The sequence below is a fragment of the Eulemur rufifrons genome, chromosome 12, assembly GCF_041146395.1.
Source record: "Eulemur rufifrons isolate Redbay chromosome 12, OSU_ERuf_1, whole genome shotgun sequence".
NCBI classification, from domain to species: domain Eukaryota; kingdom Metazoa; phylum Chordata; class Mammalia; order Primates; family Lemuridae; genus Eulemur; species Eulemur rufifrons.
Window position 1 is genome coordinate 4,838,720 of NC_090994.1, and position 70,128 is coordinate 4,908,847.

Sequence of the window (70,128 nt, forward strand, 5' to 3'; positions counted from 1 at the left end):
GTCGGCTCGGGCACTTATTGAGCGCCGACTGTGTACGGGCGGCCGGGGGTGTGTATCCCGGCGAGGCGAGGGTGTGTGGCGCGGGCGCGCAGGCCGCGTGCGCGCGCGGCGGCCGGGGCCGGGGAGCAGGGCCCGGGGCGCGGGCGGCGGGGGTGTGTCCCGAGTCCCGCCCGCCCGCTGGCTGGCTGGCGCGCTCCTCCGCTCCCTTCCCGGGCGGGAATCCGGGCCGGGTTGTGGCCGCGGCCGCGTACGTGAGCGCAGTGTCCCGGAGAGGGAGGGCAGGCCGGCCAGGTGGGCGCGAACCGAGCCTGGGCGGGCGGCCCGAGAGAAGCCGGGCCGCGGGCCGCGCCGGGTGGGCGGGCAGGGCCGCGGCAGCTGCAGCGCGAAGCCGATTCGAGCCGTCCGAGCCGGGGCCGTCCGGCCCGCGCCGCCGTTCGTGGCGGGCTGAGGTGAGCTGCGCGGGGACCTCGCGGCGCTGCAGCCGGGGACGGGGGCGGCCGCGAACTTCCCACGCTCCGCACGCCCGCGGGGGCCCGGCCGGCGGCCTGGGGGTCCGGGAGGCCGGCGCGGTGGGGCGGCGGCGGGCGGGGCGCGGGGGCGCTGCGGCAGTGCCGGCGCTGGCGGGGCGGCGGGTGGGGGTGGCCGCCGCTCTCGCGCGCGCCGCCTTGTTTATCGCGCCCGCTGCCGGCGCTCCATCGGAGCCCCCTCCCCAACTTTGAACGGCGGTCCCGAGTCGCCTCTCGCAGGAGGCTGACCGGCCAACCCGCCCCCTCCCGACCCTTTCCGGCTGGGCCGCCAGCCCGGCCTCCCGGCGCCCCGCGCGTTCCTGCCCACTCCGGCGAGCGCGAGCGCCGGGCTGCGGGACGGGCGGCGCGACACACCCTCCGCCCCGCGGGCCGCCCCAGCACCCTCTCTCTCCGGTTCTGGCCACCAGCCCCGGGGGCCTTGCGCGCTCTCACCCGGTCTCGCCTCACCCCATGCCCCCCGGCTCTCCCTGCGGGTGCCACTGTGGACATATGGGGTGGCCTGTGGGGGCCTGGATAGGGAGTTTGTCATGTGCAAACAATTCCAAAGGCAGCGTTTTCTTCCCTGCCTTGGAGTTCAGGACTCAGAGCCTTCACTTTAGGGCTCACTCAGAAGTCTCATGAAGCCCACCTGCCAGACCGAGAGGGGTGCTGTCGCCTCCTTGTTTTTTGGGCAATTCCTGGTGGCTTTGGAGGACTTCCACCAGCCAGGCGTTCCCATGATGCCAGGCTTCCTGGCGCGGGGGGTGAGGTGGGGTGGGGTGGGGGAGTCCCTAGCGGTCGTCATTGCTTTCTTTACACCCCTCTTTCTAGGAAGGTGCAACTGGGGCAGTTTGCTTCAAAGAGAGTGATCAACAGGTATGGAAGGCCTCCTTGACACCCTCCTAAGGGGCTGTGTAAACAGACGTGCCTGGTCTCAGGAACTTGAAACGCAAGGAAACATAGCCATTAAGTTCAACTCCACAGGTCCCTTTGAGGAGCCGCTGTGTTCTCAGCACGGTGTCACTCCCTCCGGGAGGTGGGGGAGGCACACGAGCAATCTCAGGCTTCAGGAACCTAGACTAGGTGGAAGTGATTTGAGAGCTCAGGTTCAAGTACCGTGGCTGCCTAAGTTAGTGCAAATGCTGGGGACAGGGGGCATATCAGATAAAGGGAAGAGACTTGGAGTACTACAGTTTTAAAATAAGTTACGCAAGGCCCAGAGACAAGAAGTAACAGGTGGGAGAGGTTCCAGAAGGATACAGGAGGAGCAGGGGTTCTCACTGTTATCTCTGGGAGGGAGGAGACAAAAGATACAGGAGATGATTTCCCCCGAGGGCTTGTAGTCTCAGGGAGGGGACAGAGAGATTTGAGCATGTAAAGTCAGACTCCAAGATAGTTCACCGTCAACTGTCAAAGTGCACGGTATAGACATAGCGATGTGGGAAGGCCCAGAAGGGAGCTAGGGGCAGGACCGGGGCTGTGTTCCTGGAGGTGGAGGATGAGACCCTTGAGATAGGCCACAGGTGGGAATGAACATGGTTTTTCTGTGAGGCAAGGAGATGGCCTTGGCCAGACCAGGGAATGTTCCTGAACAGTAGATGATAAAGCTGAAGAGGAACAATGGTTGAGATTGTGAGAGTCCTAGAAGGCCACATGGGGGAATTGTACTTTACCCTGTGTGTACTGCAGACACAGTCAAGGTTTTTGAGTCAGAGACTGATACAACGAAAGAGTATTTGGAAAGGTTTTTGAGAGTCGTGTTGGGAGACACGTCAGTTAGTATTAATAGGCTGTTGTGGAGTATCCGGGGTTTGGACTGGGATAATTGGAAATGGAAAAGAGGAGATAGGTTTTAGCACCATTACTGTTGGAATAATCTATTTACAGGGGCAGGGTGAAGGGAAGAGATGAATAGAAATTAATTCTTTGTGGAAAGTGATTACACACCAGGGCCTTGGAGCTGCTGTAGTTGGTAACTTGAGAAATCCGAAGTGTGTTTTGGGGAGAAGTAATGGACTGCTCAGGCTGCAGCAGAGTTTCTCGTGTCTGCTAAGATACCCAAACGTAGGTGTCCTGCAAGCAGCTGCGGCTCTGGGATTGGTGGGAAGCCAGGGAGTATGGTGTGGAGAGGCTGCCAAGGCCAGGAGAGGGAGGATAAACGCGGAGTCTTCTTGGTAACGGGGGTGGCGGAGGATGCTACTGAGTGGGACTCAAGATTACATTGTGCCTGGTGCTGAACCTGCAGCTGGAGAAGCCAGTCTGGGCAATTGGGCTCTCAGGAGGAGGGGCTGTTTGTTGACTCTGCTAATCATGAGGGTGGGATTGGAGGTTGGAGGGAAGTAGAATGGGATTTGCTAAAGGTGTAAATTTGCTGGGCTTTGAAACATGTTGAACTTTGCTCATGGGTGGGGAGGCGGGGAGGAAATTTGGGGCCTGGAGATATTGTCCCTCCCAAGGCCTGGTCCGTTCTAGCCGGAGCCAGTTGTTCATTCCCAGGATCCTGGCCAACTGCAGGTAGAGGGGAGCTGGTGCTGTTTTTCCTGAGCTTTGAATTCTGCTTTCTTGTTGCGAGGGTTGACTTAGGGTGATTGGCTGAGCAAATTCCCCAAGCCTCAACTTGCAACATCCGAATTTGAGCGATGATTGCAAAAAGTTGCAGAATGAGCTGAGAATGTAATGACAGTTACTTAGACTCCTTGTTTCTCTGAGATGCAGGATCAGTGAACTAGCAAGGGAAGAAGTCTTGGGGTGGGGGGAGTGTTGAGGAGGTTGGAGCAGATTTTTTTTTTTTTAATAGGAAATATCTGACTGTCTGAAAAATAATTGCATGGAGCAGTGGTTGTGCTAACTTACTCATTGTAGAGCAGTGTTGTCTGCACTGTTTTGACCATGACCTACATTAAGAAATTACATTGTGACCTAGGACATAACGATCATGTATGTAAAAATCTAATTTAAGTGCATACAGTACTCCCTCCTTTTGCTTGGTGCAATTTCCTCCATCATTTCTATTTTCTAGTCTATTATTTTTCGTTTAAAAATGCTATTGTCTCCCGCTAAATTAACCCAACCATTCTAATGGATCATGACCCACAGTTTGACAAACATAGAGGATTTTCACGTTCAGTATTTGGCAACTGTTCATGTGCAGAGCTGCCCTCACTACTGCTGAAGGTGAAAGGAAGTGTAAGGCAGGCGTGGACAGTTTGCAGTCTAGTTGGAGAGAGAAGACATACCTTGATTAAGGCAAGACAATTAAATGCCAAAATGAAAAATAAGTACCTGTAGGGTTCAGAGAAGAGTGGAGAGTGATCTGTGCTGGCATGACTTGGGAAAACTTTTTGGAGTAAGGAAGGAAGTCTAGGATGAACTGTTTGGGTTGTCCCTTGGTGCCGCAGAGGTGGGGAGGTGTAGAGTGAGCCCAGGCTTGGCGTTAGGAACCTGTACAGTGTGCTTGGGAAGAGGGAGGAGCAGAGGATTCTTACTGAAGAGGAGGGAGAAATCAGGTTGGGAAAGTGGGCTGGGATCATTGTAGGGGCTGTGAACGGGTGGCCCCTGGAATGTTGTAAGACATTCAGTGTGTGCAGATGTGTCATAGTTTGGACGGCTCAAAGGTTTTAAAAAATTGAGGACCGTCCCGAAGACTTGTGGATTTGCAGCTGTTTTCGAGAGTCACATCTGGCTGCCCTCATGAGTGTCCCCTGTGGATGGGAGACGGTTGTCAGGGTCCCCTTGCTCCCTGTTGCCTCAGTCTGGTCGATTTGCATTCTCTGCTTAGTCCTGTAGGCGTTTGGCCCCGTGGCCTGAGTTTTCAAGAGACCTGAATGCCAAGCCAGGGAATTTGGGATCGCCCTCATGGGCTCTGGGTGGGCACTGGAGGATTCCTGGTAGCACTGTGACATTATGGAATCTGAGCTATTTGTGTGCACCGGATTTGTTTTAGGCAAGTCAATAGCACTTTTTTGAGAAGCTGCTGGCTGGGACTTTGAAATATTTTTATGATGATTGCAATGGATTTAGAGAAGGCTTTGACCTGTATTCTGCATTGTGAGGCAAATTTCTAGTGACCCCAAGATCTCTCCAGCCTTCCTGTTTTCCACTTCTGGCTGGGATGAGTAAGTGGCAGTGGCTCCTGGCACGTATCTCTGAGAATGATGTCGAGGTAGCAACTTGGTGAGATGTGAGTCATGGCCATCAAATGCTGGCTGACATTAGAGTCTCAGGAGCTTGGTGTTAACGCAGATGACTTCCAGAAAACTAGGCGGATTTTGGGGCCAGGTGAAGTGAGTAAGTTCAGGAATCTGTGGACTACAGCAGTCTGGTTTACCACCTGTGATTGAGGGCGCTTCCCAGGTGAGCTACAGGTGAGAGGAGCTGACTTATAGTCACCTTGCTTTTTACAAGTAGGACAAAATTCAATTATTTAAAAATACTGCTTTTGCAACGTTAAAGAAAAGTTGACACTGAAGCTCATTTTGCTTAAACATGTGTGGCTGTAGGATGCAAGGATAACCAGAAGTCAGCTGAATCGGATGTAATTAAATCCATTTCCTGTTTTATGTGATGATTTGGTTACTAGACCAGAAGAATGGTGCAGCAGCTATGGTACATTTTGGCTTTAGTAACATATTAATTAAGTTTCTTAAGATATGATGGTCCATATTAAATCATAAGTGGTAAGATGTGGGCTGGATAGTGCTATTAATTTGACAATCATATGCAAAAACTGTTAATTACTGGCACTGAATCGGCCTGGAAGGAAGTCTGAAAATGAGTGTCATGGGTTCTATTCTTAGCCTTGATCCGTTCGACATTTTTCCAGTGTTGTGGGTGAAGATAGAGAAGGTATGTTTATCAGATTTGTTAGTGGTGCAAAGGTGGGAGAGATTGCTTATTTCACACATAACATACATCAAGGTTCAGCATCATCTAGAATGAGGGCCAAATTAAAAAACAAAAGAAAACTAGGCTGGGATACAGTTGCTCATGCCTTTAATCCTAGCACTCTAGGAGGTTAAGGCAGGAGGATTGACTGAGGTCAGGAGTTCGAGACCAGCCTGAGCAAGAGCAAGACCTGTCTATACAAAAGATAAAAGAATTAGCTGGGCATGGTGGTACAGGCCTGTAGTCCCAGCTACTTGGGAGGCTGAGGCAGGAGGATCACTTGAGCCCAGGAGTTTGCGGCTACACTGAGCTATGATGATACCACTACACTCTACCCAGGCAACAGAGTGGCACCCTGTCTCTTAAAAGGAAAAAAAAAAAAAAAAAAAAGGAAAATAAATAAATTCAGTATGGGATAAATGTGTAAAGTCTGATTTAGTTTAAAACATTTGAATTGTAATGTTTCGAGATGTTCATACCTTCTAATAATTCCACTTCTGGGGATATAGCTGAGACCACATCTGAAATGTAGATGATGTTTTATGCAGAGAGTTTTTTTTTAACTATAACGAAAAATTGTAAGTAACCTAAATATCCAATGGTGTGGGCTAGAGGTGATGGATAAGTGAATTCTGACGGATCTGTCTTTATAATGCAATGTTAGGAAGTCATGAAAAGTAACTTTTAGGAATAGTTTTAAAATAATAGGAAAAATATTTCTGCTAAAAGTTAAGGTGCATTTACAATATGATTTCAAATGTTAAAAGAAGGGCTTAGAAAATGACTGAAAGGAAATATAATTCAAATACGAAAATATGAATACTGGCTGCTTCTGGATGGGTTGAGGTGAGTGACTTTCTTTTTTTGACATTTTTATTTTGTTTGTATTTTGTATTGTGTGTATATATTTTACAGTGGGAAAAATAGTACTATTTCTAAAACATTTTATCGTTCAAGGACAGGATGGGATAAAGTGGATGATTCACTCAGTGATTTATCTTGAGCACCTACCTGCTGTGTGTCAAGCATGGGGTTAGGCACTGGAATCACAAAATGAGACTCAGTTCTTGACCTGAGGTTGCTGCAGGCCCATGAAGAGGAGCAGGTTACCCGGAAAAAAGTCTTGGGCATTTTCTGTTGTTCATGAGTTCGGTGTGAGCCTTGAGTGGGGTGAGGCTTTTAAACAACCGAATGCATTTCATACGTGGATCAGAAATTCAGCGATGCAATTGTAAGATCGAGTCTTTTTTTTTTTTTTTTTATTTTTTTGAGACAGGATCTCACTCTGTCGCCTGGGCTAGTTTGCAGTGTAATCATAGCTCAGTGCAGCCTCAAACTCCTAGGCTCAAGCAATCATCCTGCCTCAGCCTCCCAAGTACCTGGGACTACAGGTGCATGCCACCATGCCTGGCTAATTTTTCTGTTTTTAGTAGAGATGAGGTCTCGCTACGTTGCCCAGGCTGGTCCCGAACTCCTGGCCTCAAGCAGTCCTCCTGCCTCAGCCTCCCAAAGTGCTGGGATTATAGGCATGAGCCACCGCGCCCGGCCAAGATCTAGTCTTAATGACCTCAGCTGTTCATGTGACATTTGAATAACCTGGGAGCCACAATTTAAAAGGAACATGAGCTAGCAAGACTTGATCCAGGAAGGGAGAGTAGGATGATTGATGTAGGATTGGAAATGACCGGACTACACTCACGGGATTTCCACAGTAGCACCTTCAGACGTTTCCATGGTTATCAGGTACAGGACAGAGTAGACTTGTTCATGTTCACTCCTGGCATTGGAATACGAACAGCGGTTGTAACAGTTGCTTTATCCTCTATAGCTTTAGATTCCTCATCTGTAGAATGATTACATCATACGATTCCTTGTCTGTAGAATGATCATGCTGAAGTTGATGGGCTTTAAGTTCCCCTTTAACCCTCAAGACTAGGAGAGCAGATTTCAGTTCAATATGAAAAAGGATTTTCTAGCTGGCAGATCTGGCCAATGGTGTAAATGTAGTGAGCTTCCCGCCGTTGGAGGTATTCAAGTAGGGTGGAATGCTGTCGATTAGGGGTGCTGTAAAGGAGAAGGGCAGGAATCGGGCTGACCTCCAAAGTCCCTTCCAATTCCTAGGGTCAGTTATTATGTGACATGTCAAAGCTGAAGTGTGGAGTAGAAGCTATACCTCCAGTGGCAGGATATTTGAGTCAACATCATCATGTAAGTTCTTTAAAGAAGGTTTATATAGAGATCCCAGTATTTTTGAGAGACCCTTCTGGGGTTATTTTAGAAGGGATGAGGAGACCTAATTTAAATTGGGTCGGGACTCAGGTTGTGGCCCCAGGGCTGCTGACAGTTAAATTTGGCCTTTAGGAAAAGAAGGTGGTGGTGGGGGTGGGGAATAGCAAGTAGTAATGAACAAAATAGATTGACACGTAGAGTAACATGATCATTGGCCAGTTCTACCCCTAAATCAAGATGGGCCTTTAGTTGGCTGTTAGATTCTCCACTGGGCTTGGAGGACCTGAAGGTCCCCTTGAGCTTCTCCTTCCCAGTTTGCATCCCACAGTGTGGATGTGTGTCACCGGGAACCGCGTGTTCAGCGCCATCCTGATGGAGACTGAGCCTTCTGATTGCTCTATAGAGAGCAATTTAAAGAAACTTTTGAGTGGGATTTTCCAGGAAAGCATATATTTAGTTTATAGCAGACAACACGTTTGTGGTTTGAGTTAAATTTTTTTTTTATTTTTGCATTTTTATTATTTATAACTTACATGGGGACATTTTTGTTTAGTGTAATTTTGCTTAGATTTCACCTAATACATGGTTTATTTGGAATCCACCCTGATTAATTTAAAATTTTTAGATTCTTATTCTTGATATTTTTGGATTACTTTTGCCGTCGTCGTCGTCGGTTTTACTGTTAGGGGCACTGCGAGGGCGAAATCACACAGCAGAAGTTTCTTAGCTCTGCAAAGAGAATAGAGGTTTATCTCATCTTTGGAGACCATCATGAGACGATTTATGTCTCCACGTGATTCATGCTCACATTTTGGCATTTGGCAAGACAGGGCTCCCTTTCCACATGCAGTAAAGCAATTTTGGGGTGCACCGACTTAAGGAATGGCGGTTTTAGATGTATGTAAAAAGTATAGGCAGAACTTGGTTATTCAGGACTAAAATTGAAGATTTTTGTACACTTGTTGATGATGGGCTCAGGTCTCCTTTATCTCTGTCATTTGTGCCTTGAGTGGTGTCTGTTGCATGGATGGTTCTTGCTGAATTGCTGCAAATTTGTTCCCTGGGCCACGTACAGTGGGTATGGGAAACAGTTAGACTAACTTATACGTTTTTTTTTTTTTTTTTTAAAGCAAAATATGATACGAAATCACAGTTCTCAGCCTTTCTTATCCTTTGAGGATCAGGAAACCATAAAACTCTTTTAGTAAAAACAACCACATTCAGTGGCTGGTTTTCAGAGTACAGGAGGAACGAAAACCTCCCTCTCCTCTATTTTTCTTCTTCTGCTGAAAATGAATTGCTCTTGGTGTGCTGTTCTTAAATTCATGTGTCCCCTCTCCATTTTAATCTTGTTATCTATTTTTATGGTGACTGTCGCCATGGTACTCACGCTCCTTACATAGCACAACAGAGATTTCCAACGTCTGATAGGACAGCTCAAAGTTCTGCTGCAGCTGGGAGAGCGACTGTGTTTGAGTGGTGTTTTTTTTTTTTTCTTTTTTAATTGAGGTGTAATTTACATTCAGTGAAATGCTGAGATCTTAAGTGTGCTGTTGAATCAGTTTCGACAAGTGTGTATCAAGACAACATTTCCATCACCCCAGACGGGTTCCTTGTGACCCTTTCCAGATAAGCCCCACCCCCCACCAGAAGGACCACAAATCTGATTTCTCTCACCAGAGGTTAGTTTTGCCTGGTACGTTCTTAATATCATAATTTCGTGTTTCTAAGGACATTATATGTAGTGCTTTGATGAGGTGGGGGGGGTGATGTATGTTTAAAAATCAGTATCCTATATGGTTAGGTGGCCCCAGGGAGTAAATAATGTTTTAGAGTTTGTCTATTGGGAGGCTCAGATTCGGCCTCCCCATGAGCCCAGGGGATCTGGATTTATGTCGGGAATCCTGATTCCCAGATGGAAGAGTCCGAGGCACAGAGAGCGAGGGCTGGTGTAGGATGTTTGATCAGACACGGGCTGCCTTATTGGGGGGTGGGGAAGGGTGAGTGTGTGTGTCTGTCTGTTTCAGTGTGTCGTCTTGGAGAGCTGCAAAGCTGTGTTAGGAGGACTGGAATTACTCTAGGACATCTCTTTGGATTACCAGAAGCTCCCTGGGCATGCTTCCTCTTTTTTTCCAGCCTCTTCCTTGAACTAGCATATAAATTTAACAATGCGCAGAGCTACAGAGCTGGGCTTGTAATACTGAAACAAGATCTGTGTTGCAAAGCCCACGGCTGCCTGGAAGCGCAGCTATGCACTGCCGCCTGCTCAGCCTCCTGGGAAGCGCAGGCCTGATCCAGGTTGAAATTGGCCCCAGCCATTACTGAAATGTATTGAACAGGGTCTGTTTCTTATTTTTTTTTTTAAATTAAATGATTAAATGAAATTTTCATTATACAAGTAATGTATGAACACATTCTCTGCAGGGGGAAAAAAATTGCAAACCTTCCAGAGCAAGCAAAAAGTCTTTTTGGGGGACCATTCCTCATTCTAGTCTCTTCCCCAGAGGTTAACCACTGTCATGGATTTCTTGGTATCCTTCAGATGCTTGGCATACTTAACATTTATACCCATAGGACTTGCAAACAGTTAAGTGTGTTGTGCTGATGTTTCCCCTCCCCGCTCTCACTAGTGTCCTTGGTGATTGTTCTCGGTCTGTACAGCTCTTCTTGATTTTGCTGAACTGCCCTGCCTGGCCTCCCTTAGAATTAGAAGGCCAAACAGTTACTTCATCTTTCCGTAATTGATGGGCACTTAAGTTATTTCCAAATCCTTTGCTGTTGCAGGCATTGTTATAAAAAACATTGCCACCCATGCCTCTACAGCACCTGTGAGTTTTATCTAGGGTATGAACCAAGAAAGTGGAATTGCTGGGTAACAGAGTAAGACATATTACAGGGTCAGTTCTTCACTTAGAGTTAACACAGAGCAGGGGATGCTTGCCCTGTGCTCAGACATTAAGCAGTTATTTTAAGACCAGGGCAGGATTTGGAGTGTGCTAGGTGTTTGTTCACCTGCCCTCGCAGGTCATGGATGTCAGTGCTGGTTGGTGAGAGGCGCTGGTCTCCTCCCTCAGGAAGGGCTCTTCTGGGCCCCAGAGTCAATCTGTGTGTGCCCTGCCACCCCGCCACCTCCCACCCAACCCCGCCAGCCCCTGAGGACTTTGGCCTGGATGTTGATAGTGGTTGTGTGGGGAAGGATCACAGGCTGGAGTGCAGCCCATTCTGGACTCTGGATGGGAAATTCTAAACCCAGTTCGCTCTACCTGGAGACCCTCATCACCACACCTGTGATTCTTCTCCATGTGGCTTGAGTACTGAAGCCGAGGTGAGGATTTGGAAGCATAGATGTTTTTTAAGGGCGTCTAGAATGCTGCCACGTTGTCGTTATTAGTGATTTATGTTAATTCTAGAAGAATGGTATGTGCCTCTCTGTTATTTACACTTCTGGCCTTCATCTGTAGCTCTCTGCAGAATTCCTGGAAAATACGTCTTAGTCCTATCAGGTCAAACCCATGCACTTAGGAGCCAGTGTAGCAAGGGAGAGCATGGCTGTGCCCTTCTTGAAGACAGCTGCAAGGCTGGCTGCGTGCTGGTGTCCCTGGTCACCCAGCTGGGGAGAGGCAGAGCCCCTTTGCGGCCTTCCTGGTCTCACGAGCATTTGCCTTCAGACCCTCTTGCGGATGGTAATGAAACGGCTCTGGTTCTCGCCCTAGGGGGACCCCACCCTTGCATTCCTACCGCTGTCCCAACCCAGTAGGCAGTCTGCTGCCTTCCTTGGGGTGCTCGGGCATCTCTTCTCTGGTTCTCCGCAGGTGTTAGCAGGGCTTCTCTTTTCTGTCATTTTAGGATTTGGTGACCAAGTAAGTCCGCACTCCTCCTTCTCCTCCTTGGGTGACAAGTCGTCTGGCTTTACAAGTCATCTTTCGTGACGGGCAGCAACCAGTGTTCCCAGTGCAGACGATTTTCTAGTTGGGCGGTTGGGCTGGGATGGGCAGAGAGTTTCTTTTTGTTTTTAGCGCTTTTGCAGCGGTGCTGGACGCAGTGTCTTTTTTCTTTTTGGCCTTTGTGACCATAGCAGGATGACAGTCTGATCCACAGTGACGTAGCCTGCATTGGGTATGACTTACCACAGAGCTCTTGCATGGTTTTGGTTTTTTTCTTAACTCTCTTACACTGCCCTTTGTTGACGTTAAAATTTACGCGCCCTCCCCCCCTTGGTACAAAGTCTTCCTTAAAATCTTCCCATACCTTTGGCTCTTCAGTATACAGAATTTGTTGTCTATTTTTTTTTTTAGGCTAACATTTATTCTGCATTATGTGCCAGGCATGGTGCTCAGTATTCAGTGTGCATTTCCTCACAATTTCCTCTCTCAGATCCAGAGAATCAGAATCTCTAGGAAGAGGAGCTTAGTGACTCTTAAACAAACAAACAAACAAACAAAACCAAGGCACTTTTGGAAAAAAAATTCATTGCCTCATTAAAGCCCCAAATTATCCTCTGGTATAGGAACCAATGTTTTTCTCACTTTACAGGTGAGAAAACTGAGGCACAGAGAGGTGAGGTCATCGGCCCCAGGTCACATAACTGGAAAGTCTGCACTTGGGTGCAACCTTGATTGTGTCGCTGTGCATTTATAAAAGGGTGAAATGAGAATTATTGTAGCCGGATCCTGGGGGAGCCCCGTGCTCAATACTTTGCTGTCATAGTGTCCATTTCCCCTTCCATGCCACAACCACGAACACCACATTAACCTCCCAGTGACTCAAGTTTTTGATTATAAGGAACCCTAAGAGGATGTCTAGTCCAGCCTCCTTTCACTCCACGCATCGTTTTCTACAATGTGGTAGAAAGAGTTTTTGGAACCAGGCATGTGTGGACTCACGTTTGAGTTCTGTCACTTTCTGGCCGTGTGGCCTTGGAAACATTTCTCAACCTCCCGAGACTCGATTTGCTCATCTGTAAAATGGGGATGATGATGGTACTTATCCATTATTTGTGGGGGATTCAGTGAGATGCAGAATGTGAGACGCTTAGCAAGTGACTGGCACATAAGTCTCTGATAGCTACTAGAACATTCCTGAAGGAACATCCATCTTTGGAAGGCTGCCGATTACCTATAAGATTTCCTCACATTCTCTTGCCTGTTTATTCCATAACAGTTCTGATGACGTAGTTAGATAGGGTTTTATTCTTGGGAACATCCCATTGTCTTTTCTTCAAAAGAGTCTCTTTTTCTGCCAGCCCTGAACTTGGCTGCGTGCCAGCCGGATACGGGGTGACACCTGATGCCACGGTGTCAGCCTCCTGGGGGGGAGGAGTCACCAGCATGGTGTGCCACAGCCCAGGCGTCTTGGCCCCTTGAGTGCAGATTTTATCCCTCACTTCTCTGGAAGCTTGCGAGGGGGCATCTGCTCTCTCTGATTGATCCACATGTATTTTGTCACTTGGGCTCGGAACATCCTCACCTGTGAGCGCTACCTGCTCAGTGCCGCCACCCTGTCCGTTTCGGGAAAAGCATCCGAGAGTGGATGCCGACAGCCCGAGCGGAGGCTGGAGTGATGCTCATTCAGCCTGTTTCTTCATCTCTGTGTCGTCTCTGAGCTCATTCTCAGCCCCACAGTTATTGGGGCATAAAGATTCCTTAAATGGCTTCCTCCAGAGAAAGATACATTTTAGGCACTTCCTTAGTGGTTTGCGCCCTGGGCCAGCCCCTCCCCGACGCAGGTCATTTTCCACCCGGTGTTTAAATGGGTGTTTAAATGATCTTCCCGGATGGTGTCTGTGTTCTCTTCGCCGAGGCTGACTTTCTGTTTTTTGGGGGAAACGTGTGTCTCCTTCAACCTCCAGTCATTCAGATTTTTTTTTTTTCCATTCATAAGACATTTTATTTTGACGTATTTAACTTATGTCAAAAACATAACATTTTAACACGGATATTCATTTAACCTGATGGGCTTAATTCTAAAAACCATCTTTTTTATCAGGCTTCAGTGTCAGATTGCAGCATGTTTTTTGCATTTTTCTGAAAGAAGCAAATGCTCATTCATTCCGCTCATTATACGACGCAAGTATATTCCGGAGCATAGGAAGTGCTTTTATCCGCAAGTGCTGGCTGTGTGAACCAGGTGGAAGCTCAGTTAGGCCCCACATTCTGTAGGGGCGGGGTCTATCTTAATATTCCGCTCAGTGAATCGTCAAGAGCCGGGCCCATGTGTTGCATATCAGCAGATGCTTAAAGGTGCTGGGCTTTTATTTTTTTTTAATTTTTAATTATTATGGATACATAATAGTTGTATATCTTTATAAGGTACATGTGACGTTTTGATACCGGCATACAGTATGAATTAATCATATCAGGGTAATTGGGGTATCCATCACCTTAGGCGTTGGTCATTTCTTTGTGTTGGGAACTTTCCAATTCCACTCTTCTAGTTATTTTAAAGTATACCCTAACTTACTGTTGATTATAGTCTCTTTGTTGTGTTATCAAATGTTGTTCATACTATCTAAGTATATTTCTGCACCCATTAACCATCCCCACTTTATCCCCCCTTTCCCGCTACCCTTCCCAGCTTCTGCTAACTGTCATTCTACTGTCTGTCTCCGTGAGAGCAATTGTTTTCATATCTGGCTCCCACATAAGAATGAGAACATGTGAGATTTGTCTTTCTGTGCCTGCTTTGGGTTTTTTGTTCTGGGCTGCCCCTTTCCCTGGGGTTCTGGTGAGCTTCTCCCCGTGTGGGTCTGCACCGGTGTGGGCCGGATCTGCCTGGGGAGGCTTGGCACTGGGGCACCAAGACTGAGATTTAGGCTTGGCGGAGCCGAGCAGGATTGGGACCCGTCGCCAAAAGTGAGGTGAGCGGGCACCTGGTCACATGGATGACAGCAGGTGTCTGTTCCGGCCTTCGGCTCCAGGGGCAAGGCCGTCTGACTTAGTGCTGAGTTCTAAGCACTCAACACTGGCCTTGGTTCATTTTGGCTGGCAGGCCACTAAGTGGACTGGGTTGGATTTCTTGGTCCTGCTATCTTGCTGAAACCATTTTGTTGTGATTTCAGTTAATTAGTGGCTCACCCCTCATCAACTTCATGATTTCCTTCAGAGTCAGTAGTTGCATTACGGTTTTGGAGGAATATCCTTTCCAACCTCAGTTCCTAGATGCCGGCTGGGCACTCAGGGGTTGCTCATGATGCTGTCACTGGTCTGAAACAGGAGTGGGGGATGGAAACACATCTGTTGAGTGCCTTCTAGATTCTGGGTGCTGTGCAGGTTTACCCTCATAACAGCTCTGTTCGTGTCGCTACAGGTGAGGTGGGGAAACTGAGGCTCTGAGGTGGTGGCCAGTTGTCCATGCCTCTGGCTGCAGTCTGCTGTTTCCCCGGCAGAGCTCCCTGGGCAGTCTTGTGCCTTTGCTTAGCCTCTCGTGGCCGTGCTGAGCATCCGTTTCGATGTGCAAGTTTTTTTTTTTTTTTTTTTTTGGAGACAGAGTCTCACTCTGTTGCCCAGGCTAGAGTGAGTGCCGTGGCGTCAGCCTAGCTCACAGCAACCTCAAACTCCTGGGCTCAAGCAATCCTCCTGTCTCAGCCTCCCGAGTAGCTGGGACTACAGGCATGCACCACCATGCCCGGCTAATTTTTTCTATATATATTTTTAGCTATCCATATAATTTCTTTCTATTTTTAGTAGAGATGGGGTCTCGCTCTTGCTCAGGCTGGTCTCAGACTCCTGAGCTCAAACGATCCGCCCACCTCGGCCTCCCAGAGTGCTAGGATTACAGGTGTGAGCCACCGCGCCCGGCCATCGATGTGCAAGTTTTAGTGCCTCGGTGGCATCCAGCCTTCTTCCCCCAACTGCAGCACTCCTGGGGGATTGGAAGCATTGCTGTTGGTGTTAGAGGTTGGGGGGTGGGGGGCACACCTTTTCCCAGAGCAGACTGGAGACCCTCAGGAGAGGGTGATGGGCTGGGTTCTGCCCCGTCTGGAAACAGAAACATGTGTAGTTAATTGTGGAATTAAAATAAAAGGGAATGCTGGATTAAAAGTTGACCTGCTATAGTCTGGTACCTCCCTTTCTGGCCAGATGGAGCTATTCCCACTGGCCCGTCAGCCATTCTGGTTTTGGAACGGACAGATTTTGGTACCCGGCTCTTATTTCAGGTTTCTTAATGTAGTCAGCCTCGAGACTGTTCTGCTATCCCGAGAGCACATGTGTTTTATCTCATGACTTACGATTTTCAAGATCATAGCTGACCTCCCATAGCTGACCCTCCCAGTCATACATGTTGGACTGGTGGCTCCCAGAGGAGAATTGGATTCCTGAGGGGTATTTGGCTGGCACCCTGATTCCTCCTGTTTGTTATCTTCTGGTTGGGTGTCTCTGGTTGGCTGATCTTGTCTGCATGGGCATGATTTCTCTAACTTAATTTTGGATCTTGCACACCTGGCCGGCCCCCAGGCCGGGACACTTTCTTGGGCACCTGCACCCCTGTATGCCCTGACTGTCCACCTGGAGGAGACGATGGCCGCCTTTTTATGACCTGTTGATTCCAGCCAGGTGAGTCACCAGGTAGCTCTTATCTTCCTCCCATTGCCTGTTTATTTGGCATCATTCGGGAATGTGATAATTCGAGGCAGTGAGGTTTGAGCTCCAAACCAGTTTTCTGCTTCAACCATTTCACCGTCTGGAGTGATTCTTGTTTATTTGGCATCATCAGGGAATGTGATTATTCATGCAAATGACTGTTGAGTTCCAAATGGTGTTTCTACTTTAACCTCTTACATGGAAAAAATATATAAAGTAGAGCTTGTATTCCTGTGCTTTCTTCAGGGAGTGAGAACACAGGAACCCTTTTTGTCGTGTCTCAGGACTGGCACCTGGTGGGCGCATCGTCACCTCGCCAGCCTCCCTTTCTGGCGAGTGCCCACTCAGGGCCTTAAATGTGGCTTTAAAAGTCTCATGCCTGTGTTTTATATTTTGGGGGTGGCAATCTTTTGTCGTCAGCTTTTGCTTGTCATTACTGTAGGTGCTTCCAGTAGATCCCTTCTCCGTAATGAAACTCACTCTCTTCCTCCAGACCCTCCCACCCCCCAGTCCTGAGCCCCGTCCTGCTGCTGGGTCTCTACTTGTGGAGAACAGAGAACTGGACCAGGGAGGAGCCAGGAAAGCTGCAAATGCCACAGCTTTGGGGCAAATATGTGACCTTCTTGAGGAACCTCAGTGTTTTTAGCTGTAAAGTGGGTATAATGTTGTCCTTTCATATTTAATTGAGTTGCTGGGAGGTCGGGAAAGAAAAGAAACACCCAATTGTGCATATTAAAGTGAGAGTGAACCTAAGTCACTCAGACATTCATTGGTGGTTTGAGTTTGTGTGTGGGTCTCTTAAAAGATTAACCCGAAAACTGCTGGAGAGAACTGCTAGTTCTCTGAGACTTGCTCTCCCCGGGGGATTCTCAGCTCCTGGTTCCCTCCCTGCAGTCCTGGCTCTGGGTAAAATGCCAAGTCAGCAATCTTCCTCCTCCCCGCCTCTTTCTGGAACTCTCACGTGGTCTTAGCAGAGTTTCAATCAGGTTTAACCACTTTGCTCGCCACCCTTCCCCCACCGCGTGCATGTGTGCCTCTGTCCCCGCGCACGTACAGAAACAGTGCTGGACATCCCCCCCCTCGGCACACTCCTTGTGTCATATCCTCCACCTGCTTTTAAGAAAACACTGTCTTAGGATCGAGTTTGAACGCTGTTTCAAATCCTACCCTTGCTCTTGGTAGCTCTGTCGTCACTTTGGGACAAGCAGCAGATATTCTTTCTTCTAACGTGTTATTCTTCAGTCTGGGACTCTTCTCACCCTGGGGAGGATCAGCTGTTTAAAATCCTAAGTCTGGATGGGTTATACGGTCTCTTCCCTCAAAGGGCTTACAGTCTAAGGGAGGTGCAGTCCTACTGGCACTAGTGTTCATGGGAACAGTTATGGATTCCTGAGCCTGACTGTGTGCTGAGAACTGTCTCGTGTAGTACAGAGGAGTTATGAGCAAGGTGCACCCCGTTTTTGAGAGCAAAGCGGGAGGTAGGTGTGAAGGAAGGGGAAGTGCGTTTGTTCCTGGGTAGAACTGTGAAAGCGCTTTCCTTTCCTGCCGGCAGTGGCAGTGGCAGCCAGCGCGGATAGAAACCGTCTCTTGTACTTGATTGGATGACTGTGGTGCCGTCAGACGGACAGAAGTATTTGTTGGTTGGGATCATTTATTACTTGCTGGAAAGAATTCACTATAATCAGATCAGATGACCTATTTCTGTGGCCCATCTGCTGGAATATGAAAATAGCACTGTTATTTGGGGCCCTTATTGTTCCCTTCCGTTATTCTGTTACTTAGAGTACTAGGAAGGCTGGGTGCTCAGTTAGAGGGGATGCTGTCAGGGGGTTCCAGCCCTGAAGGGGAGTGGGACAGTCTTTAAAGTCCTTGTCAATTCTGATAGTCTGCCATTTAAATTTTACTGGTAGTCTAAACTATTATACACTGGTGCAGTGTAATCCAGATTTTAGAAACCTTCAGAAAAAGACAATAATTAGAATGGCCTGAGAATCCGAATTGTGACTCTCTGGCCAGCTGACTTAGAACTATTGGATTCATCACTAATGTGCTCGATGCCGTGTATCTCAAGCTTGTACTGTGAAAATCTTAAGTACACACCACACCCATTTTTAAAAATGGTGTAGCAGGACCTGATAAATGATTTCAGAGGTCTGGAAGTTTTAGCTTTGGTTTGCACTTGGTAGGGGGTTTTCTGTCGGTGAAGAAAGGATCCGTGTGTGCTTAGCAAAATTGAGGCTTGAGAACCACCAGGTAGCAGTTGTGTAGTGATGATGGGACGTGACAACTTGGTCCTGCCAAGGTTCCAATGGTGACCTGCAAACCAGGAGGACCATGAACATATTTGCACTTACTTATAAGTATGCTTGCAAGTGTACACGGCAGCTGTCAACAGAGATGTTGCCTAAGAATTGCTGAGAATGAACTGTTTGGGAATCCTATTCTCCATGGAGTTCTGTTATAAAATCAGAGCTGTGCTTGGCTGCAAACATTTTGGCCAAAATGTTAGTTTGGTTAGTTTAGAGCATCACAGTAAAAAAAATTCAAGTTAAAATGTTATAGATTTAAAAGAAAATAAGATTTTTATTTGTTTTATTTATAGTACTCCCAAATCTTAAGTTTTAATAAAAGATTAATAATGGGCCGGATGCGGTGGCTCACGCCTGTAATCCTAGCACTTTGGGAGGCCAAGGTGGGAGGATTGCTTGAGCTCAGGAGTTGGAGACCAGTTTGTGCAAGAGCAAGACCTTCTCTCTACTAAAAGTAGAAAAAATTAGCTGGGCGTGGCAGTGTAGTCCCAGCTACTCTGGAGGCTGAGGCAGGAGGGTTGGTTGAGCCCAGGAGTTGGAGGTTGCAGCGAACTATGATGATGCCACTGTACTCTAGCCTGGGTGATAGAGCGAAACTCTGTCTCCAAAAAAAAAAAAAAAAAAAAAAAAGACATGCAAAATATTAACCAAAGAAGTAAAAACTTAAACTGTTGTTCTTGCAGCAGTACCCAGTGGAGATCATAAAATACACAGAAAGCTGTGGTTTAGCAGAGAATCTGAAACTCTTGACAGAGAGTTGATATCCCTCCCCTTGACCCATAATTTATTCATTAGAGAGGTAGCAAGCACCCAGACTTTTGCAAGGAGGAGGCTTACTCCAAATTTCACTCTCCTTAACTTAAAAAAACCCCTATTAGTTGTGTAATGAATCACTTTGACGTATGACCTGTGTCCTAGAAGTGCTGCTAGGTGATGTCATGGCCTGCGGTGTCTCTGGGTGGTGGGAGAGAGCAACCCTTGCGCGTGAGTGTGTGCACGCACGTACGTGTGCAGAGACGTGTGGTTGTCCAGCAACAGTCACATGACAAACAGCAATTTGCAACCCTGAACCACAGAGAGAGTTTGTTTTACTATTCTGCCTGTTCCAGTTATTTAACTGATGGCAGATGTCCTCATTAAGGGCTATTAGCACATCAGGGTATGTTTGCCGAGCCTGGAAAGGGCTAACCCCTTTTGGACATTGACCAAAATACATAATCTGGGGTGGCTAACCCCTCCTATTGGTGACAGCAGTAGGGGTGGGGAGAATAAGGGGGCTCGGGGTCCCCTTAGAACTGTACCGAGAAGTCTTCAGCACTAGTTTATGTTTCAATCAAGGAATTCCGTAAGCCGAGAATGTAAAATCGTAGAGAGGGATTTGGCTGCATGTTGAAATACTGTTGTTGTTACTCAGAATTAGATGTTTCTTGATTTTTCTTGGCTGCTCTGGAACCATATGGCAGACGAGGGGATGGCTGGTTTGTGTGGACCATTGACAGCTCCCAAGAAAGAGCGTGCGGGGGAGTGAGTGGAAGAAGAGAACAGGGATGGGTGGTTTGAAGGAGGCCACTGCTGGACTGGTAGAAGCATCCCAGAGGGAGAGGAGGACCCTCGGTGAGAGGTGTAAGATAGCAGGCCATCCTGAAAAGTCGCTTGGGCCCAGAGTTTACTTTGGCAGACCTTTACCGTTGCTCTGATTCACTTCTGAGTCCCTGAAGGACTCTTGGTTTATTAATACTTGTGTTATCTATAGAGCCAGGTCCATAGCATCAGAGCATAACAAGCGGACTGATTAACCCAGGAGAGACGTCGATTGACATCTGGGGATGCCTCCCTGCCTAGTCTACGTTCATATTTTTTACTTCCATGCTGTTAACTCCTGGTATAGACTTGGCTAAAGTTTTCCCTGAGAGGGCAATATGTGTGTAAAGGTCTTCCCAAACCTGGCTGCTAAATGATTAACAGTGACTTGGACTGCTGAGGTCAGACTTAAACCTTTATTTTATAGGTAAGAGGCCAAGATGCAAGTGGAGAAGAGAGTTTTCAAGGAGTGAAAATGCACGAGGAAATGGAAATGTAGACCTTCCGATCAGGAACTGTTGTTTTCTATCAAACTTCACTAACATGGGGGCGAAAAATACCAGTTGGATGAAAAGCAACTTGCGTGTTTTATCTTGAGAGATCCCACTCCTACTGAAATAATGGTTGGATCGTGACTTTTGACACCAGACAGACGCGAGTTCAAACCCAAGGCTGCCAGTTCCTAGTTGTGTAGCCTCAGCAACCTAGTCTGTTCCAGGCATGGTCACCGCATAAGAAATAAAAGACCATATGTTTATCTCCAGTCGTGTTGAGGATTAAATTAGATACAGTTTATGAAAGCTGGTGCCTGTCAGGCACTTAATAAAGGCAGTTTCCCTTCCTTCTTTCTCTTCTGCTTTTAAAAATTAAGATTTGGGAGGACTATAAATAAAACAAATAAAAAGATGTGTTTCAGTTGTGGAATTCTGGTCGGCAGAGCGAAGGCAGACACGTGGGAACCCGCCGGAAGGGGGCAGGTTCACCAACTTCATGCGAAGCCAGCAACGTGCAGGCTCGCAAACAAAATAGAAAGTAAAAAGTTATTCTTTAAAACGAAAAAAGAGAAAAAGGCTTACATAGTTAGGATGTAAACATAGTTAGGATGTGTTCACCAAACATTTCAGGTGCCGTCTAAAGACCGGGAACCTAGGAATTTTGGAAATACTACCCTTTTTGCATTTTCAGTGGTAGAAACCCCAAACTTCCTGCTCTGGAAGGTGGGGGTGGCCACCGGGTTTTTTTTTTTTTTTTTTCTTTCTTTTTGCCAAGAAAAGCAGCCTCTTCCTCTGGGTTGATGCTGCCCTCTGATGTCTCTATGTGGCATTGCGGCTTCACCTCTAGACCCTGTCGGATCCATTAAACTGGGAGTGAGAGGTTCTTGATCCTAGCCTGAGGCTGCAAGGACAAAGGTAGGTAGGTGCCTGAGCTTTTAAAAATAATTTATTTTAATAGCTTGGGTACATATTTTTTTTTTTTGCAGTGGTAAAGAATCTACTTCTTAACGTTTCTCTTTTTATTGTTGTAATGATGCCTTCTGAGTCATTGTTGGATGTAACGTCACCAGACACCTTAGATAGGAACTCTGTCTGCAGGCTCAGGCTCCTCCCTCTTCCTCATCTTTGCTTTGCTTTCTAGGGAACTCACGGTGGATCTCCGTGCTGTTAGATTCTAGCCTTTGAGGCTAAAACGCTCATGAAAACCCTTTGCTCAGTATTTGCAACTTTGTTATAATCGGTTACAATTCTTTTTGCCATTCCTGTTCTGTGACTGTGGAGATGTTCGCTCGCATGCCTTGCTGGGATGGTTCGGAAGGAGGCCAGGATTCGTGAGACCCAAACAAAGCCCCGAGGCCTTTCTGGATGAGGGTAAAAGGTACAGAAGGTTTATAGAACTGTCCAAAGACAGTTTGAGCCAAGAGCCGTGTTGACAGGTGTCCTCTTGATGTGAATGTGACAGGAGTGTGGTGGGCGGGGCAGGGAGAATGTTGGCACACAGTCTCTGGAGATGCCGGGCTCGCAGACCAGGCAGCGGGGAAGCCGGCATTGGTGCAGAAAGCCCGGTGTTGCGTGCCTGCCCTGGTGCCACAGCCCCTGGGGTGCTCTGTGCGCACGTCCGATCCTCAGCGCAGTATTAACTGAGTGAGAGAACGGGAGCAAACAGCACCCGGAACGGCAGAGGTTGGGGCCAAGGAGCCGCGCTCTGCAGGAGGGCAGCAGGAGTTTGCAAAGTGCTGGGTCTGTTCTTCCCTTCCCACCCGCAGACCCGGGCCTGGGAGCAGGGGCAGCCTGGTCCCCCGGCAGGATCCACGTCGAGAGCCCTGTTCAGGCTCTGGCACCAACTCCCTTAGTCACTGTGAACAGGACACTTAGGCTCTCAGCATTAGTTTCTTCATGTGTAAGATGAGCGTGTGTCGTGGTTCGTTTCCATGGCGTTGAAGCCAGCTGACCTTGAGAATCTGTGTGTGTCCAACAAATGTGCTCCGGCTCTGACCCGGCAAGGTCACGTCCAGGAAGTTCACCCAGGGAAGCCGTCAGCGATGTGTGTGCGCGGAGGGTTAGCTCGGGCTGCTCGCTGTGGGCAGGGCTGTTTAAACAGCAAAACGCTGGATACAGCCTTTAGCTGCAATAATAAGGGATTTGTTAAATTAGCAATGTTGCATCCACCTAAGAAAATACCATGTGGCTTCTGAATGTTTGCTTATAGAATAACATTTAATGAAATAGTAAAACTTAGTGATTAAGTGAAAATTCATTTTACCAAACGAGGATCCCATTTTTATGGAAATAAAAGTATGCAATTACACGTATAGAGGGAAACAGGGACCACTGTAGAAGAAGAGTGGGCATCTCTGGGAGGCAGGTTCACGAGTGATTTGTTTTCCTATGTGCTTATGGCATTTTCTAAACATCCTACTAGGTTTCTAAACATCCTGCTAGGAATGGGTATTACTTTTGTAAAAAGGAGAAATGATAAAAGTTACTTTAAAATGTTCATCTCTTTTAATGGACACCTGCCGGCTCCTGCTGCGTGTGGGGCTCTGTTCTAAACGCTCCCTGGTTCCTCCAGGTGACGGACGGAGGACTCAGTGTCCCCTTTCCCTCTGCAGGAGAGCAGCAGCATGGCCAGCGTGCTGTCCCGGCGCCTTGGGAAGCGGTCCCTCCTGGGAGCCCGGGTGTTGGGACCCAGTGTCCCAGACGGACCATCAGGGCCTGCCCCACCCTTGGAGCCGCTGCTGGAGGGGGCCGCTCCCCAGCCCTTCCTGGCCTCTGAGGACGCCTCCTGCCAGGAGCAGCCCAAGGAGGTCCTCAAGGCTCCCGGCACCTCAGGCCTCCAGCAGGTGGCCTTTCAGCCTGGGCAGAAGGTAGGTCGATCCCAGCATGGGTAGGTGTCTGATCTCGCAAGGCTCGGGGATGGCAGGCCAGGGGTGTTGGAAGTTCTCTGGGCTCCAGTGTGAGCGCAGACCTTTTCCCTCCAGCCACGTGGGCTCCCCGCCCCAGAGAAGATCATGGCTGGCAGGCCCAGGCTCCTCCAAGACTGTGTTGTCTGTAGGAGAAGGTGGCAGGACTTGGCACCCGACTTTCTGGGCTTTGGCCTGCTTGAAACCTCAGTTCAAAGCATGGCCATAGCTCAGTTTCTCTTAGTCTCCCTCGGTTTGCAGCTTTACAAAACAAGGGAGAGGACCTCAGGCTCGTGAGAGTCAGAGAAGATTGCATCTTTGAATTACCTTTGGATGTTTTTGAGAGACAAGGGTGTTTGTTTAGTTGGGAATCCATGTGGATTTCCTTTTCCACCGTCCCCTCCCCTGTGGCAGGGCCCAGGGTTGTCTGATGTTGTTACCAGATCAGGTGCATGGAATTCGCTTCCATTGCCTTCTCAAGGGCCCGAAAATAGGGACTCTGCCTCCCTGGTGTCCCTTGTGCCCTCCAGGCCTCTCTTCCTCTGAGCTGAAGGTGACCTCCAGCTTCCAGCCAGGTACCCCCTAGAGAGGGCTCAGCCTCCCTCCACCCCTCCCAGCTTGTCCCCAGTAGACTCAGAGTCCTCTGAAGGGAAAAGTGCAGGTCAGAGCAATTCAGGGCGACAGGTGGGCACCGGCATCAGGTAGCTGCGAACATCTGCTTGAATGGAGGGTGAGAGAGTCAGCGGACACAGTTTGTCACAGGCAGACACCCCGACTGCTGGGACTGGGGGCAGATGAGAACTTCGGATGACACATGCTTCCCGCTGGCTGTGCTTCCCCTCCCCCAGGTTTACGTGTGGTACGCGGGTCAGGAGTGCGCAGGGCTGGTGGAGCAGCACAGCTGGGCGGAGGACCAGGTGACCGTCTGGCTGCTGGACCAGAAGTTACAGATCTGCTGCAAAGCGGAGGAAGTATGGCTGGCGGAGCTGCAGGGCCCCGTCCCCCAGGTGACAGCCCTGGAGCACGGAGCCCAGGCCCTGGCCTACAGGCCTGTCTCCAGGAACATCGACGTCCCAAAGAGGTTTGTGTGGGGCAGCGGCCTGGGCTTCGAAAGCCGCGTGGGTGGTGAGGCGTGAGGGTGTGGGCTGCCTCATGATGGGGAAGGAGTGGGGGGTCCTGGGTGTCGAGGTGCCAAGATACTGACCAGCGAGCATCCGTTTCCTCCCTGTAACTCTCTTATGGGCCACACATCTTTGGTTCAGTGAAAGGCTATTTTTTTTTCCCACCTTCACGCTTAAATTAAAATCAGTTCAGGGACAAGGAAGAAATGGCTTAGATCGGGAGTCACCAGACTTTTCTGAATGGGCCAGATAGTAAATAATTTAAGCCTTGTGGGCCAAACAGTCTCCGTTGCAGCTACTCAGATGTGCTGTGGTAGGGTCAGGGCAGCATATCAGAGATGATACAGAAACACACGGGCATGGGTGCACTCTAGTAAAACCTTACTGACAGGCCAGGCGTGGTGGTCATGACTGTAATCCCAGCACTCTGTTTTTTTGTTTTTGTTTTTGTTTTTCTGAGACAGAGTCTCGCTCTGTTGCCCGGGCTAGAGGGAGTGCCGTGGCGTCAGCCTAGCTCACAGCAACCTCACACTCCTGGGCTCAAGCAATCCTACTGCCTCAGCCTCCCGAGTAGCTGGGACTACAGGCATGCGCCACCATGCCCGGCTCATTTTTTCTATATATATTTTTAGTTGTCCATATAATTTCTTTCTATTTTTAATAGAGACGGGGTCTCGCTCTTGGTCAGGCTGGTCTCGAACTCCTGACCTCGAGCGATCCACCCGCCTCGGCCTCCCAGAGTGCTAGGATTACAGGCGTGAGCCACCGCGCCCGGCCCCAGCACTCTGGGAGACCAAGGGAGGATCTCTTGAGGCTAGGAGTTCAAGAACAGCCTGGGCAGCATAGACCCCAAGACCCTGCCTCTACAAAGAAATTAAAATAGCTGGGAATGGTGGCATGTACCTGTAATCCTAGCAACTTGGGAGGCCAAGGTAGGAGGATTGCTTGAGTCTGGGAGTTTGAGGCTGCAGTGAGCTGTGCTCATGCTATTGCACTCGAGCCTGGGCGACAGAGTAAGACCCTGTCTCTGAAAAAAAAAAGAAAAAAACAAAAAAACCTCATCATGGGCCTTCAAATTTCAGTTTTACGTAATTTTCATGTGTTATGTGTCAAGAAATAATATTCGTTTGATTTTTAAAGACCATTCAAAAATGTAAAACCATCATTGGCTCTCAAGCAGCAGGCTGCACCTAGACCCCTATGCTCCTTCCCCATCTCAGGGCAGCCCACACCCTCACAGCGTGTCATTGTTCGTGTGGGAGGGTGGGAAGAGATTGGTTAGTGTCATTGTGCCCTCTTACATTCAATCGTGAGACAGGGAAAGGAGGTGATTTTTGTGCTTTTGCATTCCAGTGGGTGCCTCTTGTCCCCATCACATGAAAATAACCAATGTGGTCTCTCGTTCTATGGGGACCGTGCACCTGCGGTCCCAGCACGTAACCTTTTCCTCTCCCCTGTTTGAACCCAGGAAGTCAGATGCAGTGGAAATGGACGAGATGATGGCGGCCATGGTGCTGACGTCCCTGTCCTGCAGCCCCGTCGTGCAGAGTCCTCCTGGAGCCGAGGTCACCTTCTCTGGTGAGCAAGACGGGCCTAACTGGGTTCTGGGCGTGGCAGAGGCCTGTCACTGACATCTTCAGCGTTGAGCAGCTAATTGCCAAAGTCACCAGCCTGGCAAGAGGATTTCCGAGGCTCTTCTCACTGGCACCGCAGACTGGCCGAGTGCCATTGAGTTAGATGCTTCCCTTCTTTCTCCTCAGTTGCATCATCTGGGAGAAGCTTCCAGGTGCATTGTGAAGATGATTGAGCACGGGACTGAGCCACAGTGGCCACTTGAGTAAGTTCTTCTACGGGAGTAAGTGAGTGTGGCACGTCGGTGGGGGCCTGAATGAGGCCAACAGAGGAATATTTAGTTCACAAAGGGGGACGTGGACTAAATCGTCTTCTAGCGGTCTCAGAAAATTCATGCACCCAGTTCCAAGTGCCTAATTCAGCCTTGTAAATCAGCGTGGGCCTACAGGGCAAGGACCTGAAAGAAATGAGCGAAAGTCTAAAATAAATCTAATTGCTTACTAAAAACCAGGAGAATGACTTCAAGGCAAATTTATACAGTAAAACACATTCTTATATTTGTGACCCCCTTATCAGTAATATGAGGGGAGGAACAGTTGCCGTGCATTAGTAGTTTGACAAGGCTGGTGGTGAACTTGAAGTGTTTTTTGGAAATTCGTTATAGGGCTGGCCTACCTTACTCCCAGGGAAGAACTTTTTCATTGGTGAGACCTAACTGAATTGTAAGCCACTTAAGATAGTGTAGGAAACTATGGAGTTAGCTCTAAGCATGTACCAGGAGGCCTTTATAAGTATCCTTCACAATTAATCTCCCTATGTATAAAGTGGGTACAGAGGAGAGAGAAAGCAGACTGACTTATTTGACATTTCAGAAGCCTGTTGTCAGTGACACTCGGCTGCTAGAGAAAGTCATTGTGCTATGAGGACACCTAGCTGCGAAGCCTGGTATTGCATCCCTGCTCTATTAGCACAGGCAAAATGGGGTCGAGGAAAGGAGAGCATTTTAAGTTCTCAGGAAATTTTATGGGTTTAGGAGATCCAAGAGGTTGGGTCAACAGGGGGAAGAGCCATGAACGTGTCCTAAAGGGAAAGGAAGTTATTGACTACAGTCCCCCGCAGGAATGTATGCACATGAGTGTATGTATGATAACATGTATACATATGTGCACACCAACATATATACATCTCACTGATAATATGCCACAATCCTGACATCTTGATTCCCTTTTCAAAAAAAAAATTTTCATCGTCTAAGATTTTTTTCGTGACAACATATTTCTAATTTTATAGTTGAAGTCAGTGGAAAAATAAGGCTTCCTTGGCAGTTAATTACCTTGAAGTGTTCTGCAAAGTGAGGATATGCAAGAACCAAAACCTTTCTAATCATGGATACTATCTGCACAAGAGCCACCGACTCTCTTTGGTCTCTGTATTGTTAGGACGGCTGTGTGTGTGTGTGTGTGTGTGTGTGTAGAACAGAGGGGTTATAAATATTTCTTAAAAGCTCACTTGTAAGCTCTCTGTGCTATGCGTTTGCAGAGGAGTGCTTTGTTTTCATGGTATAAAATATGTATTTATTGCCTTTGTTCTAGAAACACTTATGATCAAAGCTGGAGTAAGTTAATAACTTACAACTTTTTGTTTTATGTTTTGCTTCTTTTGTGTGCCAAACTCTGCCATACAGATTTTATGCATTCAGGCCATTTGTGGTCATCCCCTTGGAGAGGGCTGCTGCGTTTGTAGGGTTTGCTGGTTGGTTGACCTAACCTTTGTCCCCAGAGCCCTGATTGTCCTGGATGTAGTGATGTAGGATTCTGCTCCCTGCCCTTCTCTCCCTGATGGGGTTCCAGAGTGGGGGTGCCTGGGCCTTGGCCCTGTTGGCCTGTTGCATGATTCTTGAGTTCTGCCCTGAATGTCCACCCTTTTTTGAGCTCATGTGGAGATGTAGTAACACCTTGGTCCCCAGAAAGGGAAAGGGATAGCTTTGAGACTTGACAGTGATATTTGGGGGGGAAGAGTTCTTCTTCCATCCCATTCTGTTTGGGTGGGCTTTCCTGAGAGTGAAATTTAAGGGGCACCTAGAATGGAAACCTGGGAAGCCGGGAGCCTGTCCAGGGTAGCATAGAAGCAGAAGAGATTTATGAGCAGGAGGAGAGAAGGGCAGTAAGATTGTATCCTGGCCGCAAGGCATGTGGAAGTGGATCCTGGCACCCAGGGTTAGGAGGTTGTGTGGAATACCCATGTTAGAGCTGGGGCTTGGGGCCTTTGAGGACATGTAATTTTTTTTCTTCTGTCGCTGTATTTCGATGTATCAGAATTTCAGATTCACCTTTACTGTAAGTTAACCTGGATTTATGGCCTGGGAATGAATGAGTCTGGGTTGGGCCTGAGCAGCCTGCAGATGTGCAATTTAAAAATGGAAGGGTCCACTACTCAGCCATTAAACAGAATGAAATAGTGTCTTTTGCAGCAACTTGGACGGAACTGGAGGCCATTTTCCTAAGCAAAGTAACCCAGGAACAAAAACCCAAATATTGCATGTTCTCCCTTAGAAGTGGGAGCTAAGCAATGGGTATGCACTGTCACACAGAGTGACACGAGGGACACTGGAGCAGGTTGAAAAATTACCCGTTCGGTACAATGTACACTATTCAGGTGATGGGTATGTTAAAAACCTAGACTCCCCCACCATGCATTTCATCCACGTAACAACAAAACCCATTTGTACCCCCTGAATCTATTAAAATAAACAAAACAAATCCCCTGAAGATTCTACATGCCTGTCTGCTCCCTTCTTCCTGGTCAGACACACTCGTGGAGCAGGGCAGGTGGGTCAGGGCTGTGCCAGGTGTACGAGCCTCCTGTCACCTTGCGCTTGTTGGAATTGCTCTCAGAGCTGTCCTTCCTCCTCCGAACGTGTTACTTCTGGATGAAGCAGGACGCACCGAGAGCTGTAAGGGCTGAGTGGTTTCTTTCCCCTCCGGGTTTCCACAGACTGGCCTGGGTTTGCGTGACCGAAAGGCATTTTTCGAGAAAGCTGGTCAGGAAGCACTTTAGGTTGGCTTTTCCATCCCACTCAGCCACAGGGAAACTCTCAGGGTACCCGACACCCTGCAGGCGCCTGTTCTCACCCCGGCTCCGCCCCGCCCCCCTTTTATTTAACATATAAAGTGAGACCTGCATTTTAATTAGGTCACCTGTCTGCGAATCCTAACAAAACGTCTGTTGTTCAGCGATGACCAGCCTGGCGGGAACATCCACCAGGGCAGAGCAGTAGGAATCGAGGCGGTGACCGGCCCTGCTCCCCGGCTTCTCCTTGTGGTTACGGCTTCTCCTTGTGGTTACCGACTCTCGCAAGGAAGAGGTTTTTGGTTCTTTCCTGTTTGGGCCCAGGGACACGCCCGTGAGTACCTTTCCCATCTTCTCTCTGCCCGGCCAGCTTCCCGCGCGGCCTGCGACCCGTGGAAGGAGAGCGGCGACGTGTCAGACAGCGGCAGCAGCACCACCAGCGGGCACTGGAGCGGGAGCAGCGGCATCTCCACCCCCTCGCCCCCCCACCCCCAGGCCAGCCCCAAGTATCTGGGGGACGCCTTTGGTTCTCCTCAGACTGATCATGGCTTTGAGACCGATCCTGACCCTTTCCTGTTGGATGAACCAGCTCCGAGAAAAAGAAAGGTACACGACTGCGGTGTGGGCGTGAGCCGGGCTGGGTGGGGCCGGCCGCCATGCAGGGAAGGGGGCCCACGGGCCCCATTTCGGTTTTCGTTTGCTGCTTGTTACCTGCTGATGTGCCTAGGAGCCACCTCCTCCTCTTTCATGGCAGCTTCCTTTTTAACCTGCCCCCTGACCCCTGCCCTCTCTCGCACTCCTGCAGAGGCCTGTGCGCAAGAGACTCCTGGTGGGGTCTTGGCTACGGCCCCCAGCTCTTGGCCACTAGGACCATCTCTTCGGTCAGGGCTTTCTGGCTCCTGGTTGTCAGTTTCTCTGGTCCCAGAGAACCCCTTCCCCGGAGGCTGTTGTAGGGTTGGGCAGAGGGCAGGAGCCAGCTCAAGTCCCCACGGGGTAAGGCTGAGCGACAATGAGGAGGAGAACGTGTCCCCCTTACCCAGTCTTGCTTCCCCCTAGAACTCCGTGAAGGTGATGTACAAGTGCCTGTGGCCAAACTGTGGCAAAGTTCTGCGTTCAATCGTGGGCATCAAACGACACGTCAAAGCCCTCCACCTCGGGTAGGTGTGGAGCCCGGGGCCTCTGGCCTTGGGTACCTTCAGGTGTTCCTCCACCTGCTAACTCCCCACGACCCCCGGCCCAGAACGCTGCCGAGGAAATGGTGCGCTGAGGACACCACCTCGTGCCTGTCCTGGTCCCGGCCGGAAAGACGTCCTGGCGATTGTTGCTGCTGTTGGCGGGAAGGGAACTCGTCCATCTTGTGGACGTGTCATCTTGCCTCACTGTAGAAAGCAAGATGTTTTGGTTCTGGGTAGAAACAGGGTAATTTGGTTCAGTCCCTGCTGAGATCCTGTTGCCGAGGTGTGCAGTGGCCAGCACCGCGCCCGCCTCCCCGCCGCTGCCGTTCTCCGTCGGGCCTGGCGCCAGCGCCGGGTTCTGGGCAGCGCGTGCTCAGCACAGGGCTGACTCACAGCCCTGGGGAGGGAGCGTGACTGCCGGCAGGTGGGGCCCAGAGAGGGCTTGTGGTGGCACTCAGAGCTGAATACCTCCTGCCAGAGGAGAGGTTGGCACATGTCCTGGGAGAGCACAAACCTTAGGCGCCAGGAAAAACAATTCCTGTTGACGTGCAGCCCGTAATCCCTGCGATATGTGTCAGGAGGGGGGCTCCTGGGTGTCCCCCGGGCTCCTTCTCTGACTTTCTGGGTGGCCCCGAGCAGTTACTTCCCTGTCACACTGCAGTCTACCCGGGTTTGACCTGGGGCAGCGTGTCCCTGACGATGCCCGCGTCTCCCTCCCGCGCAGGGACACCGTGGACTCTGACCAGTTCAAGCGGGAGGAGGACTTCTACTACACAGAGGTGCAGATGAAGGAGGAGTCTGCTGCTGCTGCTGCGGGCACCCCCGCCCCGCGGACTCCCACCGCTGAGCTGGCTCCCGCCCCCAGCGTGACCGGCCTGCCCCTTGCCGCTCTTCCACCTCCGCCCAAAGCCCAGCCCTCCGGCCCGGAACACCCCGGCCTGGAGTCTTCTCTGCCCTCAGGCACCCTCAGCAAGTCAGCTCCGGGGTCCTTCTGGCACATTCAGGCTGACCACGCCTACCAGGTACGGGACAGGGAGGCTCTCTGGGGCTGAGCCTCCTCTCTGACTTGTCACCGGCCAGCCTGTCCACAGGTCATTGGCCACCCTGATTGAGGGCTGAGCCTTTTGGCCAAATTGCTAATCTCTTACTTCTACAAAGAAGGAAAAGGAAACTGATTTCACACTCAATAAAGGTGGGACTTCCCAGAGCTCTACATCGGTAGCTGTCATGAGCAGTTACCAGAAATCCAGCTGGCTCCCTAAGTACCCGGGTTGGTGGGTTTGGCCTGGGGAACTGTTACACCGCTGGTTACAAGAGGGGATGGAGTGGTGTAGTTGGGCTTCCAGGAGCAGCTCTCTAGGTCCTAGAATGGTGTTGCGTTAACAAGCGATCCCACGCCCATGTTTGAGTACCTACTATGTGTCAAGCATTGGGCTAAGTGAGCTTTTCAGATAGAATCAGACATAGTCCCCGCCCTTGGGGAGTGCATGGTTTAGCTGGAGAGAGAAGTGAGTATGTGAATGTGGTTAATTATAGTAAATAGTCAAAGTACCGTTTACTGGAGGCATGAGAAGGTGTTGTGGGTACAGGAGGGACGGAGCTGTTATCCCTGTGTGGTTGGGACAGTTGTCACAGAGTGGGTGACATTTAGGATGGTTTTCACTGCACATGGTAGGTACTCAGTGGACGTGCAGCTTGCCGTGTGCCGGTTTTTCTTAAAATCCTTTTGTGCCTGCAGCTTGGTTTTATCGGACTCTGGGCCAGTTTGCAGGCTAGTAATTAAAAGTGCTTTTAGTCAGAAGCCTTTGCAAAACGAGCCAGCTCTCCCTACCAGAATGAGTGGCGGCCTAGCTATGTCACGTCTGGCTGGCTTCCAGCTCTAGGGGACCCTGTCAGGCTAGACAGGGCGCCTGGTGTTTTCTCAAGTAGACCTGAACCCCATGTCCAAGAGCGTGTTGCTGCTTCCCTAGTTGCCTGGCACACCACGTCTTACTCCAGCAATACCACCCGGGCGCAGGGGGCTGTTGGACCTCTTTTGGCAGCTATGCAGCACGTTCTTGGTAGGTGCTGGGCTGGGAAGTTAATCCTCCGATGATTAAGGCATGAGGCTGGCACGTAGTCCACTCTGAGAACAGGGTTCCAAAGCGAGATGGGAGCCTTGCAGCAAGGAGACAACTTCAAAGAGTTGGATACTCTGATGTTGCTCCTGGGAAGACCCATCGGGTGTGTCCCCGCATTTCCCGGTCATCTCACTTACGCAGAGATGTTCCTCTTGCTGCACGCCGCGAGGTGGCAGGGCCCGTGGCAGGCTCTGAGCACCCCCTGAGCTGCAATGAAGGCTGACGCGCTCTCGTCTCCGCAGGCTCTGCCCTCCTTCCAGATCCCCGTCTCGCCGCACATCTACACCAGTGTCAGCTGGGCTGCCGCCCCCTCCACCGCCTGCTCCCTCTCTCCGGTGAGTGTGCCCGTCCCTGTGCCCCGCAGCTCTCGGACTCTGGGGGCCTGGCGGGAGCCCAGGGCTCTCCCACACACCAGGGCTGTAGGTCGTCTCTGCACGTGGCACAGGTTGGTGTTGCCACCGTGCCTCCAGCCCCCAAATTCCTTGAAGGTCCCTCCCTGTCGCTCCCCACTGGCCATGGCCCCTCCCAGAAGGTGGAAGCGCTGGCAGGGGAGTGCCGGATCAGGCACGTGTCCTGCCAGGAGCATCGCGGGTGAGGCCGGGCTCAGTGTCCTAGTCAGCCCTGAGTGTCAGTGGGTGCCTGTTAGGGTTTTACCACCGAGAGCAGAGGAAGGGAGAGAGGGTGGAGGGCTGCGTGGGCTGGGTCAGAAATCTCAAGCCCGTTGGGGACTAGGGCCCCTAGGTCACTTGACCCTGAAATAAAATCACCCGGAGGTCATCGTGAACCACACCCAGGGGGCTCTAGTCTTGCACATCTCCTGCAGGGAAGTGTCACACGTCAGAAAACCAAATTGCCAGGAGATGCTGTTGAGGCAGTGCGATGCCTCCCTTTGTCTAAGTCCCTGCAGGGAACAGCCCTAAAGGTGGCCAGGCCAGGTGGCTCCCATGCACTCGGCCCCTGCTGGGTTCCGAGTGTGGCATAAAGGCCTGCTCCTCACTCTCCAGCCCCGCCTCGCCTGGCCTTGTTGAGACCACCCCTCTGCTGGAACGTCCCCCGAGACCCAGCAGGGCCTCCTGCCCCTCTGCTTGCCGGGGTGCCCGGCAGCACAAGGAGCCGTGCGGCGAGTGTGGCCGGTTGTCCTGTAGGACGGCGCTCTCACCCTTCCCGACCGCCCTCCTGCTCACGGCCCCTCTCCCTGTGCCCAGGTCCGGAGCCGGTCACTGAGCTTCAGTGAGCCCCAGCAGCTGCCACCTGCAGTGAAATCTCACCTGATCGTCACCTCTCCACCCCGGGCCCCGAGCAGCGCCAGGTGAGACGGCCACTGGCACCCCCTGCCTTCTGGTTCCTGTCCCCGCTTATCTCCACTGGGACGTGGACTCTGAGTCCACCCAACAGAAGTCACCAGGGCTTGTCCCCAGAGGGGAGCCCAGATGGAGGGCGCACCAGACAAGGTGGCTTTCATACTCAGAGCCTCCAGCTCCTTCCCTATCGGCTTCCATGGGGAGCCAACCACCACGGCCTCTGCGTGGTCACTCAGCCTCGCACATGGCGGCTGTCCAGTTCGAACCACTGCTGGTGACGCTGCTCTCGGTCCTCTCTTTTGGCAGGAAAGCCCGAGGGGAGGCAAAGAAGTGCCGCAAGGTGTACGGCATCGAGCACCGGGACCAGTGGTGCACGGCCTGCCGGTGGAAGAAGGCCTGCCAGCGGTTCCTGGACTGACCCGCCTGCCCGCCTGCTCCGCTCCCGCCCCGACGGCAGCCAGCAGACAAAAGGTGTCACCAGCCCTCAGCAGAAACCGGAAGGATAAAGAGTGGAAACGCAGAGTTTGGGCTCTATTGGCGAAGGTGTAACGCTTAAAGCATTTTTTCCCCTTTGTGGGAACATTTTATTTTTTAAAAAAAAGAAACAGAAATATTCCCCCCCCCCCCCAACTAGGAGAGAGCCAGAACTGACCAAGGGTATTCAGCAGTGAACCAGAGACCAAAGAATTAATGACCCTCCCTCCCCACATCTCCTCTCTCTAGGGGATTAGTTTGTACACATCAAAAGAAGGAACAGCTCGTTCTGTTTCCTGCTGAGTTGGTGAATTCTTTGCTTTCTCAACTCTTTCCAGAAAGGACTGTGAGCAAAATGAATTTGCTTTTCTTTTTAAAAAAAAAGAAAGTTTCTGGCTGATGGGTGACTCAGAGGCAGGACTCTGGACGGGCGGGAAGGTGGGTGTCGCGCGTCTCAGGGTCTGCCGCCTCTGCCCGCCCGAGCAGCTCCCCCGGAAGTTAAAGGAAAGGCCTTTCTGGGCAACAACTCTTTGAATCTGGGCGCCCTTAGACATTGGGTTGCATCCCAACAAATGTCATATGGCTTCTTCTCAAAGCCCAGACTAATAGATTTTTAAAGACTGTCCCCAAACAGCTGAGCCAAAAGGCTAAGAAGAATTCACTTTTTAAAATGAGGCAGTTAAACACTACCGTGATGCGTCTCCTCTTTCCTCGAGGGGTCCCCGAGGGTCTCAGTGTCTTTAGAAACTCTCTGCTCTTCCCCAGATAAACTCCCTCCTGACGTCTCTTCCTTGCGTTATGGAAACCTCTGGAATGTGCTGTGTTCTGTACGGTATATTTGGAAGCCTTCGTTGATGAAAGTTTCCTTTTATTTGGCAGCCAGGGGGAGACCCCAGTAGGTTGCTGGTAGGTTCCTGTTTGTCTTCTGGCTTCAGCAGGGATTTCCCCATTTCCGTTTCCTGCCTGGAGGCAGATGGGGAAGGCCAGAGAGAGCCCTCGAGGGAGTGAGGTTCGGGCTGAGGAAACCACAGAGGGAGACGTGGGGTTGGATTGGCGGCTCCTGGCGGCGCTGCCCTTGGTGTTTCCGGAGAACACAGGCGTTTGGGGGGAACGGAACTGGGCTGCGTTGAGGTCAATGAGCAAAGCTGTTCCTGTCGGGCAGGAGGGAGGCCGGGGGAGTCCAGTGCCAGGCCAGCTCCGATGCACACGGACCGAGGGCCGAGCAGGACATGTTCCTGTCCTGGCACCTCCCCTCTCTTCCGAGCTTCCCTCGAGGCCTGCTTGAACGTGACCACCTGGTGCCCAGCTGTCTTGGGCACAAGCCCCAGCCCTGCATCCCAGATGTCAGGGGCTCAGGGAATCCCACCAAGCCACCTCTCCTAGCATTGAGCAGCAGCAGCATCCGCCCCTTGGGTTGTCATCAAGGTTGTCCTCTCAGTCCGAGGTGAAGACACCTGGCCACCGGGGCTCTGTTGGATGCTTCACGTGGGCAATAGACACGTGCTTTTCAATCCGAGACACAGTGAGTGTTACCAAACCTGCAGACCTAACCAACACCAGGAACGTGATGTTTGGAAGGGTATAGTGCCCTGGGTTGGTGACAGAAAGGACAGACACTATTATGCCACAGGTGTCTTTGGTGGTGAAGGTGTATGCTGTTATAGCTTAGTAAAAAATGTACATGGAATTCTGTGTCTTGGTAAAGCTCAAAAGCAGACCTCCTTGAGAATGAAGCGCTGGCCGCCGTCGCGGCCCTTCCTGCCGCTCCTCACTTCGCACTATGTCTTTGTTCAGATCCTGTCGTGAGGGGTGGGGTGTTCTTGACCCGTGGGGACCCTGCCCCCGAGGGTCTGCCGTCCCTCGTAACCAGAGCTCTTGCAGAGTCTCCCCTTTAAAAGAGCCGCTGGAATCCCCTCCCTCAGTCTGGACCGTGCAGACGTACCTGGATGTACAGAAGTCTCCGTGTGAGCGGGGCTTCCCGGGCTGCCGGCACACGGGGTGGGAAAGGAAGAAGAAGAGGAGGGTGGAACAGTCTAGAAACTGGGTTGGTTTTGTTTTTGTTCTGGGTCTTGGGTTTTGGTGCAGCCTTCCCTGCCTGCATTTGCTCCCTGTCCTTTTCGGTGGGGGCGGCGTCCGCTGCCTTCCCCCCTCCCGCGCCCGTCTCGTCGCTGTTGTGTTGGTTCTTAGCACGTGCTCTGTCCCTGGGGTCGCTGCTCCATTTGTTTCCTCTCGGAGGGTGGGGGTGGTTCGTGCGCTGACCCAGCGATCACGCCTGTTTGCCTCATCTGCGATCTCCCTCCTTCCCGCGCCCGGGCAGCAGGATCTGGTGGAAGGGAGATGCCACCGATGTGCTTCTGAAACTAACGGGACCGATTTTCACAGCAGTTGTCTTGGGAAACTGTTCATCCCAGTGATGTTACCTTTATCCGGAGTATTTCTCGAAGTTACCTTCAGAGCCTGTGGTGCTGTGTTCTGAACACCTTTGACGACGCCAAGCCTGCACCCGCGCTCTGTTAGCGCAGAGTCCGGCGAGGAATGTCTGGTCCAGGGAGAGCTCAGGTTGCAGAGCAAAAGGACCGTCAGGTAAAATAGCTTGGATTTAATCATGTGGCGTTTAAACTGGCTCTGAGAGCAATTCTGTAATTTCAGAGAGCGTGTCGAGCAACGGCTACATTGCCGTACGTGGGAAGTCTATAGCACGACTCCTCGGAGAACAATGTGAATTTGGACGTGGAAACTCTGATTTGCTGGGAGGAATCTGTCCTGTTACTTTCTGGTCATCCCAGGTTCTGACTTTACCAGGGGCAAAAAAAAAAAAGAGGGAGATAAATCCCATCTGTGAATTTGTCTTATTGGCGCCTTTCCCCCCAGCTGTCTTCCAAGTATTATTTTTACTGTTAAAAAAATTTTTTAAAAAAATGTGAAATGTAATGTTTTTACAGCAACAATATGAAATATATTTTATAAGGAATAAAATGGTACTTTGTCTGATTTAATGTGTGCCTGTCCCTCTGCCCCTCGCCCTGCAAAGATTGTCATTGTCCTTGGTGTTAAATGACAGCGTATCACGCCGTAGGCGAAGTGAACACATGGATCTGCATATGGTAACAGTAGGGAACTGTACCAGGGGCTGGGCCAAGTGCTTACCTGAGTTACTTAAATAACCCTATGAGGGAGTTACTATAATTATTCCCATTTTACAGATGAGGAGAGTGAGGCACAGAAGTTAAATACCTTGCCCAGGTCACAGACTGGGCAGTGATGGCACTAGGATTGCAATCCAGGCAGTCACCATTTGCTGCTGCTTGTATTGACAGAGGGGAGCATATTCGTGGCCACATTCCAGAGTCTGTTGGGGGAGGAGCAAGTGACTTAGGAGAAGCTAAGTGACACCCTGATGAATTCTGAACATCCGCTCCCTGCAGACAGATTCCGTGTGCCGCGGTGGCCCCCGTGCCTGGCAGCCCGGCCTGGGCGGGAGGGCTGTTGGAAGCAGAAGGCACCACCCCGCCCAGGGCCTGGCGTCTGCAGTTTTAGGTGCTGACCCTTAAAGAACTGTTGAGCGCAGCAGCGGTAGATTATGAGAAAACCCAGCGAAATAAACCAGGCTTGAGGAAGTTGTTGTGGAAACGTGTTTAAATGTTCAGAGTATATTTAAAATGAGAAGGGGAACATGTCGCCCTGATAGGAGTTCAAGGTGAGGGTGATAGGGGCGGGTGGGGGGCCCGACCGGATCCTTTGCTAGCGGGTCTGCCTTCAGCAGAGGGGGGAGTGTGGGGACGGGCTCCGAGGAGGTGGGAAGCCTTTGGGACGATGAGGTGTCTCCGGGGGTGGGTTCCGGGGACCCCTCACATTGCTGCCAGCGAGGGGGCTGCGCTCTGAGCAGATGCGGGCGCTTCGTGCTGGCACGAGTCGGCCACGCCCGGCAGCCGGTGAAGCAGTTTGTCTTCCTCACCCTGGTGGCCTTTCTCCTCACCTTGGGGCAGAACAGAGGACCTCTGTCTCCCTCTCCTGAGTCCCGGCCCCGCCCCGGGGTTGGATCCGTCCGCCGTGCAGCGTTGGCCGCAGTGTGCCCGCCAGGTAGCTGCGTCCTGCACTTGCAGCTCGAGCCCCCACCGCGACTCACCTTTGTGGCTGCACCTGTGGATTGAACCCCCAACTTTCCAGCTTCCGGTTGGGTTTGGCCACCAGGAGACACCAGGCTGGAGTTTGAAAGTGAGGAGGAGAGAGAAGGGGGATGGCTCTATTTCCCTACCGAGAGCTACAGAGCTATGGAGAGCTGCGGAGCTTGTGGGTTCCGGTAACTTCCTTGAACCTACCAGGGCTCCCAGCTGCCCAGCAGAGCGCCTGACCGTCCCTTGCGGATTTCCTGTGACCCTGCCGATTTTTCAGGTGTGTAACTCTTCTTAGTTACCCCGTTTGGGTTCACTGTATGTTTCTTGGCTGGACTCTTGACAGTGACACACCTTAACGCGTTAAGGTGGGGGTAAAAGTGGCATCAGCAGGTTTGTCTTGGCTCCGCCCCTTGCCTTGTGTCTTCAGTCCATTGGTCTCAAACCAAAAGGACCTGTGTCACCTGGAGCTTGTTAAAAAGGCAAATTTCTACGGAGTCAGAAACTGGAGGTGGTGCCCACCTGTGGTGCTTGTGCACATGGAGAGCTTTTGCGAACCACTGCCCTCTCCCCAGCCTGTCCGTTCCCCCACCGGCTACACCTGGATCGGGGCCCCCTGCACTTTCGGGGTGCACCTCGCCCCTCTTTCTCTACAGCAGAGCCACATGCTTCTCGAGTCTGCCTCCCGGGAGCAGCAGCTCTGGTTGGTTGCCTGTTTGTGGAGCCTGCGCTTCTCAGTCGATTCACTTAAAAACAGCAAACCAGCTTATTAACCATTTGCTCAGTAGAAGTTTAATGGAGAAATAGTTGTTCAAAACAATCGGTCAAAAAGAACAGCTCTTTTACAAACAAGGGATGGCAGTGACGCGTCAAAACCCCAGGCTTGATTTCCTCTTCCTTCCGCCCGCCCCTGGCAGAGGGGAGAGGCGGGTGAGCAGGAGAGACGGGGCCGTTGAAATGTTAGCTGGAGGAATTACAAAAATACACTCTGATGTAGCAACAGGGTCGTGGTGAAACATGCCGTGGGGAGGGGGAGGTTCCGGAGGCAAAGCCTGCGGGGCCTGCGGGCGCTCAGGGCCTCGGGGAGGAAGGAATTCTGATTCCCAGGCGGCAGGTCTGGGGCTGGACACATGCTGTTTGGGGGATCACCTGGACGCCTGGGGAGACAGAAATGATTAAAATGGCAAACCCAGTGGCTTTTTGGACCCCTCTGTCCTATTCGCCCTAGTGACTAAAGCAATGACAAGGGAGCAAGGAAAGGCTGTCAACCCAGTGGTTCCTAAGGTAGCCAGAAGGGTCCCTGACCCCCTCCACACATCTCCCCCAGCCCTGAGTCTGCTGGCAGGACTAGTGGGATGAATGCATAGCAAGGAGCCCCCTACCCGAAAACAGTTCCCTTCTCCCTGGTGTTTGCAATCCATGCTAAATAGTGTCCTCATTCCTGGCTCTCATCTTACAAGTGCTTTCTAAGCCTGATGTCACTGATCTCTGACCATGAAAGAATCTACTCATTTTCCAGTGGCCAGAAAGGTCAAGGCCTGGGGCATCAGGACAGGGGAAGGCAGTATAGGGCCTGGGAGGGGGAAGTGCCCTCAAGACCCTGTCTCGGTTCTATCTAGGGCTGGTCTTGCACCCCACTGCGCACCGTTCCCGGGACATCATACACTTTCTGAATAGGGTTCAGATATCCCATTCCAATGTTAGGTGGCCCCATCTCCTCCCAGCCTTCTAAATATAGATCCGTATTGGGTGTCTTAGAAGTCAAGAACAGCTTTGGCAACTAGAGTCCCACAAGATGGAGAAATCGTCACGTGTAGGGCAGGTTGTGGTGTGTGTATGTGAATAACAACAAGGTTTAAGCTGCCCATGAGTCATAGACTCATAAATACATACCCATATTAGAACTCAGCAACCATGCATGTGAGGAGGAAAGAGACAGAGGGACGGTCACAGAAGGGAATAGGAAAGCCATCGCTAATACCCAAACGAGCTGGTTAATGTTTCCAGTGTTCCCATCAAGAACTTTACATGGGAGCAAAGCAGCAGACAGGAGCTAGTTAGAGCTTGGTTTCAGTGACTCTCAGCTGGAAGCATAGTAGAAGATTAGAAAAACCAATTGCCTGGCTAGGGGCTCAAATGGTTTTTTAAAATAAATTGAATCCTGCTAATGGGCCTGATTTTAAACTGTGTTTGGGTGAAGAAAATTATCGTAGTTCAGAATTAGACACGAGCTTCAGTGTCCCTCAGGAGCCACTTTAAAGAAGAGGAATCTTTCAGATCTGAAAGCGTTCAGTCCATGCCACTTCTGCAAGATTTACCGTTCGGTGCCGTGCAGACACGGAGATACGGCTTAGAAATAGAACGCTTGTGAAGGATCCAAGAGTATGACTTCAGAAGCGGTGCAGGTTAATTCAGGGCCTTCGGAGATTAGTCATCTGCTAAAATAAACACGGCAGCCTTCTCCTCACAACCGAATGCCTGTGTCCATATTTGGTAACGGGCCTGTCGCAAGCCCTGTGTCCTACCTGCGGAGAGCTACGTGGGCTGCCTCCGTGCCGATGCCTGTATGCCAAAGATTAGCAGATGTATTAATGTATCTTCAAGGGAGATGATTAGTGATATGGCTGCCTTGGATGTACGTATGGGAAGCAAACTGAAACAGCAGGTGCAAACATTTTTCTCTCATGCCTCTGAGTCAGGGAAAAGCCCCACTTGGGTAATGTTTTGGGATGATTTTGATGAACTGACTAGTTCTTTGTGTTTGGGCAAGTTTCTGAGCTGTTTGAGGAGCCGTACGGGACTCCACCACTGACCATATTCCCAAGGACTTGGTGGTTGGGGTTTTCTTAAATTTTCAGAAAATTCTGCCGTGTTGGTTCCCATTGCCACTCGCAGCTATGCACGGGTTGATGGGCTAAGGAAAGTTGGATCTCGAATGACTGGGCAATACATTAGGATCTCTGATGTGTGTTCTCTGATACGTATTATGTGTGCTCGTATAAGCCTGCCCGAGGGGGTAGGAAGAGGGCAGAAGAAAGGGAGAACAAAGAAGACAGGAGAGAGGGACAAAGGCAAACAAACAAAAGCAAGGCGACATGGCACGTCGGAAAGAAGGGAAAATGAATTCCTTGTCCATATTCTAAAAGCTACCGGGTCACTTGGGCCAGCTTCTCCAAGTCTTGTTCAGTGGTGACGCCATCCACCACAAGAGATCAGCGCATCTCCGGCAAGGAGGCAGGAAGGACAAATGGCTTGTGGAAGGAAGACAAGCAGAAAGCGTAACTCCTGGGCCTGACAAGAACTGTTTGGCCGGGGGAAATGGGAAAGTTTAATGGTTTCCATGGAATCCAGACACAGTGGGAAGGGGAGAGATAGGTAAGCCGTCTTTGAGGATGAAATAGCAACATCACAGCCACAGTAATCGGACTCTTGGCGAATGGCTAAGAGTAGGTCCAGTGATTGGTTTTTAGAGATAAAGTCTCTGAGGAGAGGTGAGCTGAATGGTTGCTACGGCAACCAGATAGGAGGATTGGTCCACTTAGCTGTCCCCATAGTAACTAAGCTCCTGGAGAGGGATGGAGGAATTAGTTATCTTAACGTACTACTATTATCCCCATGGTAACCAGTCTCCGCACGGGAGTGGTCAGCCTCAAGGAGCGATTGTGGGAAGATCTGTGCTCCCTGGAGAAAGGGTGGGCAGGAGGCAGGCGGGGGAGTGTCCCTCCCAGGCCCCCCAGGAGCTGGGCTCCTGGAGGTGGTGTGTGTGTGGGGGGGGTGTGCGTGTGTGTTTGGGGCTGATGTGCTTCCAGGGGGCCGGGGTGTGAGGTCTCTCCTTGCCCCCAGCTAATCGGTGCCCAACTCACTCATGGGTGGCGGTGGACGGTGCAGCTGGGAGGGCTCCCCTCCGGCTACACATTACCATTCTGGTGCAGGGTGCGCCGGCGCTGGCTGGACTGCAAGCTCAGGACCAGGTACTGCCTCATAAACTCACTGAACCGCTTCTGGTTGGCCAACTTCCGGGCCGACTTCCGGGCCCCGGTGAAGCCCCCGAACCTCTTCTGCAGCTGCTTCTGCTGGGTCTCCCCCTCGCCAGCCTCCTCCGGGGCGGGCCCGGCCTCGTCCTGCGCAGGGAACAGGCCCCCGACGCGGGGCATTCGCTTCAGCTGCTGCATCTCGGGGGCTCCCGGCTGGTACAGTGCAGCCACCGCGTGGTCTGGGTCAGCAGGGCTGAGCTGCCAGGAGCCCCTGGCGGTGACCTTGGCACATGGAGTCCAGAGCGGGCTGGGGAAGACCTTCTCTTCACACTCGAGGATGCACAGCTGTGGAGACACAGGTGTGAGGACGGGAAAAGGAACAAGGACCTCCGTTAGTCCGAGGCAAGGAGGCTATGTCTGTAAGTGCCTCTAAAGTATCTGTTTATCGAGTCCCGGGCAGCGATTTCACACACAGCTTTTTAGCTTCATAAAACTTCAGAGTTAGAAAGAAACAGAATCATCTGGCCCAGCTCCATCATTTTATAAACAAAGAAACCAGGGCTCAGAGAGGTAAGGTAACTTACCCCAGGTAACACAGCAAGTTAACACAGAATGAATGTACCCACAACTGCACCCTGTTAGACCCTTAGTTGGATTTTGGAGTCAAGCACAGTTCACTGGTCATTTCCCACAAAGAAGAGTTTTGTTTTGTTCTCTCATCGGGGTTTTGGAAGGTCACATGGGTTACAGAAATTGGGGATGTGAAAGTATGTAGTCAAATCTGCGCGTTTATTTTAAGGCCATCGTGTAAAAGATCAACCCTGGTGTCGTTAGTTTTTGATCCTACATACAGAAGTCATCACCGTCTATGTGTCATTTAGAGCAAAGTCCAGACCCGCTGGGATGAAGGCAGGTTGGTGTGCAGGGCTCCACCTGGGCTCCAGCTCCAGGGCGGGGAAGGGATCCCACTGTCAGATGTGAACCCCACAGACCCGCCTGGACCCCGGAAACTCTGCCGCTGCTCTGCCTCTCCAGCCCCCACCGACTGCCAGTTGAGGCCGGCAGCCTGACTGTGAGGTTCCTCCACCTCCAGACTGGTCCTGACCGTGGCCCCACTTTCTTGCGTTCCTGTCTCTGGTTGGGTCTCCGGAAGCCTCTGCCTCCAGCTTTGCTTCCTGCTTGCTGTTTGGCTTCACCCCTGAATCCCGGCACGTTTCTGGCCATAGCTGCGTGAGAACCCCACTTCAACCTGACCTTGCCGCCGAGAGTCAGCAGAGCCCTTCCTCACACCCTGGAGCTCCTGCCTGGCTTGCGGGGCGCCTCCCGGGGCGGAGGCTGCCAGCTGCCCACCCCCATGCGTCTCCCCCCTTTCCTCACTAACAGAACACTGTCTTCTTCCCGAAGGCAACACACGTTTCCCAACCTCCCTTGTGGCCAGAGGTGGCCGGAGACATAAAAACGGATGTGATCAGGTGAGGCTTCCGGGAAAGCAGGGTCTGACTTAGCTGGGAAGAACGTCCCTTTGTCCTTCTTCCTCCCCTTCCTCCAGCTTCCTGCATAGAATGTGGCCATTTTGGCTGGTGCCGCGCTGCCGTCTAGAAACCATGCAGTGACTTCGAGGGTGGCAGGGCAGAAAGGGAGCACACTGCACCTGCCACAGAAGCCGGGGACTGTCCACTTCCTCGCCCCTTACGAAGAGTGGAATCTCTGACTTCAGCCACTGTCACTTTAGGTCTTTGTTATTAGCAGGTAGATTCAATTCTTACCTGATATACATTCCCCGCCCCCACCCCAGTCTGCCCTTCTGCTTGGCCTCAGCCTCTGAATGGTACCTTATTCCCCAGGTGACTCAGGTTTAAAGCCCTGGGCACATCTTCACCTCCCTTGTCATCCCCCCATCTATCGGTCTGCAGTCTGCCCCGCCCTTGCTGCTCCCCCTGCCACCGCCTGAGCCCCTCTCAGGGTGCCGCGGTGCCCAGGCTGCTCTCTCTGCCTCTGATCTTTGCCACTGAAATCCACGTGGTAGCCCTGGCAGAACGTGTTCCTGAAGAATAACTCTCATCCTGTCACTGCCTTGTCCACAGCTGTCTGGTATTTGTCTTGTCCGTAGAATAGCTGCAAACTCCCGAGCAGAGCATTCAGATCCTTCTACCCTCTGGTTCAGCCCACCTCGTCAGTCTTATTTCTGCTCTCTCCTCAATTACACCCGCTTCAGGCCGATGGGGCTGTTCCTAGTGCCGTAGCACACCAAACTCCTCCCAACTCCGTGCCTGTCCTCACTCTGTCCCTCTGACCCAGTGACCTCCTTCCATCCTTCCCTCCATCCTCTGGGACCCGCCAAACTCCAGGGTTACCCCTCTCTGATACCTGCTTCTAGTTCCCTGGCAAGAACTGCTCTCTCCTGCCTCTGTGTCCCCGCAGAGCCTTGGGTGGCTCTTGTGGAAATTTGAATGCTTAGTGTAATTAAATCGCAATACCTTCCAAGGCAGAATATGACAAGTGAGGGACCACATCTCACTCACGCAGGAATCTTCTCCTTCCAGTAAATAGTCGGCTTTCAATAGAGGTTTGTCGAACTGAACTGAATTAATCAAGAAGTCACCTTATATTTAGCTAAGAGTGAAAAGGGGAGGAAATGAAAAGAGATGAGGAGAACAGGAGTTGCAGCTAGTTCATCGGGGACTGGATCTCCCCATATTTCAGCATGTGCTGGGGCAGCTCTTGTCACTGTCCCCCAGCCTTCAGCTTGCGCTGCTGCGGCAGCTCTTGTCCCTGCTGCCACCCTTTGTTCCCCTGATTACTTGTCTGTCCCATTAGAACAGGATTCTTAACCTTTTGTGGTTAGGACTCTTTTGAGAATCTAACAAAAGCCATGGACCCACCCTCTCACCCTGTGAACACACACATGTCAAATTTGCACATGGTTTTGGAGGGTCTGTAGATCTTCTAAAGCCTATCCCTGGACCAGCCTGTCCCTCTGTGGACTCCAGGCTGAGAGCCCTTCACTGGGCTGTCACTTGTCCTGTGGGAAGAGGCTGTACCCCTTCCAGGCGCCTGATGTTAGTACCTGGATACGAAGGTAAGCCCAGTAGTGGGGACGTGAAATGGAGCGAGTCGGCAGGAGAAAGGAGGGCATCTGCTGCTGACGTCACCCGATGTCCACCTTGGGAGACACCCCCACTCCCTTGTGTGTCAGCAAGCATGTCAGGGACCGCTGGCACTAGGTGGGGCCTCAGGCAACACCTGGTCCAGTGGGTCCCACACCTGGCTGTGAGTCCAAATCATAGGCAGAGGTTTTAAAAACACAGAATTTCAAGGCTCAATTAAATCGCTGAAGAATAGAACCAGGGATTAAAACTCATTTTTACAAAGGAATTAAAAACTTAAGTTTACAAAGGTAAGGTAATTCTGATATTTGCCCTGGTTTGCAAATGGCTAATGTAATTCAGTCTTCTCATATTATGATGAGGTTCAGTAATGTGCCCAAAATGACACGGTTAGGTCACAGTATAACCTGAACGAGAACTCAAAAATGTCTCTGAGGCCCAGTCCAGGACATCTCCTGCTCCATTACCTCTGTGCAGTTGCATAGGAATTGGTGGCAATTAATGCAAGAATAAGGATTCTATGAGACCAAGAAGTAGGGTTCTGATGGCAACAGTGCTCACCTCCCACTGAACCCGAGAGGAGAGAGACGGTGTCCAAGCAGAGAGCACCTTTCCTTCCCTGATAAGGCTTCCAAGGAGCAACCTGTCTAAGCCCGTGTGTTAGCCACAGGTGGTGATGTTGGCCCCAACTGATACTCAAGTCAAGGTTTATTTATTTATTTAAGAGACAGGGTCTCTCTCTGTCTCCCAGGCTGGAGTTCAGTGGTACGATCACAGCTCACTGTAGCCTTGAACTTCTGAGCTCAAGGGATCCTCCTGCTTCAGTCTCCCAGGAAACTAGGAGTACAAGCATGTACCACCACACCTGGCTAATTAAAAAAAATTTTTTTAGAGATGGAGTCTTGCTATGTTGCCCAGGCTGGCCTCAAGAATCCTTCCACCTTGGCCTGCCATGATTTTTCTGAGTGTGCCTTTTTCATTTAGCTTTTGTTCAGAGATGCTTAACAGATTGAACCTAGTTGCTGGCAGAGCAAATACATCGTCACTGCAAACTCAGTAGAGAGACATAAATGCAATGTCATTGGTTATGAAAAAACCATGGGCAGCTTCAGCAGAACAATGAAGTCACAAACTTCTGGAGTGTTCTGTAAGAGTGGCTACTGGAATTGGTTAGAATGCAAATTTTTAGCCCACACTCATGGAGATTCCAATCCACTAAGTCAAGTGTGGGGCCCAGAAATTCGCACTATTAGCCAGCACCCCAGGTGATTCCGAGGCTGGACTATGCTTCAGAAATCCTGCCTTGGAACTTGCTCTGGGCAGGAAGAAGCCATCATGGAACGTGGTGGTTGAAGACTCCTGTAGAGAAAGAATCACCTGGGCCTGTACTTAGCCTGCTCCTGAAATACTGTGAAGAAAACCAGATAGAATCAATTTGTAGTACCCTCTTTCAGATCATAATCCTATTGAGTTATGACTCTACAGCAGTTCATCTCAACTGGGAGCGATTTTGCCCCCCCCAGGGGACATTTGGCTATGTCTGGAGTCATTGAACTGGCCTGTGTGTGTGTGTGTGTGTGTGTGTGTGTGTTAATGGTACCTAGAAGCCAGGGATGCTAGTAAACTTCCTACAGTGTACAGGACAACACCCCCAAACAAATAATCACCAGACTAAAATGCCCATAGTGGCGAGTTTGAGGAACCCTGCTCTACAAAGTCAACGGGAATGCAGGGAATCGCGGATAGCATTGAGAAAGCCCACAGAAGGGTAGAATTTTGGACATTTGAACACACATGGTCCAATCCTCATTGTATAGAAGCCCCAAAATGCTTGTTGAATTGTTCTGCTCCTTCAGTTTACAGAAACAGGTGGAAGAGTTGTCAAACCCAGAGGCTATTAGATCCTCGGTGAGCCCCTGGGTTTCCAAGCCCAGATGGTAATTAGATTTTGTGTCAATCAGAGAAAATGAAATTCCATGATCAAACCAGATGCCGCAGTCTGTACCCAGACTTGACGCACTGCTGGACAAATTAGAGACTAACAAAGTCCTCCCAACTCTTGATGTAGGAGAAGGTTTTGGGCAGATATGAGGAATCCAGATTCACAACGGCATTTGTAGCACCAGATGGGCATATGAGTTTAATGCCTAACCCTCTGGTCTCCAGGACTCGCCAGCCTCTTTCCAGAGATGGGTTAATGGCTTACTAAGTGAGCCGGACACATTTTGGCAGCCTGTGTCAATGACACTGCTATATTGAGCCAGAGCGTACATGAGCATCTGGACTCTCAGACTGGTGCCAAATTGATCCGTAAAGCTGGGCTTGTGGGGACAGTGAGCAAAGGGCCATTTGGATGTCTGGGCTCAAAGATTAGGGTACAAAGCGCAAGACGAGCGCATGAGCTCACTGGAGGGAAAACAGCAGCTCCCTGAGGTGGTGAAGTTTCTTCCACCAAAGACAGTCAAACCACTGCTGCTGGAAGGACATTTGGGAGCGATTTGCTTTAGGAGATCCTGCTGGGATATCCGAGGGCCAACACCAGGAGGCCAGCCGCTGAGCAGCACAGAAGAAAAACAGACAAGGAACCTCTGCTGTGAATCACCTACTCAGAGTTTTCATTTAATGAAGATAGAAAGAACATCAGAAGGTAGTTTCTTTGGCTATGGACTTTTAAGAAGTTACTTAAATACATTTCCCCAGACTCTTTCTTTGGTTGCCTTATTCTTTGTCTCTTAAACAACTCAGTGCATCTAGTTTTTCCTGCCTGAGCTGATGGGGTAAGTACCACTCACGACTGATTGGGTGAAACACCAGGACATTGCAGTGGGTTTGGGTGGGTGAGTCGTTGACTGACCAAAATTATGGTCTCACCACAACAACAGAAAAGCCAGCCATGCTTGGACCATCAACCAGGAGTAGAAATAAAACATTTCTTGATGCTGCCCAGGGTCCATTGGCTCCTGGGACTAGCTCGGGGTTGTTAACTTGGTGGAGGGAGGGGGGACGCGGCCCTGGCCGAGTGACGGAGTATGAGCCCTCCCGTCATTCCCAGAAGGGACACACTGCAGCGCTGCCAGAGTTGGAAATGGGATGTGATTGGCTACATTCTAGGCCATTCATTAAACTTAAAAATAGGGTAAAAGTGAACACAGACTAGGAACAAAAACAAGCAGGCAGCCCCGTCCTCTAGGAGCTCAGCAGACACTGTGGAGGCTGATCCCTGATGGTGAGGCTTTTACGGGTCCATTTTCTGACTTGTTTCAAAGGAGTAGAGCCCAGAGTGTTGTCTAGACCCCAGAGATTTAAGGTGCAGTGGAGACATGGAAGCATGCTCCAAATTCTGTACTGTCCCTGAAAGGCCCAAACGTAGAAACTACAGTGGCTGCAGGGGGCGTGTCTATTAGGAGATCAAAGGTTACTGAGAGTCTTAGTTTCCTCGGGCTCGTGTACTGAGCAATGCTCTGTGCCACACACTGTGCCACGCGCTGGGGTCCCCAGGGCCATCAGCCAAGGGGGCTCACACCTCACGGCCAGGGATAGACCTGCAGATACAGATGACAATCAGAACACAAAGCGGGAGGCGCCAGACCCACTGGGGGTGGGTGGAGAGTCGGCAAAGCGTTCTCTTCCCCGGGGACTTCATCTGGGCTTTATGGAAGGGAGAGGCAGGGTTTCCGGGGCGCTGTGGGACGTGACGGGGAACGAGGCTCTGGAGCCCGGGACACAGGCGGCCAGGTGTGTGTGCACCTTGGGGAGCTGCCTGCAGCCTGGGGAGAGCCCAAGGCCTGGGGTGTGTGGGTGGGATCCCAGGGGAAGAGAGGACTGGAGGTGAGAAGCCGGGATCTTGGCAATCCCTTGTGTTTAGTGGGTGGGGAGGGGACAAGGAGCCAACACGGGCGGCAGCAAAAGTGTAGTCAGAGGAGAAAGAGGACGAGGCCAGGTGAACCAGGAGCGGACGGGGTTCCCGAAGGAGGGAATGCTCGGTAGGGCAGGGGCTCAGCGAAAAGCACAATGGATAAGAACGAGGAGCGGAGAAACTTCCACTGGGCCATCTGGGGACGCTCTTCACGATGGGGTAGTTCTTACTGGTATGAAATCAGGCTCGGAAACCACCGAGCTGGGCCGGGAAAAGCTCGGCGCTGGGTCTGCTGGGCTGTGCCTGCTCCTCCGGTACCTGGAGCTGGGGCCACCTTGGTGCTGTGGTCCAACCCGGACACTCGGTTCCACACCTGTACGTTTGTCTTAAGAAACTGCAGTAATTCAGGTTGTTTTAAAAGGTTGAAGGGTTTGAAACATGGCCATCTTTTGAAAGAAGTTGATTTGACTATAAAGGAAAAATTAATTGAGCTATAGGAGGGGAATAACTTTCCAGACTGACGTTAAGGTAGTTGAGAAAGTTTATTTAACGAATTAAGAAGTTAATGCCAGATTTCCACCTCCAGTTGGGAATTTAAAATACAATAGAGAGGCTGGGTGCAGTGGCTCACGCCTGTGATCCCAGCACTCTGGGAGGCCGAGGCCCGAGACTCGCTAGAGGCCATGAGTTCAAGACCAGCCTGGGCAACATAGTGAGACACCATCTCTATAAAAGTTAAAATATCAGCTGGGTGTGGTGGCGTGTGCCTGTAGTCCCAGTTACTCTGGAGGCTGAGGCAGGAGGATTGCTCGAGCCCAGGAGTTTAAGGCTGCTGTGAGCTATTGATCGTGACACTACACTCTAGCCTGGGCAGCAAAGTGAGCTCCTATCTCTAAAAAAATAAAATAAAATATGAGAGAGCATTTTGGTACTGGGATGTTCATTGTGGAATTATCTGCAATATCAAAAATAGAGGGTAAAATACATGTTCACAGAAATTATAGTTGTCCCTTGGTATATGTGGGGGATTCCTTCCAGCAACCCCAGGTCACCCAGATCTGCAGGTGCTCAAGGCCCTGATATAAAATGGCATAGTATTTGCACAGAACCTACACACATCGTCCCGTATAGTTTAAATCATCTCTAGATTACTTATAATACCTAATGGTACGTAAATAGTTGTTATACTGTATTTTCTAATTTGTATTACTTTTATTGCTGTTTTGTTATTTTATTGTTTTTGTTTTCTGAATATTTTTGATCCTTGGTTGGTTGACTCCGTGGATGCAGAACCCATAGAAATAGACCGCTAACCATTTACTGTATTCATAGAAAGAAACGAAGTCATGTTTAATAACACGAGACCATTATCCTGGTGTAATATAATAAGTGAAAAAAAGTAGGATTCTTTTCCTGACTGGTGAGGTTAAAGGTGATTTTAATTTTTTTCTTTTTTTATACTTTTTCTGAATTTGCCAAATTGTCTAAAATGAGTGTGCTTTCTCTTCATCCTGGGAACAATGTGCCACACCCACAGGGCTTTATTTGCAGGTGGGAAGGTGGAAAGGCCACAGGTTCCCAGTCGGAGGATGCAGCTCAAGTCTGACTCTGTCTCCTCCCGGCCACGCGACACTGGGCAAGTCCTGCGACCTCTGGGGGAGGCCTCAGTTTCCCACCCAGAGTCTGCTCTGGATGGCGAGACCCCTCCCTCCCGGGAACCTACCTCCAGGTTGAAGCTGTCCGGGGCTGGGCGGAGCTTCTCCTGGCAGGTGAGACAGTCCCTCTGACAGCTGCTGAACACGCTGGAGAAGACGCTGAGCAGCAGGAGGTCACAGAGCAGGATTTTCATGGTGCAGGAGCAGGAGGCAGATGCTAAAACAAACGAGGGTGTGCGGCGGTTAGTGCAGCCGTTCTGGGGTGGGGGTGGGGCCAGTCAGGGCTGGAGCCGGTCAGGGCTGGAGACCCTAACCCAGGGGATGTGAGAAACACAATTCCTAGTGGGGACAATGCCAGGGGCCTGAGAGTCACCTCTCAGGAGGGTGTGGATTGTCAAAGGCACAGGTGACCTGATCCTGTCACCCAGGCACAGGCTGGTGTCTGGGTTCCTGGGGAGAGCGCCCCGTGAGTCCTGCCACCCAGCGGGCTGGAACACCACACGAGCATTTCTGGGGCAGCTGGGGGTGGTGGAGACAGCTTTCCTGGGAGCCAAAGCCTCTCTTTGCAGCTGGCCAGTGTGTGACCTCAAGCCAACCTCGCTGAGCCTCAGTTTTCATAGCCGTGAGAGGGGACCAGGGGTACCTGCCTTGGCACGGGGCCATTGTGAAGATGAAATGAGATCTGTAAGGGGCATTTGCAGAGTGCTGTGCAAGAGTAAGATGAATAGAATCTGAGGTTTGTTAAAGAAAACGTGTAAGGTCTTACTACTCGAATGCAGCCTGCAGACCAGCTGGGATCTTGTTGGACTCTTGGGCCCCACCCCAGAACCACGGAGCCGAGTTTTGAGCAACATTCCCAGGTGACTCCCACAGGTGCAAAGCGCTGGGATGAGAAGGAGGTGGGAGGGAGCAAGTCGACAGGAGGAAGGAGGGGTCTGGGAGTGGGAGAGACCCAGGAAACAGCATCTTCAAGGGCACAGGGGAGTCCGGATCATTGCCCATGGCGGGTGGTGAGCAGGCAGGTGTCCGGGGCCACCTGCCCACACTCCCCACGGTAAGTACCTGCTGAAAGGGAGGTGGGTCCCAATGGAACAGGGGCTCGTTTGCCATCCTAAAGGGACGGAGCTTTCCCTATAGATGATGGGATGTCCCGGGCTAACGGATCATGAACACAAACATCTGTGTAAATGAATGGATCTCAAACGCATTGGAGATTTGAATTTTTCTTCTCTACCCCAAGGACCTGTGCCTTAGTTGAGATTTATTGCCTTGGTTATTGCAACAGCCTCCTAATTAGTCCACCTAACGATCTGGCCTCCCTCCAAGCCATCTCCAAATCTGATGATGGCACTTCATACTTAAAATGATTCCATGACCCCAACCGCTGTCAGGGGAAATTGCAAGGACTCGGCTTAGCACTGGCTACCGCCTCATCTCGGTGAATCACGTACAGTTCCACATCGGGCTTGTAAAGTCTCCGTATCTTGACACTTGCTGTTCCCTCTGCCAAGAATGCCCTTCTCCAATCCGTACGTCACACACACCTCAAGAACGATCCCCTCTGGGAAGCCATCTCCACCCTCTGGTCTGGTTTAGCTCAATCTGCTCTGCTCCTCTGGCATCTGGAAGCCACACTTCATAGAGGGAGGCCAGCAAGGCTTGCGTCCCTCATCTGTCAGACAGGCACCACAGACCCACATTGCAGAGGTGTCACGACGTGCATTTTCTTGTCCACCCCTTACTGCAGACTGCCTAGGTTCTCACCCCAGCTCTGCAACTTGCTAGCTGTACTTAAACATCTGCAAAAACGGGATGACAATAGTACCTATCTCATAGGACGATTAGTGGGCTAATGTTTGCAAGTAGTTAAAACAGCACCTGTCATGTAGCAAGAACAATATAAAAGCTTATAAAAGAAGGCCAGAAGCTGGGCGCTGTGGCTCACGCCTGTAATCCTAGCACTCTGGGAGGCTGAGGCGGGCGGATTGTTTGAGCCTCACGAGTTCGAGACTAGCCTGAGCAAGAGTGAGACCCCGTCTCTACTAAAAATAGAAAGAAATTATATGGACAGCTAAAAAAATGTTTATGGAAAAATTAGCCGGGCATGGTGGTGCATGCCTGTAGTCCCAGCTACTCAGGAGGCTGAGGCAGGAGGATCACTTGAGCCCAGGAGTTTGAGGTTGCTGTGAGCTAGGCTGATGCCATGGCACTCTGGCCCCGGCAACAGAGCGAGACTCTGTCTCAAAAAAGAAAAAAAAAAGGACAGAGCTCAGCACATAGCATTCATTCTATAATACTATTATCATCCTTCTCGCCGCACTTAGCATGATACGCAGTAAACTTGGACTTATGTATCTCTTTTCCCCACTGGGCTGTGACTTCCTGGGGGGCAGAGATCCTGTTCTGTGGTTCTCTGTATTTCCAGCCGTCAGCATGGAGTGACACTTAAGAGGTCTTAATAACAGATTGACAAATGGCAGTGGTGTGTCTCTGGAGCCGCCTTCCTTCTCTTTAGCACACAGAGTTGAGGAGTGTCTGGGGACATCTGCCTCCTTGGGGCCCAAGCAGCTCACGGGGGCTGCTCCAGGACCCGTGTCACTGACAAAGTGTCTATCAGAGAATGCTCTAGGTTGAGGGGGGCAAGGCAGGAACTGGTTTTGTTCCAGAGCAAGGCAAGACGCCATCCTAAGCCGGAAGCCCGAGCACGTTCTGGCACAGGACGGGCTGCGAGCGGCGCTGGGCATGGTTGGAATGGCGTGCGGTGCCAGGGCGGGACAGGGCGAATGGCTTGGTGGGCGACCTGTGGGCGCTCCTCACCCCTTCGGGGTTCTTCTGAAGAGAGAATGTATCTCAAGTTCCAAACAACCACCGTGTAAGGCAAATGTTTTACAGCACAAGCCAGTCTTGAACTGTGGACTGCCTGAATCTTTTTGTTTCATTTGAAGATTGCTTTTACGTTTCTTATTCTACTAAGTTTCCACCTTTCGAGTCAGGAAACGTTTTTTTTTTTGTAGAATTTGTCTAAAATGGCATGGCTGTGGCTCTGTGGCCACAAGGTGGCAGTGGCTGTATGTCAATGCCAAAGGGGCCGTTTCCTTTCCTTCCTGAGACAAGGTTGCAATTGCAATGCGTGACGTGCACACAGGCTGAGCTGATGAGTTGTGACAGATGTTACCGAAATGCCCTCCGGCTGAGGTTTTTCATGAACTTCGTTAACCGTGGCAACTGGCATAATCAGGAGAGGTTTGGTGGTTTGACTGATATTTGTTATTTCCAATTCTGGGTAAATGGGATGTAGGGGTGAGTTGAAGAAGGAATATAAACTCCTGGAACATTTAGCATGTACGCCGTTTTTTTTTTTTGTTTTTTTTTTTTAGATAGGGTCTTGCTCTGTTGCCTGGGCTGGAGTGCAGTGGCATCATCACAGCTCACTGCAACCTCAAATTCCTGGGTTCAAATGATCCTCCTGATTCTGCCTCCGTAGTAGTTGGGACTACAGGTGTGCACCATCACGCCCGACTGGCCTTAAGTGATCCTCCTGCTCCTGTTCTCCCAAAGTGCTAGAATTACAGGCGTGAGCCACTGTGCCTGGCCACGAGCTCCATTTGATAGCCTTCCACCATGCAAAATGTGGAGCCCCTGCAATTTGGTACTTGGGGAGACTGCATTGAATGTACACCCACCCTCCAGACTCCAACCTTCCTGCTGCTCTCTTCCCTCTAACTTTTAACAAATGATTTCACCAATTATTTGGAAACCATTCCTACTCAACGCCATCCATTCTCCCCTGCAATTCACAGAATCTGCAAAATGGCAACACCACATGGTCCCATCCCACAGGTGGTTCCCAATCTTTAAATGAGATTAATGGAAATGAAAACTCAAATATATGTAAGTATCATTATAAAGGGGACAACATTCTGTACTCTTTGGTGCTCCTAACGACACCTAGTACAATCGTGTTTTAGGTTAAATTAGATTTTGAATTTTGAAAACTTGGCAGAAATTTTTCAGTTTTAAGGAGTCTTGACTATGTCTGTGTGCTAACTTGATGCTCTGTATATAAATTAATGTCAATTTAAATGGGCTGCCCCCCCCAAGGCTCACACCTGTAATCCTAACACTTTGAGAGGCCAAGGTAGGAGGCTTGCTTAAGACCAGGAGTTCAAACCAGCCTGAGCAAGAGGAGACCCTGTCTCTACAAAAACTAGAAAAATTAGCTGGGCGTGGTGGTGCACACCTGTAGTCCCAGCTACGTGGGAGGCTGAGGCAGGAGGATCACTTGAGCCCAGGAGTTGGAGGTTGCAGTGAGCTATGATGACACCACTGCACTCTAGCACAGGTGATGGAGTGAGACCCTGTCTCAAAAGAACCCCCCAAAAACAACCAAAAAAATGAAGGTGAGTACTTAGTTAAATTATGAGTTATTTGTGGTTAAACCTTATACTGTGTAACTGTGCAACTTTGGGCAAGTTATTTCACCTCTGAGACTTCAATCTTCTCATTTGCAAAATGAGAGTAATGCCAGGTTGTTGTTTTTTAGTTACACGACAATAGTGACCCTCAGTAAATAAAACTTAGTAAATAAGACCGAGTAGGTCTGAATTTACCTGGCTTGTATTTCACTCAGTGAACAAGCTCAGCTAACACTTCTATGTGGCAATACTAGAATCTGGGCATCTCCTATTGAATAAAGAAATGTTTAATTACCTTTTAATTTGGTAATGACATCTCACAAATTTAATTGTGCCTTGCTGTTTATAAAGATAAAATACCACTATGGTTTGGCCTTAATCTATTTGCATGTAATCTTGCTTCCAAGGGCAATATAATTAGTTGCTTGTCTATTTGGAGGATTACGTATGCAGCTTCAGCTGAGCCTAAACCCTAATTGAGTTTTGTTTTATGACCTACGAGAAAGCCTGTAATTTTGGTGCCTCTAGCAGAGAAGGGAAGGGGGCACAGCTCTTTTGCTGGGGGCAGATGTACCCCGCCCTTTTCATTAACCACGTGTGCAGAACATGGTTCTTTGCAGATTACAGAATATTTGTATATTCATAGACAACCTTATAGTCTGGGGCTAATATTAATCCACCTTTTTAGGTGAACATAAACTCATAGAGGTTAAGCAACTTGCCTAGGATCATCAGTTGATAAATAGCAGATGCAGGACTTAAACTCAGGTGTTTTGACTCCAAATTGAGAGTTCTGGGAAACCATTACCTCCATACAGTGTTTCTGCTTTGGGAAGGTTGAGCAATTCTGGTGGAATCTCGTTGGGACAGAATCTATTTGTATTTATTAGTACTCATACTGCTATTACATTTAGAGTGCTACGTGCCGGGCACTGTGCTAACTGGTTTATAAGCATCACCCTGTGGGGTAAATGCTATTAATAATATCCCCATTTTACGGTTGAGCAGACTGAGGCTAGACGGGGAGACATAACTTGAAGTTGGCAGAGCTGAGACGCATGCGCTGACCACACCTCTCGATGATCTCTGCGGCTGTCTGTCTTCGTGCAGGGGACCCCCATTCTAATAACCCCCGCCCGTCCTGAACTCTGGGCTCCTCCTCTCTGCGGCCTCTTTATTGTTGGCTCTCTACAGTTCGTGGAGGAACCTTCCATGCCCACCAGCTGCACACCCATCGGAAGAAAGGGGGGTCTCCGTGTGCCCCATTTCTGTGACCCATTGCGGACAAGACTCCTACACGGAGCTTGTGTCTGTTCACTAGCTAACGCCGAGGGAGGCCTTTTTAGTTTCCTGTCCTCCTCTGACTGATCCACTTACACTTACAAAGGTCTCTCTTCTGCTCTCAATTTCTGCCTGGAAAGAGGGGAATGGCACAGAGGGGGTGGGGGACAGAGGCAGTTGGATTAGATGGGTAATATTCTTTGACTTTATGAATGGCCAGTTGTTTGTCCTCGCCTGGTAAGGGGAAGCAGGACAGGAGGGCAGGCGGGAAGAGGGAGAGGAGAAGGGGACTTCATGAGGAACCAGCTCCAGGACAGCAGAGGACAAAGGCCACGCAAACGGTTGACGGGGTGAAAGTCACGTGTTCCTTAAGGACTGCTGTCACGCTGGAAGGTAGCACTCGTCATTGTCATCCTCCTAGTGCTGGCCCATGCTCACGCATATACCGTCAAAATAATTTAAATGGATTTCTAAAAGCTTCTATTTACTTTTAACTCGGTGTGGTGGGGCATGCCTGTAATCCTAGCTACTTGAGAAGCTGAGGTGGGAGGATCACCTGAGCCCAGGATTTCCAGACCAGCTTGGGCAATATAGCAAGACCCCTGTCTCAAAAAAAAAAAAAAAAAAAAAAAAAAGGCTTTTATTTCCTTTTATAATAAAATTACACAATGTTCTTTTCAAAAAGATTGGAAAACAGATAAGTCGAGAGCAATGAATCTAGACCAATCATCTTCAAATGTCGTTGACTTTGTGCCTCTGGAACTCTGCTTTGAGCATACATTCCCAATTTATTTATAAGTTATATACATTATAAAGCCCACCTAAGTGCACATTTAGTAAGCTAAGATTTTTTTTAAAAAGTCTTAATTTCTGGAAGCCCAGTGGGTCATTGGGCAGGCTTGCCCCTTTGGAGACTCCTGGCCTGGGCTTGTGAACGTTGACTGTGAGTTTGGAGGAGGCCAGGGTCTGGCCGCTGTGTGTCCCGCACTCACTCTGTGCGGCTCCCATCAGGGACTGCACACACGTTTCTTGGCTGAATGAATGAAAGGATGAATGGGGTGTGGGGGTGGGGGAAGATGGCAGGCCAGTGTGGGAAGCAGGGAGGGTGGCTCTGAGCCATCGAGGGAGGGCAGAGCCCTGGGCGTACAGGGAGGCAAGCTCTGCACTTCACGCGCCAGGCTGGGCCCTTCGGAGCTGGCGATTTCGTGCTTCTGCAACACCGAAGCAGCCGCCGGTATTTTGAAAAAAACCACAGGATCACGGAAAGTCGAGACTGAAAGTGATTGTAGCTTATCCAGGCAGATACCCAGGAAACCGGCTTGCCCCTCCAAATTGGTGTGCCCCAAATCGCACAACGAGTTTGTGGTTAGAAGGAAACCTTCCTGTTAGACAGTGAGAATAACTGTAGATATTTAAATAAAAGCCTTTAGAAAATCCGGTTTGCCTAATGAGTTTCCAGCAATTCAAGCCACTACAAGCTATTGCCAAGGTGACTCCTGTTTTCTGAGAAGGGCGCATCCCATTCCTAAGATCTCTGATGAGTAGCTCCACCCAGACCCAGAACACATGAGATTTCAAAGGTTCCTTTGTGGGCTTTGGGGGCTGCGGAGCCGGGGAGTGAAAGATTACCGAGCCACGTCAATGCAAGTGCAGAACGCTCGCCGGAAACTTCACATCCCGACTGGGGTGTGTCTTTGTGTGTGTGTATGTGTGCGTGTTAGCATGAAATAAGCACGTAGACAAGTTTAGCTCACTGCCTGGTGCATGGTAGCTTTCAAGAAATGTTAATTCCTTTGCCCTGCTTTTGTCCCGGCTGCTGCCTGTGCCTTCAACGCCCTTGACCATCCAACTCCCACCCACTTCCCCACCCGGTAGACTCGCCAGGATTCCTGGGGGAAGCACTCCTTCCCCGAATTCCTCCAGCGCTTGCTCTCTGGACCATGCAATTTAGGACTTAATTACGCCCAGCCTTTCGAGGTCCTCTAACTCTGTCACGCGTGTCTGTGTCGTGTCTCCCCCTCCCGACCCCACCCACTATTAGTTTATACGTGGGGAGAGGGGCTGGAGCCGGCGAGGCTCTGCTCAGTCCTGTCGCTGCCATGTACCGAATAAATCATTTAATCTCAGCTTCAGTCTCCCCAACTGCAACATGGAGATAATGACACCACCTCTCAGGGCTGTCGCCTGGGATAATGGGTGTGAAAGCGCCTAAATCGTTGTACAAATGTAAAGTGCTGTTATTATCACCTCTGTTGAATCTGCTGGGGCCCCTGCACGCCTCCCCGCCTCCCTGCCTGGTGGAGTGTAGAGGATAAATACCTGATTGATTGAATACGGAATAGCCTGGTGACAGCTCCTGTCACAGGCTCCAGGGAGCACGGGTTGGAGCCTAATCCTGCGATTACTCCCTTCATTGACAATGCAAAATCTCCTGCATTTTCTAAATCCCTGAATACCCTCAGCCTTCAGCAGATAAGCAGGGGCTGCTGCCCCACGGAAAACACAACTGCTCCCCGCAAAACGCCCCTAGCCTGAACCACAGCGCCCCCAACAGACAGCCCAGGCAGCACATGGAAAAGTGGAAGCTGCTCCTTCTATTAAGGTGGTGGCTGGGGACAGTCTTTCCAGGGACCCTCCCTGCAGAAGACTCAGCAAGCCCGAAGGAACACTCATCCTTTTTGTTCAAGGTATCACAGCGTCAGGGGAAGCTGGCAGAATATGTCCCTGTGCACTTTATAAAGGAGGAAAAAGGGGGCGCAGGCAGCAGCCACCCACACCCACAGGCAGTGAGAAAGAGCAGTGTTTTTTGTTTGCGAGGTTTTGATAAGAAGCCAAGCAGTTACTTTTCCCCTCTGTGTTGAGAACTCTGGTTTGGGCTTGCTGGCGAACGCCGTGCAAAGCTCATCTTTTGTTAGTCTGCCGAACAATGTTATTGGTTATAATTGGGGCAATTATGGGCTGCTTGAGGAAGCTAAACACAGATGTTTAAGCCCAGGATCAGGGTATTCAAGTCCAAAGCAGCTTGCTTTAAATAGTCCATTTCCCCAATCATCCTGCCTTACTTGAAATTCCCCCAGAACTTGCCGGTGTTCAGAGTGAGGTGGGGGGAGGAGGGGCTGGGTGGGGAAGGACCGGAGGGAGGCACGAGAGAGGCGCAGGGAAGGAGATGCACAAAGGGAGGAGGAGACGGGGAAGGAGGCTGGGGAGCGGCGAGAGTTTGGACGCTGTGACTTGTGATCGGAGTATTCCTCACGACCTGGGCAGAGACCGTTCGGTGGGGGCGATGGATGTGGGGAGAGAGACACCAAGCAAGAGAGGAGAACTCAAAATGACTCAGGGTCTGGGAGACCAAGGTCGTGCCCGTGGAATCCACACGCAGCGACCGCGCTCAGCCGTGTGTACAGGTGAAGCACACCCCCTCAGGTCTGGCTCTTCCCCACATCGTGAGTAGCAATTTCTATTCAGCACATGCGGGAGAAAGGTTCCCTCTGGATTAAAAACTCACATGCAAACGGCATCCAGCTCAGTGCCAGCCTGCACAGCACATCGGGCAGGGAAAGGATGCCACAGAGGGAGAAAACCGTCACAGGAGGACCAGGGGCTTCCCGGGGCCACCCTGGAAGGCAAGTCCCTTCCCAAGGGCCTGCCCCTCCCCTGACCCCCCACGGCCACCTCCCGCCCACAAAGAGCGGTGACAAAGTAGGGGCGACAACTGGGGAAGCAAAACTTTTCCTCATTTCCAAGTTCAGCTCTTTCTTCTTCTGCATCTCTCTTTGAGGTTAGAAAAAAAAACAAAACACAACAAAAAACCCTCAACCCTCAACCCTCCCCCTCTGAGTGCTGCAAATAAGATGAATGGAGAAATCATCTCACAGGAGGCCAGCAGCATCCACACTGGACAAAGGAGCGGGCTGAGCAGCCAGCCCCCGGCCGCCCTGCCCTCCCGAGGCTGCTCCATGCTGGTGGCCTCAGCCGGGGCAGGGGTCCGCCTGCGGTCGCCTACCTGAGAGCTGTCAGTCGCTGGGCTCCCTCGGATGGATGTGAGGCTCGGTTCCGCCGTATCAGCCACACCAGCCTATATATCCTCCCCCCACGCACAGCCCTCCCCGTCCCTGCCCACCTCGATGACACATACACACGCTGACCCCCTTAATCAACCAAACAGCAGCACCTACAAGCCTTCCTGGCTGGTCCCCTCCCCCTAGCGCTGCGATCAGACCTGTGACATCCCGACCTCCCCATCAATCCATCCTCCAGCCTGCTTTACCTGGACTCTGTTCAGCCACGAGCCACAGCTGCCTTCCGTTTGCTCCCAGAGGCACTGCGAGGGCTGACGGGGAGCTCTGGCGAGTCAGTCAGGGAAAAAGCCTCCTGGTGACAGTGACGAGGCAGACCCCAAATCCTGGAGTCTCCTGGAGCAACCTTTTCGCCTGAGGAGTGAAGAATAGGAAGCAGGCAGGAGAACAGGGAAGCTCACGCCAAGCTCCCACCGCATGGAGAAGCCCAGAGCTGAGCTGAGCCAAGCCCCTCCTAATGTCACTGTCCCCAGCTAGGCCACTCGAGGGGGAGGCTCTACCTGCCACGGGCCAGGTCAGGAGGCATCTCCACAGGTGCCCACAGCACAGTGTGACGTAAAACGCTGAGACTTGACATAGACTGAAGTGTCTGAAATTCTGGCTCTACTGTCAGAGCCAGGCACTTCTCTTTGTGAATCTCGGGTTCTCCTGTAAAATGGGTGTCCTGGCTCCTGGGACGGTTGTGAGTAGAAAAAGGAGATTCTGCTCTTATCTGGACACATGAGGCTTCTAGTAAATGGCATTGTTCCCTTCCCCACCCCCTTTTCACAATAATTAGTACCACCTGCCTCTAAATCCCATGTTAGCGTCCCCTGTCACCACAGAGAGCTTTTAAAGCTCCTTCTGAACCTCAGGGTGTCACCACCCAGCACCCTGGGAGCTGGGAAGCTGCTGGAGATGCCCTGTCCCTCACTGAGGAGCCTCCTTTTTTTGGGGGCTCAGATGGGGGAGTGGGCTTCAGGAGGGTAGCTTGGGGACCCCTCCTTTCCTTGCCCTAGATGAATCACACCATGACTCCGTCCTTGGTTTTCCCAAGAGGATGTAAAATATTCCAGAATCTCGGAGTTTGAGCCTATGTCATCCAAGGAGCTGAAGTGTCACTCACGTGGTGAACCTGGCTCTCTTGTCCACCGGCCTGGGCGGAGAAGGATTGAGGGAGCCGTCTGCTCTGACTGCTAATGGGTATTGGGTTTCTTTTGGGGGCCATGGAAACGTTCTGGAATTAGATGGTGATGCGCGCACAACATAGGGTATATAATGATGGATTTTATGTTGTGGGAATTATATCTCAATAAACAGAAAATAGATAAAAAGAAAGAAAGAAGGAAAGCATTTGCCCAGGTTAAGAGCAACAAGTTCAGGAATAAAATTTCCCTTCCATCTGTGTCTACAGCCAGCGGAAGGGCCCAGGAGATCAACACATTCATAACTCTTCATTTAGATCTCATTACCCAAACCTTACACTTTGTTACTGTCAAAGCCACCACTGTGAACTCTGGGAAACCAGCATGTTCATGACATGACATGGGGTCACTCTTGCATCCTGGTGTACTTTGTGTCCCAGGGCAGATTACTGCTGGCTGCCTACCCAGTACCCATTCCCCTGTTCTTCCTTACTAAATAACACCCTCGATTTTATTCTAAGTGTTACTGTGTGCAGCTAAAAGACTACATTTTCCAGCCTTCTTTGTGGCCAAGGGTAGCCAATGAGATTCAAGCTGTAGGTCCTTGGGCAGGGCTTCCAGGAAAGCTCTTTCAAAGGGGCCAACTCAGCTAAAGGCTTCTCCTCTCTTTTTTGCCCTCCCTCCTTCCTGCCTGGAACACAAATGTGATGGCTGGAGCTCTAGCAGCTATTTTGGATCATGAAAGAACTTTAAGGATGGAAGTCATAGGCTAAAGGTGATGGAGCATATAGATAGAAGGATTCTGGGTCCCCCATGACTATGGAGCTGCCATATCAGTCTTGGACTTCCAACCTTCTACTTGGAAAAAAACCCAAACTTTTATTTCAAATGTTGGTCAAGCGTTCAGTTACTTGTTGCTGCATAATAAGCGACACTGAAGAGAGAGGCTTAAAACAACCAACCACTTATTTGGCTCATGATTCTGCAGACTGGGAATTTAGGCTAGGCTCAGCAGGGCAGTTCTTCTGGTCGGTCTTAGGTTGATTCTCTCATGCATCTGCAGTCAGCTGCAGGTTGGTCTCAGAAGGTTGGCTGGCTGTCATCTGGGAACCTTGGTTTTCACCTTTGTGTCTTATCCTTCACGTGTCTCTCACATCCCTCAAGCATGTTAGCCTGGCATATTCTCAAGGCAAGACTGAGGTGCGAACACAAGCCAATACAATCTAGCAAGGGAACAAGCACAAGCATGTAGAACCTCTTGAGGCCTAAGTGTGGTGCTGGCAACTTCACTGCTTTTGCTACATTTATTGGCTAAAGCCAGTCACAAGGCTGTCCAGAGCCAGGCTGGGTGAAGACCACAATGTCACAGGACAAAAGACAGTGGCTATCCCGAGGCCATTCATTGGAGCCCTCAAAACCTTTAATCCTCTATGTTTTGTTTAAGCCACTTATTTGGATTATCTGTTACATTCACCGGCAAATCATCTTAAATGACGTACCTGCCTTTGAGCACCTACTCATTCCCAGCATGTTCAGGTAGCTAAATGCGTTGTTTCGCTTGCAGTTGAGGGAAAGAAAAAGCTAGAGGAAAAGTCACTTAGCCTTTCTGAACTTTTCTGTCCTCATTTACCAAGTAGAAGAGTTGAACCCATGACCTGGGCATTCTCTGTGGGTTGGATGAAGGTGTGTGTCGTGTCAGGCTGTCTTCTGTGCAAGGCGGAGGGGGAGGGCAGTGTGAAGCCAGGGAGGGAGTTTAAGACCACTGTTGAGGGGTATAGACCTTGCCCTTCAGAAAAGCACAAGCAAACTAGAAAGGGTGCATGTCTGTGGTTGCTTAAAGGCACTTTCCTTGGCACTTTGCTGCTGAGTCATGGCGCCTTGAGGGCCACAGGCTTCCCTCAGGTGTGGTGACTGGGCACAGAGCAGAAGGCTGCCCCCTGCTTTCCTGATTGGCAAGATGCATTTATTAAAATAGTTGGAGGGGCCAGGTGTGGTGGCTCACACCTGTTATCCCAGTGCTTTGGGAGGCTGAGGTGGGAGGATCGCTTGAGGGTAGGAGTTCGAGGCTGTAGTGAGCTATGATCGGGCCCCGGCATTCCAGCCTGGGCACCAGAGAAAGACCCTGTCCCTAAAAAAGAAAAATATATATATATATATATATATATAATAAAATAATTGGAGAGGAAAGTCATGCCATCTTATTTCTACTGCTTTTGAGGCGGTGGAAGTTCACTCCTGCCTACACCAGCTTATCATCCTCTCGTGTTAGAAAAGCCCAAGCCAGGGGGTGCTGCAAGCAGTCGACTCCAGTCTGCTCTGACAGGTGAGTTTTGGGGCAGGTTGAGAAGAAAGTGCTTTAAAACCGTCATCAGAAAACTCTCAGTAGAGAGAGTGCAAGGGAAGAAGACAGCCATAGCTATGCCCCACGGCGAGCTCCACGCTCCTCCACCCACCTGGCAATTTTCCCCTCTGAAAGGAAAGAGCTTCCCCCCACTGGGTATTTGGTTGCTTGGAATTTACTGATTAATTATGACACCTACATCCAATTGGTCTCCCTAGTAACCACGTTAGCAGGGTCCCCCTGGAAAGGCTGTTTCTTATTTTCCAAGAGGGCAAACCCTCTTTACATTTTAAAACACCTTCAGGTCAGAACGCAAATGGATTTTAAAAATAAAGACACACACACAGTTCTCCACAACTTGGCATCAAAATCTGGGTGGGCTTTCCGGCTATGGAAGGCGAGCTGAACATTAGTGATCGGTAAGAGCTAGGCTTGAAGTGGGGAGTTGGGTGAATACCACAGCAATGCAAATAGCAACGATCGCCTTCGAGAGCGTAGGTTTTCTCACCTGGAGTATCCAGCTCAGTGTGTGCTAGGACATGTGAGGACCAAAGGTGTCCTAACCTTCAGGAAGCCAGGCTGGGGGACGGGAGTTATGCCAATGAATGGCGACCAGCACAGTGTGTCCTGCAGTGACTCAGCCCATTCGACAATTGCAAAGCCCTCGACACGGCTCTGGAGGAGCCTGGAAGCTGGGGTGAGGCGGAGAGATGACATGATGTGCATCCTAGTGTCTGCATGAAATGTTAAGATGCTGAGGACAAATTGCAGGTTCTGAGTGGGCAGGAGAGTGGCTGCTGGGCTTCGGTACGGGCGAGTCTGAGGATTAGGGGGTGTATTGATCCGCTCGGGCCGCCGTAACTAAGCACCACACACTGGCGGCTTCAACAACAGGCATTTATTTCCTCCCAGGTGTGGAGGCTGGAAGTTTGAGATCAAGGTGCCAGCGGGGTTGGTTTCTCCTGAGGCCTCTGTCCTTGCCTGGGGACAGCCGTCTTCTTGCTGTGTCCTCACACATTTGTCCCCCTGTGTGTGTCTATGTCCCATCTCTTCTTCTTACAAGAGCAGCCGTCAACTGGACCTGAACTCTCAAGGCCAGTGTCTGAGTCCCGGCTGAACCGCTCACCTGCCGTGTGATGTTGGCCAAACCACCTTGCTTCTAGGGCCTTGGATTCTTATTCTGTAAAATGGGCATAATAATACTTAACACCGGTGTTATGAGAATTTATTCAGCTAATGTAAATGAAGGGGCCTTGAAAACTATAAAGTACCAAAACCAAAATATAATGATTATCCCTCAAGGCCATCTTAAGTACAACTAGCCATTATAATGAATTAAAAATTGGTCTTTTCTTTTCTGTACTTTTTTTAGATAGAGTCTTGCTCTGTCCCCCTGGCTAGAGTGCAATGGTGTCATCACAGCTCACTGCAACCTCAACCTCCTGAGCTCAAGCGATCCTCCTGCCTCAGCCTCCCAAGTAGCTGGGACTACAGGTGTGCACCCCCATACCCAGCTAATTTTTTCTATTTTTTGTAGAGACGGGGTCTTGCCCTTGCTCAGACTGGTTTTGAACTCCTGAGCTCAAGTGATCCTCCCGCCTTGGCCTCCCAGAGTTCTAGGATTACAAGCATGAACCACTGTAAGCCAAAATTGGCCTTTTCTTATTAAAAAGACAAAAAAATAATAGATATTGGTGAGGATGCAGAGAAAAGAGAACTCATACACTGTTGGTAGGAATGTAAATTGGTGTTACCTGTATGGAAAACGGTATGGAGATTTCACAAAGAACTGAAAATAGAACTACCATATGATCCAGCAACCCCATTTCTGGGTGTCTACCCAAAGGAAAAGAAACCAATATATAAAAAAGATACCTATACTTGTATATTTTTTGCAGCACTATTCACAATAGCAAAAATATAGAATCAACCTGAGTACCCATCAATGGAGGATTATATAAAGAAAGTGTGGTCTGTGCACACACACACGCACACACACACACACACACACACACACTGGAATATTATTCAGCTGTGAAAAAGAATGAAACCATGCCTTTCGCAGCGACATGGATGGAACTAGAGGCCATTATCTCAAGCGAAGCAACTCAGACACAGAAAGACAGATACTGCATGTTCTCACTTACAAGCGGGAGCTGAATAATGTGCTCACACGGAACCAGAGTGTGGAACGATGAACAGTGGAGACTCGGAGGGGTCAGGGCACAGGAGGGCGGTGGATGATGGGAGGTGCTTGGTGGGTACAGCCCTGACTTCACCACAATGCAATATATCAATGGAACAAAATTGCACTTGTACCCCATGAATAAAAAATTAATGGGAAAACATTAATTTTCTTTTTTTAAACTTACAGCACTTTCCTTGAAGATATCTTTGGACAATTGCTTATCTCCAGCTTTGCAGTTTGCGTTGCACAGAGCACCTCCTCCTACTCTTGTCTGCTGGTTTCACATCTTGCCTGTCCAGGAGGATTGGAAACCACTGGAGGGAAACAACTTAGATTCTCTCTTATTCCTCTGCAACTGAGCACAGCGCCCAGCACGCTGAAGTCCTTCAGTCTCACATGCATGGATTGGGCACCAAATATTTGTTGATATGAGGAAGGAACATATTAATGGGCAGGATTCAATAAAATATAATAAATATTCCTGCACTCAAAGAGCTCACAGTCCGGCTTGGAAGATGAATGCAAGAGCTAAAAAAGATGTAGAAAGTAGGTGCAGTGTTAGCAGAAGACATGTGGGCATTTAAAGGCAATGAGTCTCCTCCAGCTGGGATGGTGGGATTTGAGCAGCGTCTTGAAGGACCAGTGAGACCTGGGTAGGCAGAGACGGGGCAGGGGCCTGAAGGAGGCTTCTTGGAAGGGAGCAGCAGCAGGAGAGCAAGTGCGGGCTGGGTGAAGGCCTTGCACAGGGGCCTCAGTAGTTCACGCTTTACCCAACAGGCGATGGAAGACATTGGACGTTTTTGCGGAGGGGAGTGATGCTCACGGCAGTATGTCAGGAGTGGTCAGCTAGGACTGACACTAAATATTTATTGATCGGACGGAGCAGGAGAGTGTCTGCGTAGGAGCTCATCTGTCTCCACGTGGCTGGCTCTGTGTGGCCGACTGCAGCCTCAAAATCTGGCTAGAAATAGACATACAAAGAGTCAAGAAACTGCACTGAAAGCTTTCTATTTTTTTTAGCAAATAATGTCACATGAAAATCTCCTAATCCCTTGATATTTCCTGTTTCTCAATCAGGAAATCTTAAATCTCTCCTTCACTGCCACCATCAGACGTGACAGCCAGCCACGGTCTGAACCTGTGCTTAAATGGAAAAGGGGCCCTTCTTTCTCCCTGCCCCCACTGCTCCTCACGGCAAACAGTTGCTGGCTTAACGCTGGAACAATGCCATTTCACGAAATTGTGTTGCTGTTCATGCAAGATGACTATCTTCCCAAAGCTACTTCATGGTTCTGGAAGAGGAAAATATGAAATAGATTTTTTTTTTTTTTTGCAAAAGAAAATGGTTTTGCAAAATAGAATAATGGATCTCTAAGTCCAATTTTTCTGCAACAATTAAAAGACATTGCCTAAGCATCTTGTTGTGACTTTCTGCTTTCCCCATGGCCTCCCTCAACCGTGGGCCTCTGCGGACTACACATACACACAGACAGATAGACACACAGACACACAGACACACACATGCACACGCAGCTGGAGTCTCGGCTCTGTCTACCATCATTGCGATCAAAGAGCACCCACATGAGCTGGCGCCGTTAGAAAAATTATTTGCCAAACGTATCTCAATGAAACACACGAGCACAGTGCCTAAAAAAATCTGAAGCCACATGTTTGGTTAAGATAATGGAATTGTTTCTCTGAGGGAAAGGCAGGCGATTAACCTTTTGCATCCTGTACAACAAAACTGAGCGCAGATCTCCAGGAGAGGAACTTTTTCAGAGTGACTGACCGGCACTTGCCGCAACTTGGCTGCACGTTCTTCTGTGGCCTTGCCGGCCAGTATTGAAGAGTTACCCAGGCCCGGCCCCAGGGGTGCAGGCTCCTACCCTCGTGACAGATAAGACTAAACGAGAATGGGCTCCCTCCTGCGGAAACACATCTGCATTCCAAGCTGCCACGAGGCTTTCACTGGGGCTGCACCCAGGATGTGCATGTTTTATTGAACCATTAATAGTGAATTTTCTGCTTGAGTTCCTCGCTGCTTGGAGACAAAAGGCACCAGAGGGCTCTGAGTCAGGGCTCAGGGCTGGGGAGGAAATGTTCTCATTTGCGTTGCATAGATTGGTGCGTGTATATACTCTAACCAAGCCGCAAACAACCTCCTCCCCCTGACAAGACTGTCCAGATTCTTGCTCGTTCATTGAACACACAAGCAGGGTGCCAGGCACCGAGCTAGGGGCTGGACACACAGATGAGAAGGAAACAGGACCCTGTCTGCAACATACCAGAGCCCTTGAAGCTTCAAAAATGCATTTAAGACTGGGCGTGGTGGCACATGCCTGTAGTCCCAGCTACTCGGGAGGCTAAGGCAGGAGGATCACTTGAGCCCAGGAGTTTGAGGCTGCAGTGAGCTATGATGACGCCATTGCACTCCAGCCCGGGTGACAAAGCAAGACCCTGTTTCAAAAAAATAAAGAAAGGAAGGAAGAAAGAAAGAAAGAAAGAAGAAAAAACAAACAACAACAAAAAAAGAAAATCATTAAACATGAAAAAATGAGGTCCCATGTCTTTTTAGCAAAATGGGATGGTCCAGGTTCTTGTCACAAATTTTTGCACGTTGGAGTCCTTCCTGTTGACTAACAGGGTGAAAATACTGTACTCTCTTTTTGTCTTTAGAGATACATTGTTGGCCGGGCGCAGTGGCTCACGCCTGTAATCCTAGCACTCTGGGAGGCCGAGGCGGGTGGATTGTTTGAGCTCAGCAGTTCGAGCCCAGCCTGAGCAAGAGCAAGACCCCATCTCTACTAAAAATAGAAAGAAATTAGCTGAACGACTAAAAATATATACAGCAAAAATTAGCCGAGCATGGTGGCGCATGCCTGTAGTCCCAGCTACTCGGGAGGCTGAGGCAGGAGGATTACTCAAGCCCTGGAGTTTGAGGTTGCTGTGAGCTAGGCTGATGCCACGGCACTCACTCTAGCCTGGGCAACAGAGTGAGACTCTGTATCAAAACAAACAAACAAAAAAAATAGAAATACATTGTTCACACATTGATTCTTAACTCTGAGAAAACTCACTTAGGATAGTGTCATCTGAGGATTCATAGTCTGCAATTTCACTGTAAGGACAAATTTTACTATCATTATTGGAGTCTAGAGTGCTTCCCTCTGTCTCTTTTCATTTCATCTTCTGGTTTCTCTAATAATTTGAAACGTCTTTTTCTGTCCATTTTCCCTTCTTCGCCTTTCATGGGGGAAAATGAAAAATTCTGAATTGTCAGTTGTGTTCAGCGAAGGCTAAAAGGACGACAGAGGTGTCATCTCCTGCCTTCTTTTGTGCTTCTTGAAAGATGATGTAATTCTTTAGGCACTAAAATGGAAGAGGTGGCGATTTCCTTCATGACGGCATCCGGCGTCCTTCTAGGTGATTCCATCATTCTTCCATTTAAAAATTATTTTTGTCTTTTTGGGATCGTTGGGACAATCGATGAGTAATCATGAGTAACAATAATTCCCAGGATAATGAAATAGTAAAATGTTTCAAGATACAGGAAAAATAAGTTCACTGAGATCCCAGGACGTGTCTTTGGTATGTCGCCCTTGGACAAAAAGGATCCCAGTAGACCTGTGTGGTCGTTGCAAGATAGAATGAGTTTTATTTAATTAAAAAATATGTAAATTCT

General features: G+C 50.1%; 2 protein-coding genes across 2 annotated transcripts; one reads left to right on the plus strand and one right to left on the minus strand.

Moving 5' to 3' along the window:
* The first annotated feature begins 287 nt into the window (after window positions 1-287).
* On the plus strand, window positions 288-35,001 carry ZNF395 (zinc finger protein 395). The gene is made up of 10 exons (XM_069484824.1): window positions 288-449; window positions 23,195-23,449; window positions 24,334-24,566; window positions 26,075-26,184; window positions 29,618-29,853; window positions 30,304-30,404; window positions 31,147-31,444; window positions 32,785-32,877; window positions 33,748-33,851; window positions 34,150-35,001. Exons 2-10 carry the CDS (start codon window positions 23,207-23,209, stop codon window positions 34,259-34,261), a joined length of 1,530 nt encoding a protein of 509 aa, XP_069340925.1. The 5' UTR covers window positions 288-449; window positions 23,195-23,206; the 3' UTR covers window positions 34,262-35,001.
* A 4,197-nt stretch (window positions 35,002-39,198) lies between these two features.
* On the minus strand, window positions 39,199-60,770 carry PNOC (prepronociceptin). The gene is made up of 4 exons (XM_069485313.1): window positions 60,721-60,770; window positions 51,090-51,238; window positions 42,293-42,748; window positions 39,199-39,586 (listed from the first exon to the last, which is right to left on the minus strand). The coding sequence occupies exons 2-3, from the start codon at window positions 51,213-51,215 to the stop codon at window positions 42,338-42,340; spliced, it is 537 nt and encodes a 178-aa protein (XP_069341414.1). The 5' UTR covers window positions 51,216-51,238; window positions 60,721-60,770; the 3' UTR covers window positions 39,199-39,586; window positions 42,293-42,337.
* Between the last annotated feature and the right edge of the window lie 9,358 nt (window positions 60,771-70,128).

Excerpts from the sequence above, each read along its gene's own strand:
- ZNF395 (XM_069484824.1), top strand. The coding sequence starts at position 23,207 with ATGGCCAGCGTGCTGTCCCGGCGCCTTGGGAAGCGGTCCCTCCTGGGA. Across the intron at positions 26,185-29,617 it reads AGCCGAGGTCACCTTCTCTG|CTTCCCGCGCGGCCTGCGAC; the intron begins GTGAGCAAGACG and ends CTGCCCGGCCAG. Across the intron at positions 31,445-32,784 it reads AGGCTGACCACGCCTACCAG|GCTCTGCCCTCCTTCCAGAT; the intron begins GTACGGGACAGG and ends TCGTCTCCGCAG.
- PNOC (XM_069485313.1), bottom strand. The coding sequence starts at position 51,215 with ATGAAAATCCTGCTCTGTGACCTCCTGCTGCTCAGCGTCTTCTCCAGC. Across the intron at positions 42,749-51,089 it reads CGGACAGCTTCAACCTGGAG|CTGTGCATCCTCGAGTGTGA; the intron begins GTAGGTTCCCGG and ends GTGTCTCCACAG.